The sequence below is a fragment of the Dermacentor albipictus genome, unplaced genomic scaffold (genome assembly GCF_038994185.2).
Source record: "Dermacentor albipictus isolate Rhodes 1998 colony unplaced genomic scaffold, USDA_Dalb.pri_finalv2 scaffold_17, whole genome shotgun sequence".
NCBI classification, from domain to species: Eukaryota; Metazoa; Arthropoda; class Arachnida; order Ixodida; family Ixodidae; genus Dermacentor; species Dermacentor albipictus.
The window spans coordinates 3,818,277-3,889,697 of record NW_027225571.1 but is presented as its reverse complement, the minus strand read 5'-3'; the positions used below and the strand labels follow the sequence as shown (position 1 = coordinate 3,889,697).

The window sequence follows — 71,421 nt, the reverse complement described above, 5'->3', positions numbered from 1 at the left end:
TGCTCCGACGCAGCCGAGTCCGGCTATGACGAAGACGAGGCAGCCGACGACGATGAAGAACACGGCCGGATCGAAGGCGAGATCGACGTAGCGGTGCAGGATGCGCACCTTCACCATGAAGAGGTAGACGCCCATTAGCACGGTCGTGCCCCCGAAGAACCAGTACAGCAAGTTCACGAAGAAGAGTATTCCCTTAAGCAGCAGCTCTACGTACATGGCTAAGCAGTTGCGGTGCCACGTACATAATTAACATGTTTAGCTCTCGTTCCAAGTATTTATTGCATTTCCGCCCCTTTTTGAGGCAAGAATGCAACGGACATGCGCGTTGCGCTTTCTCAAGTGACTGCTGCCTTCGGTTTATGATTTTCAAAGAATTGATCAGCTTATAGAAATGGCGTCCGCGACGTACCATGATATTCCTACTATGGGCGTTGTTGGCACGTGCCAGCCATCGCTGTGGTGTACTCAATCAAAAAAAAAAAAGAAGAAAGTGAGAGATAGGTATCGGAACGGGGCATTTCGCAGTGGATCTTGATATTTTATCTGGATGTTCAACGCGCTTTTTTTGTTTTCATATTTTGTTATCGCTTAAGAACGACAGGTTGGCAGATCTACTATTCATCCTGTAGCATGCGCAGCAAAGAACAAAGTTAGCCCTGCATGAATACTATGTAATCAGACAGTGATAACACTACCAGAGGTCGCCTGTTGCCTGAAAGCAATCGCTTCGCAGCCTTTTCTGCGCCCGGGTAGCTGCCAAATACTTCCATCGGGTCCGCTGCCACGACATGCCAGCACTCCTGATGGATGTATGGATTGATGGATGGATGGATGAATGCTATGAGAGCCCCTTTGAAAAGGGGTGGTGGTTTGGGTCACCAAGGTCTTTTTCTTTATTTTGCCTAATGTGTTACATATCTTATTTTTTTTACGAACGAAAAATTCCCTACATCAAGGTTTCTTCACTATATGTATTATTGGGGACATTGTGGGGACATTGTTTTTGTATGCCTCCGTTGTTTGTAGTCTCCCTACTTTTCTGTCACCAAACCTCCAATCGCCTTTTATAAATCTTTGTTGTAGAAATGTTTACTTTCCCCCTGCTATCCCTGAACCAAAGAACTTCAAGGAGGCCAGCGGCGCCTAAGCCGACAGCTGGGTAATCTTCACATTCTAATACAACATGTTCCATCGTTTCCCTAGGTTTACCGCAGCAAGTACATGCTTCTTCCTTGATGTTCCTCACTTTATAGCTAGGCGTTCTAAGGCATCCTGATCTCGTTTCGAAAAGGAAACAGCTTGCCTTTAAGTTATCATAAATTGTTCTTTCCTGATTCCGTTTTTACCTCTTAGGTAGTTGCTCTAGTTACTTATAGCCAGTTTCTTTTCCGTGGCCGCCACCCAGGAGATAGTCTCAGCCTCTTTGACAGGCGTTTAACGTTTTTGTTGCCATGTTACTCACTATACCGCTTGCACAGTTTCTGGTAAGCTTCCTAGTTCTTTTTCTCCACTGTGAATCAATGTTCTTCCTGTAAAAACATCTGAACACTCTCCCAGCCCATCACTCTCTTCCATATTTCTCCGTCGTTCTTCATAGTTTTACTGTTAGCTTCCCTCACTTCTAAACTTGCCTAGCCCACACGGTTTCAGTTCTAGTCTTCCCGTGAGCGCCCAATACGAGGCATCTCGGTGACCTTTTGTTGCTATCGAGTCCTAACTGTGCCACCGACTTCAGGCAAACAACCGTATTTCCCAGTGTAAGTCGGGGAAGCATTACACCTTTACGCATACCCCGAGCACCTCATACGTATTGTATTTACATAGCGCTCTGTGTTTCATTAGGGCCGCATTTATCTTCCCCTTTACTCTTATTGTTTCCTCCTGTGTTTCTATATATTTAATGCCTTCGTTTATTTATCTATACACTCTAAAAAAATCCACGCTTATCTAAGCGTGCGTTTGCAGTCATTTTTACACGCTTAATCTAAGCTTGATATTTCTCCACGCTTACGGATCACGCCTGCTAGGAGTGATCAGCAACTCCTCGCTTAGCAGACGTGATAAGGATGTCATATGTAAGAGGCAAGGGACACAAAAAGAAACGAAGAGCACGATGTGCACCGACCGATCGGAACGGCACGAGCCCTCGAGGCACGTGACTCGAGGTGTAATCGGAGGAGAAGCGGCGCCAAGCTGGGGATTATCGACGTGGCTCTGGGCCAGGAAGGTTAGAGCGCCAGCTTCGCATTGGCCACGGGAGCCACGGAGGTTTGGACAGGCCCGTGATGCTGGCGACCCAGGGTGTGGCCATCGACCTCGGCGACGTTCCAGCGAGGCTCCCTGGACCTGCTGCAGCCTCCCACGGCAGTGCCGGACACTCCAGGAATAGGATCCCCCTTCTTGGGCAGACCAGCATGGACCATAGTCCCGGGGCTTCTCGCCGGCACTCTGAGAAGAAGCGGTGGAGCGCAGTGTTAGACCTAGCCAGGCAGGTCGGAGTGATCCGTCACCGACAGAGTTCGTGACGCCGGCATTCGAGACGGAGGAGCTGGCCGGCCGATACCAAGGAAGCAAAACTTGCGGAGTCGGCGGGAGCACTGACGGTGACCAAGAGCCGACGCACATCGGACTTGGAGTGACGTGTGACAATGGAACCTTGTAAGAGCGTTCCTTTTTGTAAGCGTGCAGCCATAGGCCAGGGTTGCCGGACTTTCGCGCGGAACGCGCCAAGGACGAACGTAGGGGAGGATAAGGACATATTTAGGCTACGCAAGTGTGGAGTTTTATTTTTGTCAGTTAAGTTTTGAGTTACATTTTCAGTGTGTTTTATTTTGTGTTTGTTCTTAGTAAAGTCTGTTGGCTGTGCTCGCCTGCGTCTCCAGACTCCATCTCTGCCAACATCCGCACAGCCCCGAGATCAGTGTACCCGCCGTGGTTGCTCAGTGAATATGGTGTTGGGCTGCTGAGCACGAGGTCGCGGGATCGAATCCCGGCCACGGCGGCCGCATTTCGATGGGGGCGAAATGCGAAAACACCCGTGTACTTAGATTTAGGTGCACGTTAAAGAACCCCAGGTGGTCAAAATTTCCGGAGTCCCCCACTACGGCGTGCCTCATAATCAGAAAGTGGTTTTGGCACGTAAAACCCCATAATCTAATCTAATCTAATCGAGATCAGTGTGACAAAGGAGCCCAGTTCTTACACTTATTATGGCGTGACCAATCTTCACGCTTAGAGAGGGTTTCCGAGGTGGCAAGGGGGATGGAGTGACCCCTTAGACTTCGTAAAGTAGCGACAGTCTCTTCCTCCGCCTTCACTCCTCCTCGTTTCTCCTCTCTTTCATGCTCCCTCCTCGACCATGGCGCCGCCTACACTGCTCGAGCGTAGCAACGGTGCCAACATGCGCTCCTCACCACTCCGTAGACGCTTCTCGAGCAAAAGTGGTGCTGATGCATGGCACGAGGGCCCACGTGATGCTATTAGGCCAGTAGCGACGCGGCGTCGGCCTCGGCAGGAGCGCGCGAGGAGGAGGCAACATTCTTCAATGCGTGGCACTACTTTACGAAGTTTAAGAGGTTTTAGCATGCCCCATCTCTCACTCACCTCTTCTCTGCATGCGTTGGAAGCAACGAAGGAACACCGGCCATGGTTGGCTTGGGCGCTTGGGTCGCATCTCTGAAGCGAGCTTTGCTCACCAAGCTCTTCGCAGTCCTCTTCTTTAACTTCTGCTTCGATGGCGCAGACTGTGACGAACCAAGACGCTAGACATTGACAGAATGCCGGAGAAGTAGAAGCTGAGTATGCTCAGAGAGACTGCGCAAGACGCTCCCGCCAATGACACTGAAACTAATCCAATAAGAAGGGGCTCGGCAAAGCCCTGGCATATTTCAACGACGCCAAGGAATGTAAAACGTAAACAAGCCCCTCCGTATGTCATTGCACAACAGGACGAATGCCCTCTCAACCGTGCTCTCCAGCGCCACGCGTTCGAAGATAGCAAGGCTAGTGTAGGATAGGCACGTCAGGACAGAATTTCCCGCATTAAAATAACCAAGATATTGCCCTCTTTCTTCGATTGTTATCTCAAAATATCTGATCAAATTCTTTTTCACTGGCCTCTTTCTCTAAGAAAGACGTATATTCTAGGCAGTGAAAAAAGTATTACACACATATTTCTTCCTGGGGTAAATCATTTATTCATAATATTCATTCCCAGGAAATATGATACAATGAAACGTTGATGCTTAAACACAAAACGTCCAGAGCTAAAGCGTTTTCAGATCGCCGAGAAACCGTTAGTCTCTATATGAGTTTGATTTAAATGCGCATTGCAGTGAAAAAATGTTTTAATCTTGTTTGAGCCCATGATATTTCTTTGCTTGTTCTTGGCGTTAAGTTGGTTGCACAAAAATTGCCCATATGCAGCAGGATATGTTACATATTACACACCATAAAGGCATAGGCACATCAATAGTGCCTTTTGTAGGGATGTATCATTAGTGATATGCATGCTTTCCTGCATGCTCACAGCCGCAGATGAGGAGCCTTGTTTCCCCCCAGAGAATGAATGGTCTTTTAAGGTCACTTAGCGCGATCTGAAAAAAGATATAGAAAATTTCTTATTACCAAAAGTATAATACTTTATAGGTGAAAACATGTTTCTTTTAGACTAAATGTGCTAACGAAGAAAGCTTGCTTTTTCACTGCTTTAACAGTGATCGCAATGCTTCTGACATTTCTCCTACTGACTGCTCTTAAAATGTTTTGGTTTGGAAGTTTTTAGAAGTAGCTAAGCGACAGAGGAAAGGGGGTCAAATCACCGCAATAATGAGAGCATGCATTGTAAGCCTGGGTCGCACGCATGCGTCTAAAGCGACGTATGAAGGCTCAGAGAATTTCACTATTTTCTATAAGATCAAAAGAAACTTTTTCAATGTTTATTCATTTTCATCAATCCTGCATTTAAACCTTTATGAATTTTCAAATATGACCTGAAAAACAAAAGAACAATGTGAAAAATGCATTTAGGTGGGACAGGTAGCTGTAACTGATTTTATTCCATCATGCTCTTCATAAAAATAAAGTTTAAAATTCGAACACAACTGGCAACGCTTTCGACAAAACATTTTAATACCTACGGAAGAATGAGCTAGAAAAACGTAGCTATGCTTAAGAGGAAGCTTTAGCTCGGGCCCAAATCCGACGCGGCCTATTCAAATGCATGTAAAACGCAAAAACGTTTTTCTGAGATAACCCCTGGACCGATTTTAATGAAATTTGTTGCATTTGGGAGAGAAAGTTCAATTCTAGTGACTGTTTCAAGCGGAATTTCGATTTAGGGCTTGAATTTTGTTGCAAAAATTTTCAGAAATGCGAAAGTTTGAAAAAAAATAGAAGCACGAAGTTTACAAACTCATAGCTCTGCATCAAAAACAGATATCGTGGTGCTGTGAACGGCATCGATTAGATCATTGAAAGCGGACAAATTCGTTATGTCATTTTACATCTTAGGTGAATTAGTTACGTTATTTACAAGAGTTGTGCAAAAGCTGTATTTCCATATTGCAAAATTTTTTTTACATTCATGTGTAACATATCAATTTTGTCCGCTTTAGATGTTCTGTTAGATGCAATTTACAGAATTGCATTATAATTTTTGGTTGCTGAGTTACAGAGTTGTAAACTTGATAGTTTCATTTTTTGAAAATTTTCAAACTTTGCCAATTTTTAATTAAAACTCTACGGCCTAAATAAAAAATTCAAAACCAACAGTCACTAAATTTTATGTTTTTCTCTCAAATGCAAGAAACCTCGTGAAATTTGGTGCGGTGGTTGCCGAGAAAAACGAATTGTCCTTTTACATGTATTTAGATAGGAGCACCTGAGCTTAAGCTTCCTCTTAAGTCTCAGCCCAATGATAATGGAAATTTTGACAACAATGACATTCTACGTGAAATTATCACACGTGCGCTCTCACTGCGGACATAGATGTGTTTGCAGCTGGAAATGAAGAGCTGCAACGGGCAGAGTATATTCATGTGCATTGAACACAGTCACACTTTCTCTCTTTAAAGCCCAAAATATAAAATATGCGGAGCTACACCAGATGGATATCCTAATTCAGAGTGCAATTAAGGTTGCAAATTAAGTAGCACGTGTGGTTACAACCTCGCATGCAGCGCTTCGGAGATGCTGGTCACTGTCAGTCAACAAATAGCTGATAAAATTACGAATTTTCCCTTTATAGGCACCGGTATACTATGAGCGGCATACGCGCCCATTACACGGCAACTAAACGACATAAACGGCATACCACATTGATGCGCCACTAACAGAGTTCTAAATCATGAGAAGAAGCACGGTGCAAAATGCAGAATGGCAACTCCCAGCTCTCCACCCTTGCCCGAGGCGAAATGGCAACGGGCAGAGAGACAACAACAAAAGAGAAAATAAAAACAACAGAAATCAGGAGAATTTGGTACTTCAACACAATAAACTGAAGAATTAAAAGGAATTGAACAGCCCGGTATTAAAACTTGCTAAAAAAGCACGAGGCTGACTGCTTTCGATTTCGATCAACGCTACTGCTCGCGTAAAAGGTTCTCGATCGCTTTCCAATAAGCGTACCATTACGGCAAATTTTACACCACGCATCATACAACCACAAACCGGAAATCATGACAAATTGGCAGTTAGCCGCTATTTAACAGAAGCGAACCATAACTAATGTTCTTACCTGTATATTTCAATCCTCCATGAACAGTAGGTGAGGAACCGCAACATATCCATTATGCATATGAAAATGCTGCTCTGGAGCCGTGAGACCGCGGTGGATTCTCTGTTGTAAACTCTCCTAAACTTGGCACAGTGCACAATGTATGCATACACCACCCGCGTTGTAAGTCATGAATGTACGGAAAAGTGAACATGGCGATACACCCCAACTCTGACAATGAATGAATGAACTCTGACTGTGCTGCAATGAAGGAACGTCGCTCATTGCAGTCCGCCGGAAAATCCACACCAAAAATGGCCGAGCGGAGACACGAAAACACAACGGCCTCCTTCAAGCTCCCCAAGAAAATTTTTGAAGTCACCGCAGGGCAGTGAGAAGACGCAAAGCGTTGTTGTCCCTGGCCCACGCTCCGCGCAGACCCCGTGATATATCACGGCTCTCTTATTTGGATTTTTATAAGCGTGATGGATATTTCTCGCGCAAGCGCTCCGCGGGATATTAAGCGTGTGATCTGCGTTTCTCACGCGTACGCAGCTCGCTCACGCTTGCACAAGACAGAGCCATGACAGGCTGTCTTGCCCTCACGCTTAAATGAAGGAATTTCACGCTTATTTTCGGTCGCGTGTTGCCTGAAACGTCATCCGCGCCTCATTTACATGCGCGTCACGCTTAAACTTACAGTTTAGCGTGAGATTAAGCGTGGAATTTTTTAGAGTGCACACCGAGGTATATGAATCTGCCCGTTGTATTTCCCAGTTTTGTAATGACACTGTCTGTTCAATTTTTTCATTGAATACCATTAGATCTGATTTTTTAACGCTAAATTTCAGATCTAAATTCTCGCCTTCCTGCCCCCAAATATCAGCCTGATGATGCATATCACTCTGCTTGTTAGCAAGCAAGGCAATTTCGTCCGCATGAAACAAATCTGGAAGCTACTGCTGTACAATTATGCGCGCCTGTTTGTATGAAATATTACATCCGATATCGATTACTTCTAGTGCCCCTTCCATCCTTACCATGTATGTCATAAACAGTAGCGAGGATAAAGGGCACCCCTGTCTCAATCCCTTGATGACATAAACTTTCTTCTCGCTCCTCAGCCCTTCCCATTCAATGCAAATGGTATTTTCTAGGTAAATCTACCTCAGAAGCTGTAGCTCTATACAGTAGTTGCTTAGGCCTTCTTCTTCCAGGATATCCCAAAAATGTTGCGGTCAGCGTTGACATACGCTCCGGTAATGTCTAAAAATGCCGCATATAACGGCCTCCTTTCTTCTCCGGATATTTGAATACACTGAGTAAGGACAAATAAGTTATCATCCAGAAGCCTACCGATTCCGCATGAAGCCATTCTGTTCTCCCAATATGCCATTATGTTCTGCCCATGCTTGCAGGTTCAATTTATTTGCCCGCAATGCTAACCTGTATATTACCGATGTAATGGTCAACGGTCTAGATGAGTGAATTGTATCTATTTTTCCTCTTAGCTTTATAAATTAAGTTCATTCTACCATGTCGCCAACTGTCTGATATTCGTCTGTCTTGTAAACTTTATTCTAGTTAATCCTAGTTTAATCCTAGTTCATTGATCAGACTAACGGGAACCTCCTCTCACCCTGTGGCTCTGAGGTTAGGAAATTTATCTTTGGCTTTTTTCCAGTTAAAATTTCTCAGCCTTTTCTGTCTGGCTCTCCTTCATGCTCTATATTTTTTATCAGAATCGACCTCGTCATTACCTTATAATCATTCGGCTGTTATTTTCCGGGTGTAATTTAATGCCGCGTCGCCATCCAGTTTGCACCTCCGTTTAGGATATGTCGTAGTATCGTTCGATACTTGTTGCGGAATACGTTAATGTGGTTCCAAAATATTCTAGGTGGGCCTTCTCTTTCTCACGTGTTTCTGACAACCAACGTTTCATTTCACTTCTAACCCTCTGAGGGCCAATTTCTTTCTCCAAATATGCCACCCCATCACCACCACAGGGTCGATTTTGTTATTGCAGATTTAAAATGTCCAGAGAGCTCTATTTGGAAAAGATTTTCTGCGATTTTTATAGATTGATCATAAAGTGGCAAAAAAATATTTTCCTTATGTAAATATGCATTATTTAAACATGAATGCAGATGGGCTTCCATAAATGGTTAGTATAAGAATAAAGAAGCACATACACTGGAATAGACATATTCCGATTTGGCACTACGGCAGCACTCCGCAACGCAGGAATCACCCCTTGACTCTCTTGCCGAAGAGCAACCGGTGCGCGCGTCCGTAGCGTAATAGAACCATCTACCTGAGCCCATCCCAAGTAACCACGGATATCCGTGGGACGTCCACCATAAGTCCCAACGTCCATCCATCCGGATATCCAACACGGACGTCCGTGGGACGTACAGGAAGTCCATATCCTGTTTGGATGTTCGAAGCACATCCCACCGGGATGTCCATGGGACATCCCATTTTGAACGTCTGCTGGCTGTCCATAAATAGGCATGCCCAGGATATACACTAGTGAGTTATATATAAACTAGCATAAATATATTGCCGGAAATTTTAGTTTGTTCATATTATATTTGTTTATTTTTGTTCTCTATCGGACACAGTTCATTCTTTTTTCAAAGCAAAATAAATATATTTCCAACTTGATATAAATTCTGCCCACTTTAACATCGCAGTATTAAAATACGATTTTTTTTTCTATCGGTGGGTCATACAAACAATTTGTAGTTTGCTTTAAAAAATGCTTGTGGATGACTAGCAGAATATATAAGCGCCCATTTGAAGCCACTTATTCGACCTAGAGCCAAGCACTCAAGTTACCCCTCATTATGAAAAGTTCCTGATCATAGAGTTTTGGTCCTGACCTCCTAACATTTAGGTTCAGGTTTATCATTGAAACAGGAAGTAAAACACGTTGTTGGGCTAGTTGGTGCATTGTATTAAGAAAAAACCAGCAAAAAAAAGACGGACACAGGAAACACACACAAGACAGGCCTCTTCCAGCCTCTTTCCTGTCTTCTCGTGTGTTTCCTGTGTGCGCCTGTTTTTGGCTGGTTTCTTAAAACAGGAAGTTGTCTGCAGTGTTCAATTGTGCATACAATAATATCATTATAGGTAACAAAAACAAATCTCAAAGGCTACGCTTTTGGTGGCTGCATGCGTTGAAAGCGATTACGAAAGCTATAATGCGTCAGAGCCGCCATGCATTGACAGTAATCTCAAAGGCTATGTTATTCTGGCGCCGACAGCTTTAGCAGAAACTAAAAACTCGAAAATCAGATACCGAATATTCCCAGAATAAGTAAATATTTCACTGTGTAATAATAGAATATTTTAAAAACCTATTTATGTTTGCGTAGATGCACGTGGAAGTGTTAGAACCTTGGCAAAGCAGAACGCTGCAGTCATCCAATCCAATCCAAGCTCTAGCCATCGTCGCCACGCCATTTTTCATTCTGCGATCGTTTTAGGGCAGCGGAGCAGCGTTTGTCACCTTCCGTGCCTGCCGAAGTCTCCTACTCAGCTACCAAGGTATGACAGCTACATCGATTTCTTTTTTAATTCGTTTGGGTATTGAAATGTGTTTTCTTCACAGGTGCCAGGATGCCTAGACTGCGGGAGAAGCCGCACGCGCGAAAAAGAGCGTCGCTGGAAACAAAGACGATATTCGAGGACTTCGGATCTTGCACCGGCAGCCAGCAGTCAACAGCTCGAGAATTCGCAAGTCTAGAACTGTGCAGTGGCGCGTATACCCCGCACGCATGCATTAACATGTGCGGTCGGGCTGTCCCTGCAAACATTTGTACGCCTTGTGATGCTGGTCGCTGCACCGAGGCGACATCGGAAGTTCAGGACGGTGGTTGTGACACTACGCTCACTAAGGACAATGTGCCTTGCTTCCCTGATGGATATAATCTACGTGACGCTTCGGATGGTTCACTTCGCTGTGAGAACGGAACAGGATCCCTTAGGAGAGGTGTACGCACAAGTCAATGCGGGTTTTCTGGTAAGCAGGACCCCGGAGTCTACATTTTCTTTAGCTACCGCGGACTCTTCATCGGCGCCCTTTTGATTCTGCTGGCAAAGAGCTTCTCCTGGTATAATGCGCTCATGATCAGAGCTGTAGCCGTCAGTAGCGGCAAGATCGCCTGCTGATCTCTACGAAAATAAAAAGCTCCTTTTAAAAAAGTGAAGAATATATTAGTTGTTTTTATCTACAAGTTTGTTTATATCGTGAGAATATGGTCACTACGGCCACGGCGGGGACATTGTAAACGAGAGTACGCATTCGATGGCCAAGTGAGTTTTAATAATTGTAAGAACGCACTACGCCACGAGAAAGAGCTATTGTTTAAAGAAAGTGAAGAATATATTGATTGTTCTTCACTAATAGTTCGTTTAGCCACGTCAGAATGTGGAGACATTGGGAACGAGAGTACGCATTTGACGGCAAGTTGACTTACGAGAACGCACTACGTCGCGAATAACATTTAAGCTGCAATACCATTAAGCATGTCCGTGTGGCACCCCGCGAATGACATTAAAGTTTAAGGCATTAGCCAGTTAATGTCATTTTTTGTGCCCGTGTCGCAGAGTGCTAGTGAAGTGATGTAGTCAAGATTAATTCCTTCATGTCATTTCTGTTGCTTTCGCTGCTTAATAATGCTAATTGATGTATTTTTGCTCTTTCTTTTTATTCCATGCTGCAAACTCAAATGTCAAAGCAGGGTGGGCAATAAGTATTTTTGTTCTGCTATTCTCTACCTTGTGTTGTGCTATTGAAAGTGCAAGTTTTCTTCTTTATCCGTGTATTTATTTGTTCTTTGAACAGTAAGCATATATCTGCTTATTGGTCTTTTTATGTATATGTATAAGGTGACAATAAACGTTTAATTGTATTTGGAAGTTGGTGTAAGTTCATTTCTCGTTTATTTAAAACAAGAATGCATTCAAGCATTAGACCAATGTAATATATATATAATGGTCCGGTGCTTGAATGTGTCCCGGCCACTACTGTCGCTTCAAGGCATGTGTATATCTGGAATATCCCCGGGAAGACACACACAGACACAGACACACACACACACACACACACACACACACACACACACACACACACACATATATATATATATATATATATATATATATATATATATATATATATATATATATATATATATATATATATCCTGAACGTCCCCTGAATGTCCATGCTGGATGTCCGCGTCGGACGTACTACGGATGCCAAAGCGATTACCTTTGGATTTCCCAGGGACGTCCCTCGGACGTACGTCGGACATTCATGGATATCCCACGGACATCCCGAATATCCAGAAAGGACGTCCGTCGGACGTCGCCCGGATATCCGTGGTTACTTGGGATGCAAATGACTCGATGGTTGTGTGCCCGTCAGAAATGAAAAAGTCGCAGTTTCGCCCGAAAGGCGAAGCATCGATTGCGATAGCAAATTTGTGGACAGCTATACGCAGTAAGGATAGTAGTTTTATCGGCCGTATAGACTTGTGAACACAGGCATACTAACTAAATGAACATGGTATCAGGCGCACACAAGCAAACCTGTACATACCTCACTCGATGACCACGGAAACTCGCTGTCAAAACGCGGCAGTGAGGCAACGTGGCCGCAGCAGCAGCGGGAGAATTGACCTCGGTGCTACCGCTCGTACCAACACCAACTAAGTCGCGAAAACACAACGAAGCGCGGACTCTGTGCGCGGCGCAGATGACTTTCAAGGTACAGAGGGCCCGGCTGAATCCTGCGCGGTCGCCCGGGCCACCCAGAGTGGAAGATTAATTTTTACCACCTGATGCTGTTTAACGTTCATTTCGCCCCCATCGAAATGCGGCAGCGCTGACCGGCATTGGATCCCACGACCACGTCCTAAGCCGCGCGACGCCGCAGCCACTAAGCCGCCACGGCGGGTGCAACTGCGAAATTGAAGCCGAGCAGTAGTGAAGTAATTTTCGGTTAGCATCAATCGTAAGTCGAGCACCAATTTCGAGATGTTCATCTCGAAAGTTTGTCAGGAAATGCACCGGATGCTCTAGTTAAGGTCGCCCTGAACTGCTGGGGGGTACTTGGGGTGAGTGTGAAATTTAATACCAATTCATTTGGCGGTACTTTTTTAAGGACGGATATCTCGGCTACAATAGCTATTTCTTGAATCTGCGTGATGCTCTTGTTTGCTTCTTTCTTTTTTCCTTTCCCTGCATTTGGCCAAACACGCAGCCAGTATCTTCGCTGCGTGCGCGCTACATCGCGAACAGTACAGTTGAAGTGACCTCGTGCACAATGAAAAGGGTGGCCGCACGTGCGACGGCAACGCTCACAAACAAAAGAGAAAGAGCTTGCAACGCGACGCTCACCGAGCCGAATGCACGCAGTTGACAGCTGCAGTCGTGGCCGAGCGGTTAAGGCGATGGACTAGAAATCCATTGGGGTCTCCCCGCACAGGTTCGAATCCTGTCGACTGCGATTTTTTTTTTTTTTTTTTACATGGCGAGCCTGTATGTTTTTGTTCGGGGAGCCTGTCTGACACGTTTATTTATGCTTCATATCTCCTTATTTTAGATGTAGAAGCAAGGGTACTGCGATCTTCGCTTAGCGCGTTGCTGCAGCATACGATAAGCATAGCAATAGAACTTATGCGACCAACGTCATTAGTAATATGTTTTCATGTCTCATCCGAAAAATAGCTATATCAAATACGAGATATTTACCGGTTGCGCGATGTATTTAGAAGCATGGATTCGAACCTCCGTACACATAAACATTCCAATTTCATTTGTCTAGGTCACGGTGTAAGAATACATTTATGTGTTGACACTGCGCTCGGCGGCGCGACCAGGACTTGTTCGCCGCTCCCTGCGCTTCTCTCGAACGCTGACAGATGGCGCTACGCACCCGGGGCCCCTAAAGCCCCTGAAACTTCGTAAAGTAGTGCCACTCTCCTCCTCCGCCTTCACTCCTCCTCGTTTCTCCTCTCTTTCACGCTCCCTCCTCGACCATGGCACCGCCTACTTGCTCGAGCGCAGCAGACGACCTTTCGCAGAGTGAATGCACGCATAGCAAGGTAGTGCTCTTTAGGCGTTCACGTTGGCTTTCCAGCTCCGCGTAACTTCGTGTACAGCATAGAATCTTTAGTCGGATGCTTATACAAATTCGGTAACGGCAGCTTTTGTTTCATTTTTGATAACTATTTCTTAAAAAAAGTATCTGAAGGAGTGTTAACGCTGTGCGTTGACGACTGCGAATGTATCGCGTGCCCTACAGTTAGGTACGCAACATTTGTCAAGGGCGTGTCGCAAGATATTGTTGCGAATGGTTGTAAATAACACGTTTACCATCGAATGACAACCTCTTGGCTTCCAGCAAGCCCTCAGCCTAAAGAATCCGCGCCGCCCTTACCATGTGAATTCGCGGCGCGTATCAGCTATGACGTACAAAGGCTGCCGGAGATCACTGCTCTGGAGGCTCGAAAGTGTATTACAAGTACAGTGCCGCCAACGTGCGTGCTTGCCAATCTAAGCGCGCGCAAAGCCTCAGAGGTGGGCGCTGGTGCTATTATGTTTCTCGTGTCTCAACGCCGACAGAAATACCGCGGCCGATCATCGAGTCGGGACTGTGCGTACACAAGAAAATAAAATGAGTTTTTAGCATTCGTGCGCGAAGCGGGAGCGCGATAACAATGCTTGACCCATTCTCAAACAAGACTACTGTGGCCTTCAGTAATTTTTTGAGGTTAATGACTTATCACGAATAACACTTCATCGTGCGTTGGTTCGTCCGTTTACTAAGTGACGTACTTGTCGCGAACCGAGTTGCACTGAGGTGCATGCATTGAGGACGGTTGAACTCCCTTCGAAGTAACATTTGCGAGATATGACTTTATTAGTGAAGTCATGATCGCGCAAAGAATCCCCCCGCCATGACGCCGCCGAAATTGCGGCAAGTGAAATGGTTTTATCCATAGGTTAAAATGATATGAAACGGCATTCGAGTTGCAAGTTAACAGTTTATTTTCACATAGATGCATTACAGATTTGCCTTTGCAGTCACAAGTCCGTGTGCACCATTTATTGTCTCATTGCGTAAATAAACGCACCAGCCTAAGAGTCCTACAGCAAGCGCGTCTCAATAAGGCATAGTGACTGTAGAAACTAATAGTAGAATAGACGAGCAAGCGAACGACTATATGAGCGCGCGAACTAACGAGCGAGCAAACGACTAAACGAGCGTGCGAACGAACGAGCAAACAACTAAGCACGAACGACGACTAAATCAGCCAGGGAACGGGCGGGCGACCGCACGTTTTCTTTGCGAGTGCTGCACCGCCGCATCTTCAGCTTCGCACACTTTAAAGCTCACGCGAATTAGCACATACGTCTCAATTACCTATGATGCGGTCGCTCGACGACGAACGCACCGCGTAACACTGTTTCGGGAAAGCACGCACGCTTTTCATCGGTGCCTCTGTATCGCAAATCCACCGGGCGACCGCCAACGAGGAACACGAACAAATGTGGCAAACAAAGCTAGTCTGTCTAAAGAAGGCTAGTAAGTAACCACAAAAGGCAGAGAGTTGCTCTCCTGAGGCGCTTTCATGATCGAGACTGCAATTTTATCAAAAGGACTGCGCTGAATCTTACAAATTTCGTAATCACGTTATCGCACGCAACCTCGCGTGCCCGCGAACTCAAGCCGGTTGGCGTTCAAAACGATCAAGCGCACCAAATATGACTAACACGACCACGTAGTGCGCATATAAGCAAAGCAGACGTTGCGTAAAAATCATGTTAAAGCGTGCGTACAAATGACAACATGCACAGTGAACTGTGCAATATCTACTACGTTATTGCCCGCAGCACAATACGCAAGCCTGGCACATACAATACTCTGAGAGAGTCACAACTTACATCACATAGTCGCGCGGAGGAAGTTGGTCGGAAGTTCTCCCTCCCGATTCGGTGAAGCCATGTCTTTCTTCTTAACCCGTTGCGCTTACCGGACGGTATCGCGAAAATATTCTTGCCTTTGCTAAAACTATATTGGCATCCAAACGCGCAGCAGGTCATGGTAACAGAAAATGACGTGAAGCGACGTCGCAGTTGCCACAAAACATCCTTCAAGGCGCTCACAAGATCAAAACAACACAGAATAGGAACGGAAAGAATGCCGCCGACAAGCGCCGCTTCTCGAGCAAAGATGGTACTGAAGCGCGACTGTAAACAAACAAAGCCGGCGCAAGGGGCCACGTGATGCCATTAGGCCAATAGCGACGCGGTGTCGGCTTCGGCCAGAGCGCTGGAGGAGGAGGCGGCATTCTTCAAAGCGTGGCACTACTTTACGAAGTTTAAGGGGCTTTAGGGGCCCCTAGTCGCCGAGCTTCGGCAGCCATAGAGTTAGTAGAACAACTCTAGAGGAAAAGCTGGGCCAGAAAAGTGGGAACCTCTAGGGCGCCGCCCTGTTGCTACTGGTCAATGTGGCCAGCGCAATTACTATTGAAAGAGCTGAGAACAAGTACAGGTCACCTTATGCTTTGTCACCTAAAAACGCATACCTGATGGCTTTATGAAGGTGGTACGTTAATATTAAGTTTACAGAAAGCGATCGCTAAGTCCGTGACTTATGTAAATCACGATGTACGCATTCATGCAATAAAGGATGACGCGAATTTCGGTTTCGAATCTGTTTTTTGGATGCGTAGTAGTTTCGTTTGACATGCGATCGCGCGTCGACATCGGACGCTATGACACACTCGTGCCTTATGTGCCACCGAAGCCCCGAAGTGGTCTGGCATATACCTTCACATGTAAGTAAACGAATTTATCTCCTTGTTGAGAATATCACGCGAGTAGGCAGCTCTTGTGGTACATCACAATCGTTTGAGAAGCGTCACAGTAGAGCATTTTTCTGCATGCGGAGCGGTGTTTTTATTTGCAGGTTTCCCTTCAGTAGGAAATTGCTGGACAGGCGGACCAGCGCACCGGAATTGTACTGACGAAGCCACAAGCAACTCAAAGAATCTGTTTAATTGTTGCACTTTGAACAATCATGCTTCTACAAAGGCCACAGCAGAAAAACAGCCTGATGACCGAGTATTTCTGTGCCACGAAGTAATCAAGAAGCGAGTGCCTAATGCGGACGAAATAGAGTGCATCGAGACTTAGAACGACAGAAAGCTGAGCTAGTTCGTAAGGATTCATTATGCAAAACAGAGGTGAGGCGTGCAGACAGGACACAAGAGTAGAGAAGTGGGCGGCGCGCGTGTTGTTTGCTTGTAAATACTCTACTCTTGTTTCCTCTCTGCACGCCTCACCTCCGTTTTGCATAACGAGTGCATCAAGCCACATATTAATAGCTTAGGCGTTTTATTAACTGTGCAATATTTTCAACACTTCCTTGCATGCCATTTCATGTGGCATATCTCTTCTGGTCACAAATTTGTGCAGCGAATCTATTTGCATGATCGACTTCGGGCCTGTGGGACCGTTCACTTGCACTTGATGCTGAGTCTTTTACATGTACCCATAAACTGCAGATATGCACATCAGATCCCTGCGAGCACTTTCAAAATTCAATTATTTTCGACAACAGGCACATATGCAATACTGACATAATCCGGAATACCACTAAGCAGCTGGGACACATTTTTGTTGACCATACTCGCAGGTAAAATGTGGACATGTGGACAGCTCCAGCTCATTTTCCTTAAGTCAGTGTGTACAAGGGTTATGCAAAAATAATTTTTTTTCTCGCGCACCGATTATTTTGCTTTATAAGCAAGAGAACCCACCACGTTAGTGTAACGTATCTTGTGCATCACATTAATATGTGCTTTCATTTACCAAGTGAGATGAGTTACTTTTATGGCTCATTCAGTCATATCACACTGCAAGCTGCATTCATCAATCTTCAATGGGATTTTGCAAATGTTTAATGAAACATGTTTCCCTTTTATGCAGATATGCAATGGCAAGCCCTTCCGTGTGTTCCAAAGGTAAAATTTAAGCTCTAAATTAAAGAAGACATTTCTAGTCAGAAACAAGCAAAAATAGTGAATGCAGAGTATCAGAAGCCCAAGGTACAGAAATTATGAGAAGTGTCGAATGATTTTAAGGAAAGAGTCGTATTTAAAAATGCAAGACCCTTTAGTGGAGGTCAAGCAAGTCATTATAGGTAGAATACTCTGCAAAATTATGCGAGTGAGGGGATGTCAAACAATGGGTCAGGAAATGCATTGTTTTTCTGCAAAACAAAAGCTGATTGCCATTACATAAGTCGCTTTAGCATCATGATAAATTCAGAAATAAACCAAAAAACAAGACACGCAAAAATAAACAAAACATTTAATGATATTTCAGCAGAACTTTTTGTTGGGCTAGTTGGTGCATATTACTGAAGTACTATAGCGCCAAACAGACGACACAAAAAGAAGAGACACGGACATAAGCGCTCGTCCGTGTCTCTTCTTGTGTCGTCTGTTTGGCGCGATAGTACTTCAGGCATTTAATGATGCTCTCTCCACACTGGGATAAATAAAAACAAACACATCACATCTAATGTGGACATATCAGATGCCTTGTGAAACATAAAGGAACAATTCAGTTTCGAGCTATGGCACTTGCCGCATAGATGTGGGGGGGCCTTGCACCAATAGTGATAGTTACCACTGCATTTAGAAATTGAAAGCATTCGTGCAGACAAGGATGATTCTTTATATTTTTGGCTACCACTTCAAATGCCTCCACCAAGTGTTACAATGCTGCACGCAGCCATACTAAGGATCTCGCAACAACACCTGCAGGTAAAAAGCAGAAGCAGTCAAAGTGCTGGTGTGTTCTGGACACTATGTTTGAAAACTTTTAGGCAAGAAGAGTGCAAGAAGCAGACATAACTGCATTTATTTCCATAATTCCCCATTTAAATGGCCTTTTCTTTTTGCTTAGACAATGCCTACGCCTAGCCACAGCAGCTCCCTCATACAGACTCCGCAAACCAAGAGGCCGTGGAGGCAAATGCAGGTAAGAGGCAATAAGCAATAGCACTGGTATCGACATTCATCTAATTTCTTTTTATTTCGTTTAGGCAGCCAGCACACCTCGAACAGCCACCTTGACTGCGGGTGTGTCACCCTAGTCGCCAAGGAAACATTTGAGGGAAAGTGACAGACAATGTGAACAGCCACTCCTCCATGTAAACAATACTCTTTCTCTCGGATGACTCCTACGCCTCACCACGCCAGCACACTTGTGCACAAAGATGCCGCAGAGGCACGTGCAGGTCAGAGGCAAGAAGCAGTGGCACTGGTGTCGACATTTACCCAATTTCTTTTTCTTACACTGAGGCAGCCAGCACACCTCGAACAGCCACCTCGACTGCGGGTGTGTTAGTTGATCCCTGTTGTACATATGCTCATAATAAACTTCAGTAAACTTGAACTTCATAATAAACTTGAAGGCAAATGGTACATTGATGCATTGTATTTTTGAACATTTATTGTACACATACAATGTATGTTATACTTTGCAGTGCTACAGAGCGTATTTTGAAGCTTCCCCCTATATTTTGCACCTTTAATTACGTATGTGTTGTGTGGCCCTCAATGCAGTTCATGTTGTAGCAGCTGCTTTGTCTGTGTATCGCACATTGGCTTAAGCTCGTGATATCCACATACTTCTCTCACATATACAAAATAAAGTTCTATGTAGTCCTCAGTGTTACAACAAAAAATGAAAGTAAACAATCCGATCGTGGAATTATGTTTATTACAGTGATTCCTACGACAGTTACTGACAAGTTGACAACTTGAACTGGTCAATCGGTCCATAGCCTCCTCTATTTTTCAAAAATAAAGGAGGCTATGATCCGTCATGGCAAGGAATTGTATGTATACATAAAAAAGGGGGGTATGTGTGTGTTTGTAGTGGGGGTATAGGATTAGGGCGGTACGAAAAAATGTACCAACACCGTCCTCTAGACCCATTCCGTTGAGGTACCGTAACAAAACGTATTATGCATAAAGTTCATACAACCAACTCTGATATTACTACAGACGCCAGGCGACGCGAGCTACATTTGTCATGATGCATTCGCGACTGCACCGGATGCCCTCCACATTATTCTCGTTAATCGTGCTCACTGCGCCGAGGCAAAAGAAAGACCATGGGCGCAGGTGCCTTTAAAGTATCTCGACCTTGCGAGGCACGGCTGCGCGTGCCAGGGGAGCTGTCCGTGCGAACACTCCCTGGCACACACCTGCCTCGGCGGCCCCAACCTACGTACCGTTCTGCTTCGAGCTTTGATCCCCCCACTGTCCCTCGGGTGCCCTGGAGTTCCTGCGCCGCCTGCTCTACTACCATCTCAGGTGCTCTCCTGAGACTTCCGTTTGTCGGTTACATGTGCCCTACAGCTGGATCATTACTTATAATAATAAAAAACCCGATCTATCGTCACGACGATAGATCGCGAAAGCGGCTTTTGCAACATACCGCGCCCGTGCGAAGATAATTACGGAACGCCAACGAGGAATCTGACCACAGCTTCGAGCTCGTAACGTCGTCGAGTGACACTCCTGCAACAGGCGTGACCGCTGAAAACCGCATACCGCCAGAAGCTTGAACAGGATCATCCCTCGGTTGCATAACTGCCAGCTCTACGGCCAACATGGACCACACCCACACCATCCCGCAACATAGAATAAAGAACCGACTTATGAAGCCCAAACACACGGCTGCACGCACACATCACAACACTTCAAGCGAGACGCCATGCTGCTACGCTGCTACTGTTGCCGGATTAAAACTGACTACTGTCACCAAGTCTAGCAAGCGTCTCAGGAGCTGGCAACCTCGGCGCGTAGCAACATGGCGGCGCTCTTGAGGTTCCCGATTTTAATGCATGGGCCCTATGGGTAGCTTGTCCTCTAGAGTCAGTATAGTAACTCTATGTCGGCAGCCGTAATGCAGATGCCACGGGATCTTTCGGTGCCGCTGCGTGTACGCGTGCTTTGTGAAGTGCGGCAAGACAACGAAGGATTGAAACTGCTGTCGACACCAAATAATTTTTGGCTACTTCGTGTTTTTCTTGCTGAGACTGCATGAATGGGCGGAACAGCAGCGAGGACGCAGCCCTGTGCTGCTTCCGAGCTCGTTATCGAAATGCGTTCATAGCAAATTTTTTTTTTCGTTCATCCGCACGACTGCTGTGAGCATAGTTAACTACACTGCCTCTTAAATATAAAAGGTCGGACTCAACGCGCCCACATTTGGCCTGAAGAGCCTACGCGTACATTCAAACATTGCTTGAGCAGTGTATTGCGCCAATGCTGCGAGATGACCGCCGTGTTGAGAACATGGTTAACTTCGGCCACCTGGAGTTCTTTAATTTGCACAGAAACCTCAAGGACGTTTCCGCATTTCGCCTGCATCAGAAATACTTACTCCGCAGCCACGAATAGAACCCGCGCTCTTGTGCTGTATTGCAGAACGCCACTGCCGCTATACACGCGAACGCCGGGACCAAAACAAAAATCCAAGTGTGCATTTGCGGCTTTTTAATAGCAAGTGCAGTCCACAATTAGGTACGCGAAACGCAAATAGTTACTGGAAATGCCACTGGCGTTGTTTCTGCCAATCTTATCCCTCAGGTCGGCACCGACGATGCTGAGTGGTTGTCTCTAGCACTAGGCCCGAGAACGTAGGTGTAATGCCGGCTGCGGTGGCCGCGAAACAACGCAAAAGGTGCCCGTGTGCTGTGTGATGTGAAGAATCCCATGTGGTCTAAGTTTGGAGCCCTCCATTGCGGCATCTATTAATGCCCATATGCCCCTTCGGGATATTAACAGCACAATTTGCTTTCTTTTTTTTTTTGCTCAAATGCGGCCTGAATAGCCATTCTGTTGAACAAACAAATTTATTACTACAAGTAGCCTCTCTGAGAGATGTGATTTCCTGTAGTCACTAGGTTACGCACAAAACACAGTGAATCACAACCTACTGGGCTACTTTCGTGTAATCAAGAGCCAAGACCGTGACTGCAATTGTGATGATCACTGCATTCGTTTATTTGGACGATACACTGAGCGAATCATCCTCTATCATCTAGGATGAGCACAGCTTGGCCTGTTTCTTTTTTTCTTGACACTGCTTTGTCATGACTGCATTGGTGTGCTTACAATGCTGCCTCATACGCATGCTGACGTAATAGTGGAGGAGCTGTGCGAGTACTTCTTCCTTGTGATCAGCACATGGGAATGTCATCGTGTATGTATCTATCACTGCGTCTATGGTGTCCCAGTACACAGTGTGGCAGTCTGCATAGTCAACAAAAAACCGCTCCGTATGCTTTAGAAGGTCAAATATGTTGACGTTAGGGTGGGTAAGACCCTCTCTGGTCTTCACATTTGTTAGAGCTGCTTCAGCAAAAGAATTATTTTTTACGCTGAAGGCTGACAAGCAAGCAGCGCAGCTGGTAACTCTTCGCATCTTTCTGCACAAAAAACCGGTGACATAATAAAGTATGCAGTTCGTAATTTGCCCTCCGTCTGATTTGTGTTTCCGAACGATATCTTCACATTCCCAGTCTTCTACTGAAACTAGATCGTCTAGCTTTTCTTTAATTTGATTGATGAATCCAGGGCATGATGCCACTTTGTCGTCTGTTCTAATGAGGGCCCTGAAATATGACGCATCTAGCAATGGTTCCTCACCCTCGACGACTTTGAAACTGCCATACTTCGGAGGATTAAGGATACTGTAGATCGACAGCGTCTGGTAAAGCTGCATAAAGGTGGGCATCGAAGGGTGATCATTCTGGCTTCCTGCCAACCGTATTTTGCCAAAGAACCGCTCGATAGGATCTTGGTTCATTTTGTTGGTTAGGACCAGGCACGTACCCAGGATTTTTTTTCGGGGGGGGGGGGGGCCACCACCTCCATAATCATCATCATCATAATAATAATCATCATCATCAGCCTGTTTTATGTCCCCTGCAGGACGAAGGCCTCTCCCTGCGATCTCCAATTACCCCTGTCCTGCGCCAACCGATTCCAACTACGCCCGCGAATTTCCTAATTTCATCGCTCCACCTAGCGTTTTGTCGTCCTCGATTGCGTTTCCATTCTCTTGGTACCCATTCTGTAACCCTAATAGTCCAACGGTTATCTAACCGGCGCATTACATGACCTGCCCAGCTACAGTTTTTTCCTCTTGATGTCAATTAGAAGATCGTCTATACCCGTTCGCTCTCTGATCCAAACCACTCTCTTTCTCTCTTAACGTTATGCCTAGCAATGTTCGTTCGATCGCGCTTTGCGCGGTCCTTAACTTGCTCTCAAGTCTCTGCCCCATATGTCAGCACTGGCAAAATGCACTGATTGCACACCTTACTTTTCAATAATAATGGAAAGCTTCCAGTCAGGAGCTGGCAATGTCTGCCGTATGCGATCCAACCTATTTTTATTCTTCTGTGAATTTCCTTCCTATGATCAGGGTTCCGTGTGATTAATTGACCTATAGGTAAACATACTCCTTCACAGTCTCTAGTGGCCGACTGGCGATCCTGATCTCTTGTTCCTTTGCCCGGCTATTTATCATTATCTTCGTCTTCTGCACATTAATATTCAACCCCACTCTTACACTCTCTCTGTTAAGGTCTCCAATCATTTGTTGTAACTCGTCTGCATTGTTGTTGAATAGAACAACATCATCGGCAAACCGAAGGTTGCTGAGATATTTGCCGTCGATCTTTACTCCTAAGCCTTCCCAGTTTAATAGCTTGAATTCTTCTAAGCGCGTAATGAATCACTTTGGAGAAATTGTGTCTCCCTGTCTAACCCCTTTCTCTATAGGTATCTCCCTGCTTTTCTATTGTAGAACTAAGGTAGCTGTAGAACCTCTGTAGATATTCTTTCGCGAAGGACGAGTCAGTAAGACGAGAAACTATTTACAGATTATATTTACAAAAACGTGGCAGCGCTGACCGGTTAGATTCACAGCGCGAGCCCAGTTCGTTCTTCCTACTCTTTTCTGGAGTTATGGCGCCTACGCGCCTCGTTCAAGCAAACAAATACCACACGCATGTAGCGATATTTTCCAAGCTTTTTACGTAAGCGTTCTGTACTCCTTGATTACGTAGTGCCTCTACGATTGCTGGTATCTCTACTGAATCAAATGCCTTTTCGTAATCTATATAAGCCACATAGCGAGGCTTATTGTACTCTGCAGATTTCGCGATAACCTGATTGATGACATGGGTGTGATCCAGTGTAAAGTATCTCTTTCTGAAGCCAGCCTGTTCCCTTGGTTGACAAAATCCAGTGTTGCCCTTATTCTATTGGAGATTATTTTGGTTAATATTTTATATAATACTGGGAGCAAGTTAATGGTCCCATAATTGTTCAATTCGTTAACGTCTCCTTTTTTTGTGGATTAGTATAATATCTGCATTCTTCCAGTTTTCTGGGACCCTTGCAGTCGATAGACACTTCCTATAAAGAGCCGCCAGTTTTCCAAGCATTATGCCTCTTCCACCTTTGATTAAATCGACTGTTATTCCACTTTCTCCTCCCGCTCTTCATCGTTTCATGTCTTGCACGGCCCTTCTGACCTCATCGCTAGTTATAGGAGAGTTTCTGTATCCTGTTCATTGCTGTTTCTAAGTGAGCTATCGTGACTCCTCTGGGTGCTGTATACAGGTCAGCTTAGAATTTTTCCGCTGCTTTTACTATATCTTCGAGATTGCTGATGATATTATCCTTCTCATCTTTTAGTGCATACATCATTGTTTGTCCTATGCCAGGTTTCTTTTTTACTGATTTCAGGCTGCGTTAACTTTTTACGGCTTCTTCAGTCTTTCTCATGTTATAGTTTCGAATATCAGTTATTTGTTTCGCCTTGTTGATCAGTTTTGACAGCTCCGCGAATTGCGTAAGGCTGTGTGGCCGCCAGTCCCATACAACCGCGTAGAGCGCAGGACTCTGCGATTCTAGACGTACTGCGCTCACCGCGAAAGGTTAGAAAAACACCCACATAAGCACAGCAGAGAACTGGCTACGTGAGGCGGTTCCAAACAAGTAATTGTTCTCCACTTCCGGCGGTGTTTTCTCTACTTCCTTTTTAAATAAAAAGATGTTGATCCATAAATATTCTCATAAACAACGGTTAACTTATTTATTATTCGCTTTTGCTTGCAGTTTCGTTGTTACCTTGGCTCTCTCCCTTAGTAGATCGCTTAATTTCTCAACTCCTTGCGATTTTTGTTTCCAGTTGCCAATTTTGCACCAGAAGTGCTATACAATTTGGGAAAAACAGACGAGGTAACGGGTGACAGTCATCTTACTTATGGGTTTAAGGGTTATTGCAGGGTTTCATGATGCACGCTCTTTCACATTATCTTATTTCCCACCTTATCTAACCCATATCAAGTGTATATGGTTCCGGGCATCTGCCAGCGTCGCAGCGCGCCGTAACTCAAGGAAATGAAGCAAAGGGATAAGTTAAACGCAATTGGCGTTCTCTCCGGCCGCAACTCGTTCCATGAGAGTACAGACCAGCTGAGTAACAGCCGAATCCCTCTCCTGGTCCCAGGATCAGCCTAAACAAAGAAGGTTGAACTAACAAAAGGAACAGCTATGCGCGTGACGGTTGAATAGATGGTGACAATTGAACGCATCTCGAGTTAATCGCGCGGGTGCGGAATCTATGAGAAAACTGTCCTTCACACTACAAGAGATGCCGATAACTACCGCCATCTAAAAGGAGTGAAAAAGGCAACATAATGCTGACCGATGAACAGCTGCCAAGTCTCAACATTGATCTGGCGGCGCTTTAGGAATGTGTGAGGAGTGGTGGCGTGGGCGGGGAGGGGGGGTATGCCACTTGATTTCGGGGGGGGGGGGGGCCCGGGCCCCCCCGGGCCCCCCCCTGGGTACGTGCCTGGTTAGGACATATTTGAAGTTGTGGCAATCAAGCAGCACCTCACAAAGATCCAAAGTGGACTTCAATGTGACTCGAAGTCCCTCGCAAGTACTCTTTGTCGAGAACATGTCGTTTATATTGTTGCCACTTTCCAGTTCTCTTTCCCAGCTGTCCAGCCAGTCAATTCCATGCTTGAGAATTGCGAGGTCTCGGCTGTTCCTTGTGATCCCTTCTGCTGGAAATCGCCTGTTCAGTGCATCAAACAAATTGTTTAAAAACAACGTGAATTCTTGAGTTTTCTCGCTGCCTATGAGTTTGCGGATACCTTGTTCCCGATAAAACTGAATACCCGCCGCCATGGAGCGGCTAAAGACTTGGGTGGCTAACTTCACACGCATCGTCTCACAGTTACTCGGGTATATGTGAGAGTGCGTTATTTTCGGGCAGACTTTTAGGCCCCCCGCGTTGGCAACGTCTTCCTTGTAGACTTCAGCATAGTACTCCCACTTGATCCACTGTCCTTCGTTTTTCAAGTATCGTTGCTGCTTAAGTGTATTTCTCACACACTTAAACAAGTGTGGAGTGTCAGAAAACGCAAAAACTTTTCTTTCAGGGTCAACTGGGTGCGTGAACGACTTGCAGCTCTCCTTGAGGCTTCCATTAACACCTAGAATGTTCCACATGCTCCTGTTTGTTGACGCGCCATCACAGACAAACCCATGAATCTTTGCACCGGCTTCTTCGAGCATCACAATAGCTTGGAGAAGCAACTGAGCGAGAATGGAGCCTTTGGTTGCATTTTTTGCTGCGAACACCCCTATAGGTTGAGCGTAGCTATCGCCAAAAGGACAGAACATGAAAACGAGGGCGTGATCAGCGAGCTCATCAGCGTTTCCAGCGTCTGTTGCCAGCCCTACATATGTCATCGTGCGAGAATTGACACGTTTACTTTTTCTAACCTGCATTTCATCGAACATGATAATCCCATGTCGCTTGAAGTCGTCCATTTTTTCTATTTTCCTTTTCAGAGCAGAAAAGAACTTGCTGTCAAATCCCGACTTAAATCCCACCATAGAGACATACCGGCGTATTGTTCGGACTGACGGCAATGCGAGCACTTCGTTTTCCACCAGGAACCTGTAGGCTGCTGGTGACCTGATATGAAGGAACAAGCAAAGCAGGATCCAGCTGTCCGAGTATCGTCGTCCCTTCTTAGAACCAGTCTTGCCAGCAGCCACACATTCCTTTAACACAAGCTGCTGTGCCTCAGTAAGGTTCGCATCACGAGAAATGCGGTCAAGTGTTTCATCACTTAATTGTTTAAGCTTGGCTTTGCATTTGCTCAGTTCCGCCTCAAGCTTTTTTTTTCCTTTTAGAAGTCGCACTTTGGACCTGTAGCAGGAAATTCTTGCCTTCCGCAAAAGGAGAATGCGGGCTTTTTTGGAAGGGCTGCTTAAAAGACGAATGTGCTTCATTTCTCCTCTCTTCTTCATACGGGAGTAATGTATCCGGAGTGTGTCTTTCAATCTTTCGCAACGGTCGCAACTTGCTTGTTCAGAAAATAACATGCAGTTTCTGTGCCGCCACACGCCACATGCGTCGATATATGCACACTCGGGTTGGATGTTGTGGTACATCTCGCCACCAGGGCCACCAGCGCATACGTGCAGGTTGTGAAACTTGTGAATCACACTCTCCAAGTCGCTTAGGCCGCATGGAACAACATCGCCGCTTATGGCGTTGACAGTTATAGGGTGACCATAAATGAAGGCACGCAGTGACAGCATTCCGCTGGATGAAACTGTAGCATCTAATGACTTCCTCAGGAAAGGTGCCTGGTCGCGTTTCTTCGCCAAAGCCACTTCCGTGAAGACTACAGCCTCCACACCAAAGCTATCAACAACTTGTGTTGCCCACGAGGTTCCTGGAAGTTGAATGCTGGATACATAACTCGAGAGACATGAAAATGTGAGCGGTTCCTTTTCATCTTGGCCGCTGACAGACACTCCCTCGTGACTTTCCTCGACTAATCCGAGGCTGCTGCATGCTGCCAATGGTGCTTCAGTCTGGACGTGACACAATCCATCTGGACCACCCTGATGTGGACTCGTGCGGTTGTCCTGACGAAAAATGAGAGAAATTATATCAGTGGAAATGGATTTAAGGTATTGTTATAAAACATATGCTACTATCAAAAGCAGCCAAACCCAAAAAGCTACAGGCAAAAGTTTCGCGGACTGCTTCATAAGCTAAGGGCTTAATCATGCTGTATGTTAACAACAGCTAAATTATTTAATGTCCTGGGCTGGGCAGTTACTATTAACCTGTATTGCAAGCAACTGTATCTCGTTATCCAGGGGCACCTATAGGTATCTATGGCATGCCGGGAGGACCGATACGGTTAGCAGAAAGTTATGTACAGGGAACACTAAGCACCTAGAATATTAAGTACCCGGAGCAGTGCAGAAGAGAACAAACCTTAACGTCATGAACGCCAAGGAAGACGGAGGTGGCACTTGAGGAGGTGCCTCCAAGTTCCATGGTGGGAGAAGGGCACGTTCCTTGATCACTCCACTCACATGTCTGCAGTTTCTTCTGAGGGCTCGATGATGGATCGGTGCCTTTTTGTTTTTCACAGACCGTCCCAACGGGCAGTGCGACAGCGGCGGGAGCGGGCCGCTTGCTTTACTGATCGCCACACGTGGCCGTAGACTGTCGTTTTCTAGGAGGCTTTCTTGACCTTGTCGGTTTTGTCAGATATTTCGGACACCCGGGAAAAATACTGGGCACAGCATTCGCCGACAGCACCGGGATCTTCTTCGGTACATTTAAAAGCACCTTGCCATTGAACTCGGCATAGTACGATTTTGATATCCTATGCTCGGGAAAGTGCTTCGCGCAGACGTGGTCGCTCGGTTGCAATATCCTATCTGCTCTGGGAATTGCCCGGCGCCAAAGTTCTAAGCGAGCAGGCTCCGACGGAGCTTTAAAAAGTGAAACTTGATCCGGACAACTCCGGTAGCCCGAACTGCAGTTGGGTACGAAGCACTTCTTACCCATAATTGCGTCTAGCAGACTTCTGGACCCGGCTGAAGTTGACAGGTGTGTCACAGCAACAAACAACAGATCACAGACACAATGCACATAGGCCGCGACGACCGTCCATGGCGTCGGCCCGCGCCACCACGTGCGTTTCCACAACTGTCAATCCGGCTTGTGCCAAACCGCGACACAAAAAGCTAGTTCTCGCAAAATTTGCTCGTCCACGATGGAAGCTGACGACGTGGAAGCTGAGATCGTGGTGTTCACAGCTTGTGATGCACTCTCTCAGCCCAAAACATCGACCAACGCAGCCTAAAAGGGCACCTAAAGCAGGGCACGCCGGAGAAGGGAATATACGGCTCTGGGCACGCCGCTTGCCGCACCGAAAGCGAAGGGCCTCTATGGGCCTCTGCTCCGCAGCGCCCCCGCGCCGCTGCGGTCGGCGCATGTACTAGAGGGCGAACACAATCTGTGCGCGCTCTCCGCCGCGGCGGGCGGCCAGTGTCAACACCTAAATATAGTATTCTTACACCGTGGTCTAGGTGCTTAACTTCCTTTTCACCAACCACCCTGTCGGCTCGTAGCCCACATATTCCAGGGTATCAGCAGCTGCCAGTCTGACGCAGGATATGAAGCGGCATTCATTCCCAGTCGCCTTCCACGCAGGCCACAGCGACTGGACATAGACAGGCAGGCCCAGAAGATCGCAAAAGCATTAGCCACTCCCGCTGCAGAATTATCTACCAAACCAAGCATACATTGCGTTACGTGTACACGGGTTGGGTATTTACAAGATTTCCGGAATTTTTTAAAGATCGGCTCTTGCTGATAACATAATCCTAGTCCTTAAGCTAATTTACTCAAAGAGGTGGACATTACTCGCACGAGAAATTGAAACGCATATTCAACTAATTAATAAAAGTACACTAATTAATAGTTAATTACAACGTGCCACATGTTACAATTTATGATTTTTTTTGAAACTTATTGTGCGCAACAAACAGGGACGAAGAATAGAAGAAACACAAGGACGAGCGCTTTCTAACAACTGGTTTTATTTTTGAAGAACCACCTGCTTATATACCCACAGATCTGCGCGATCTAGTCAAACAGTGCACGCCTATAGCGCATATAATACACACAGATCTGCGCGATCCAGTCAAGAAAGCACATATACAGTACATATACCACTTGTGATAAAAAACAAAGACGTGGACCAAAGCCACCCGGTCAACATAAGAACAGCAAGGTGCATGAAACATCCACTTACGATAATATGCGTTAAAGATGTGATGATAGAAGTGAATTTTCTTTATCCAACAATGAAACCGATGGATGGCTGATGCGTTTTTTTTTTTTCAATCCAGTGTGCTTCTACAATTTCTCTCGCGGTTTCATTCCTGTTCCTATACAAAATGTTGGTGCTACTCAGACAGGGGGAGCAATCATGTTCGTGGCAATGCATTGCCAAATGCGTGCTAGGGCGACCTTTCAGACTGGACAAGTGTTCCCTCAACCTGGTGTTAATACATCTCGCAGTCTGCCCTACCTACACATCAACGTTACTAGACTAGCTTCAGTTGTAAAACTCCCCGCTCGCGCGCTTACAGCGGCTGTCGCCACTTCTGTGACAGCCGCCAGGTGGCAACGCTGTTCCATCGGGCTCCACTGCAGACGCCTCGTCACAGCCTTGAACTCGAGCGGACGGGCACTTAGTGCGTGTTTCACGCTCGCTGGCGTTCTCCCTTGTCCGAATTAGTGATACCACGAGAGAACGGTATCTACATACAGCAATTAAATTTATCGCGCCAGTTCGTTAATAATGAAAGAAGGGTAAACTGTACGAAAGGAAGAAACGCGTACAGCGAAGCGCAGAAGCTGCGTTTCTAAATGTCGTGTGTTTCTTCCTGTCGTCTTAACATTTCGCGCAGTTTAGGCTCTCGAGCCTGAATATCTGGCCAAAGTGCGTGATTGTAGGATGATCTTCATCCCCACCGAAGCTTCTCACCACGCCAAAGAAGCGCTACAAAAAGGAAGATGAGGTCGGTCTTTGTGCACACAAGCCACAAAAATAAATAAATAAATAAATAAATAAATAAATAAATAAATAATAAATAAAAATAAAAAAAGAAAGAAAGAAGTCGGATTTTTCATTCCGGGAAGATGCTTAATCAGCGAAGCTGAAACGTGCAGCCCTTGTGTTTATCACTGGGTTAATCGCGAGGGTTCATTAAAGTGCTTCTCAGTTATGAGGTTACATACACAATCGGCTGCGACGGAGAGAACGACGTCACTGACGGTATGCCCGCAGTCCGCAGCTGTCGCTTGCGTTCGATGTCTCGAGTTCGCTCAGTGGCGTGGTTAGCAGCCTTCGCCTGCGATTTGCCGGTTGTGATTCTTCGAAATTAAATTTCTTCAAAATTAAATATTTCCGTTACGTACGACGATGAGTGGCTCATACTCCCTTAAGCAATGGCTCATACCCCCGTAAACGCGGTCTCCCCATTACGACGACAGAAGTGAAGTGAGAGAGAGAGAGAAAAAACATTTATTTGGACCACCGAGGTGGTTGCTCTTGAGGTCGAGTGGGTGGGGTCCTCATTCCAGGACTCCACTGGCCGTGGCTGCTCGACGTACTTGTTGGACGAGAGCTTCTTGTCCCGCCAGGGTATCGCCGGTCAGCTGTACCTCCCACCGCTCAAATGACGTGCTAGGCGTCTTTAAGTGTTGAGGTTTGCCCTCGCACCCCCAAGAGATGTGAAAAAGTGTAGGGCGTGTGTCGCCGCACCAGGGGCAGATGTCGCGATATGTATGTGGGAACATTTTACTGTATCTGTGTAGGTTTGGAAATGTGTTGGTCTGTATAAGTCGGAGAGCTACGGCATCTTCAGTGCTGAGATTTTTGTGAGGCGGGGGATAAATCCTGCGGTTGAGTCGCTGGATCTCCAGTCGGTCGCAATAATTGGATGGCAGGGGCATGAAGGTAAAGGGTGGGGATTGATGAGACGATTGGTCTTGCCCCGCTCGGTTGATTAGCGCTCGAGCTAGGGCGTTCGCCCTTTCATTCCCCTCCAGACCCGCGTGACCCGGCGTCCACGTGATTTGATGGTATTCTTGCAGCCTCGGGCCTAGAATCTGAGCTGCCAGCAGCGGTGTTCGTCCGTTCGTAAAGTTACGGCAGGCCTGTTGCGAGTCGGTAACGACATGGACTTCCCTGCCTACCCTGTCTTCTTGCTTTATTACCAGCGCCGCGGCTATGGTCTCAGCCGCAGCTGGGGTCTCTGCCCTCACGGAGGCCGCGAGAGTCAAGGAGTTGTCGCTCCCGTTCACGGCGGCTACCGCGAAGAGGCCCCCCACAGGGTACGCCGCCACATCCACGTACGTCACGCACGGGTCACCCTTGAATTGTCGGCGCTGTCTGTCGACGCGAGCCTTGCGTCGTCCTTTATGGAGTTCATGACTCATGTGCTTCGGTACCGGATTCGCCTTGATCTTGCCTCTGACCTCAGGCGGGAGTGATCGTTGCCCATCGAGGGCACGGAGCTCCGTTGCCGTTCCGGCCCGGTGGAGGATGGCTCTGCCCGCCGCCGTGTTCTGCAGTCTGGCCTTTTGCGAAGCCATAACCGCGTCCGACAGCTCAGCGAAAGTGTTGTGGATCCCGAGGGCCGCTAACTTCTCGTTTGAGGTAGTGACAGGGAGACCCAGGGCCGTTTTGTAAGCGCCTCTGATGATGGCATCGACTTGTTCTTGGTCGCGTTTGTTTAGCGAGTGATAGTGATACGGCATGCTATACGTTATTCTGCTGATCACCAGAGCCTGGACGAGGCGAATCGTGTCCTCTTCTCGCATGCCCTTGCGGCTTCTGGTAATTCGTTTTATAATCCGCGAGATCTGGTTGGTGGCCGACCTTAGGGTTTGGATGGTGTGGGAGGCTTTCAGGTTCCTCTGGATCCAAAAACCCAGAATCCTAGTCTTACTGCCTTCCGTTATCTTCTGGCCCTCAAGATAGAGGTCGATAGGGCCGGGGGACTTGTAGATTCCTCCTCCGTGCACCCGGATCACCTCGGACTTTTCGGGCGCACAACGCATCCCGCTCGCCGCCGCAAATCTCTCCACGGCCGTCGCGGCTTCTTGAAGGGTCGCCTCTTTTTGCGCTAGAGAGCCCTTGGTGGCCCAGAGCGTGATGTCGTCTGCGTACAGGGCGTAACCTAGGTCGGGGATCTTCCGCAGCTCTTTGGTCAGCGCTAGCATCGCGACATTGAAGAGAATCGGGGAGATTATCGCCCCCTGCGGTGTTCCTTTGTTCGGCACGTTGATCGTATCCGATCGAGTCGTGCCTATTCCGATGGTTGCTGTCCGGCCCGTCAGGAACGATTTAACGTAATTAAATATGCGCTCCCCGCAGCTGATGTCGTTCAGTCCCTTGAGAATGGCCTCGTGGGAGATGTTATCGAAGGCCCCTTTTAGGTCGAGTGCGAGCAGGAGGTGTTCTCCTCCCTTCGGGATGCCCTTGAGAACTTCTTCCCTTAGGATTAGGAACGCATCTTGAGCCGAAAGTCCCGGCCTGAAGCCAAGCATGGTGTGCGGGAAGAGGTCACCGTCCTCTATGTAATGTTGGAGGCGGGTTTCGATGACCCTCTCGTACAGCTTGCCGAGGCACGAAGTCAGCGAGATGGGACGCAGTGCGTCGATCGCGGGCTTCTTGCCGGGTTTGGGAATGGTCACGATTTCCGCGTGTTTCCACTCGTTTGGTACGTGGCCCTTGCTCCAGAGTTCCTCGTTTAGGTATTCGGTCAAGTCCTGGATGTGCATCGGGCTCAGGTTTCTAATCATGGCATTGGTGATTTTGTCAACTCCGGGAGCTGTGTTGCGCTGTGAGGCTCGTGCCGCGGCATACACCTCTTCCTCCGTGATGGGAGCGTCCAGCGCTGGTCTTGGTTCTCCTTCATATTTTAGGAGGCAGGGTTGTATGGGGTCGCTACCCAGGTATCGGGTTTTTAGGGTGTCAATCAAATCCTGGTCGTTTCCGGGGAACTTGTGAGCGATTTCTAGAAGCGTCCGACTAGTTGTCGATTTCGCCTTGTCGGGCTCGATCAGGCAGCGTAGGATGGCCCACGTCTGCGCCGTACTCAGGGTACCCTTGAGCGAGGTGCAAAACTGTACCCAATTTTGCTGCGTCAGCTCGTTTGCGTAATTTCTGGCTTCGTCTGTTATTTTCTCGATTCGAAGACGTAGCTTCCGGTTTAACCGCTGTCGCTTCCACCGTTTGAGGAGGCCCTCACGGGCTTCCCACAGGTGTAAGAGCCGGCGGTCGACTTCGGGCGTCTCGACCGTGCGCTGGATGGTTTTAGTGGTTTGGATGTGGGCTTCCCGGAGGTGCTGCATCCATTCCGCTATGTCTGTTATACCGTTTTCGGGCGGGGGGTACTGCCTGAATGCCTCCCAGTCCGTAAGCCTAATTTCGCCAATTGTTCTCTTGAGTTTCGGCGTGGATACCGAGATGCTGAGGATATAGTGATCGCTGCCCAATGTTTCGCCCAGGTGCGCCCATGAGTATTCCCTTACGTTTTTGACAAATGTCAGGTCCGGAAACGTGTCTCGACTTACACTGTTGCCTACTCGGGTTGGTTGGAGGAGGTTGGTTATCAATTCGAGGCCCATTTGGTCAACCGCATCGAGGAGCGACCTTCCCTTTTGCGTGTCTTGTTGGTAGCCCCAAGTCGTGTGTCTAGCGTTCATGTCTCCCACAACTACCAGCTGGTTGCAGCCAGCGGCTCTCACGCTGTCGTAAATGATGTTGCGGAAGTCGTCTTTCTGAGCCCTCGGCGGACTGTACAAATTCAGGATGAAAGTGCTACGTCTACCCCTCTTCTGCGGGAGGACTTCCACTAGCACGTGATTAATGTCATGATGTTGATAATGTTGTCCCACAGCCGTCACCGTTTTGTGCACTAAAACCGCGACTTTCGGCGATCCCGCGTGTTTAATTACGTAGTAACCCCGTAGCCTGATCGGCTGGTTCCCGACCTCCTGAAGGCAGATGACGTCGGGGGGGTATAGGTGATTTTGGATGAAGAGTTGGAGTGAACTTGCCTTCTTGTTGAAAGAGCGACAATTCCACTGCCAGATCTCGAGGTGTTCGGGCGCGCTGCGTGTGGTGTTAGCCATTGCTGACGTTCATGCCACCACCGTCGCAGTTGTCGGCGTCCCTGACGTCACCCGTGTTGTTTATGCGCCTGTACGCCTTGATGCGTGGGTTGCTGATCTCGTCGTCGACCCGCTTGCGCGAGCCAAACTCAACCTTGCGTATTCTTCTTTCAAGGTCTTCATGGCTTAGTGTGTTCTCCTTGACTTTATTGTTTAATTCGCCCATCTGGTGAAGCATCTGTTGTATCGTAGCATAAATACCTTCGAGGGTGACTACACTTGACTGGACTGCCGCTGCCGAGGCTGCACCGGGGAGCGATGAGGACGTGGTGGTTCTTGAGGGGGGAGGAATGGAGATGGCGGGCTCGTGGCCTATCGTTCCGCTTTGCGACCCTGCCTGTGTGTTGTTGCTGGTTTTGCTTAGCAACGCTTCTAAGCGTTGCATGCGTTGGTTTAGGTCGTTAACCTGAGCCTTGAGTTTTTTATTTTCTTCCCTGAAGCGCGTACATTCTGGGGAGCATTTACTTTTTTCACTGGTGTTTTGAGCGGAGGAGGTACAAGACTGATTCCGGCTCACCTTGTTGTTGTTGGCTTGCTTCTTCTGTTTAGACGTGGATGTCGAGGTAGAAGGCTGCCGCTGCCCTTGCTTCTCTCCTAGCTTTGGCCACTCCGAGCGGAATCGGGACCTGGACCTGGACTGGGACCGGGATCGGGACCGGGATCGGGACCGGGACCGGGACCGGGACATTGACCTGGACTGGGCCCGGGACCTCGAGCGGCTCGCCGAGGATTCCGAGCTGAACCACCGTAGGCGGCTTCGCCTTGGTCTTCCTCCATCATTGTCGTCGTCTGCCTTCCTCCTTCCGGGTGGAGGATGCTTCTTGGTGGTAGTGCTCTTGTTTTTTAGCTTTTGCTTGCACTCACGAGACCCCGTGGCGTGGGCTTCGCCGCAGACGGCGCACTTGAGTGAGCACTCGTGGCCGTCCGTCGGGTCGCGCGTCCCGCAAGCGAGACAGATTTTGATGTTCGGGGTAGGACAAACGTCCGATCGGTGTCCCATGCGCTGGCACACATAGCAGATTTGTTTTGTGGGCTTGTAGGTGTGGCACTCGGTCTCCCCTCCGTAGTAGTAGACGTATCGTGGAACTACGTGAGAGTTGAACGTGATCAAGGCTGTCTTGGTCTTTCCCAGCATGCGGGCCTGCACGATTTCCACGCCTTGGGTCCTAACCCTTAGGTGAGTCATAAGCTCCTCGGGCGGGGTATCCGGGTCGATTCCATGAATGACGCCCCGGGCCACTCCGTCCGGTGCCGCAACGTAAGAGTTGACTTCGTAAAGGTTGCCGCCCAGCACAATCCGCGTGATCTTGCGCGCAATATCCGCGACCTCCTGATCTGGGGTACTAACAATAATTATGTTGGAACCGGGTCTCAATCGCACGATGAAATGAAAGTGAAGTGAAATTCTGGGCTGGAAAGATGAACGGCCACGCAGCCAGCTGTGGAAGACGACGACGAACGCGGGAGCAGTGGCACGAGCACGTGCCGTGTATTTCGCAGAAAGTTCTCTATGTTCTTTTTGCAGTGCACCTGAAACTATCGAACATTATTTTCTCTCCTGCCGCCGATGTATAAGACAAAGAAAATTATTAGTATACTCATTCACCAAACTTGGGCTATCGCTAACCTCACCAACCATCCTTTCTTTTGGTGCGACCTCACTGGGATCCAGTCACAGGGATGATTTTCTTGCAATTTACAATTTTATTAGAGATACAAAAAGAGTACCTTGCTGACGTTCTAAAATTATCAATATGTTCGACTATTTCATTTATTTACGTTCACTTACTTTATCAAAATTCTTCACAGTATTTTCATCCCACGTCTAAATTACAGTTCTACTCTCACGCTCCACAATTTAAATCTAGTTTGGCCTTACTTCTAACCATACGAAAAACCACCTGCTTCTTGGCCAATCCCGCATAGTGGGTATGCGCCACTGTCTGGGACACAAGACAAGACAAGACAAAGTTCGCGGTCGGCACGAGGAATCGCTGTTTCGCGCGGAGCGAAGCGTCGCATTGCTGGGAGCACAGAAACAGTGGTGCGCCGAACTGTCGACATCGGTGCGATAGCGGCCTATGCAGCCAGGTACGTAGCACGTCGGCATCGTCTGCTAATCTTAAGAAACTCGGCGAAGGATGCCACGGATGACATGCTTGCTGAAATTCGCTGTTAACAACGAACCACAGACTACACCAACGCTGCACCGCGTGCTTAGTCCGGCCCGCCCGCGTAGCCGGCTAGTGAGGAAGTGAAGCCGGCGCGACTGCAGCGCCACGAAGGCGCGGGCGGGTGGCGGTTCCGCGCAACAGCGCCGAGTTTTAAAACTGAAGCTAGTCTAGTAACGTTGGTACACATGACCACACGTCATAGGGATCTGATATACAACGTTCATCGCGCAATCAACAAACTGGTTCTTGCACGGATGTTTGAAAATACATTCTTTCTTTGCATCATCCTCTCTTTCGAACTTATTTTTAACCTTAGAGCACACACTACCTATTTTGTTTTTCGCTGAAAATACCACTTTCACTGCGTAACTACCAGCCACCTTCTTAAGTCTGTGTGAAAGGCCGTGCACATAAGGAATCACTGAAATCTTGGAAGCTACATCCTTTTGCCTTTGATTCTTTTTGCATTGTCCTTTATCCTGTTTAAGTTTTTTCATTAGCCTTTCGCACGACGCCAACATCACAGCGAGCGGGTACCCAGCGTTTCTCAACCTATCAACTTGCTCAAAAAATGCACTCTTTACGGTGTGGTGACATGAATTCAACAACGCTGACCGGAAACACGAAATGACTATGCCATTCTTCACAAGCCTGGAATGGTATGAGGCATAATTCATTAGCGGTTTTCCAGCTCGGGGTGAAAATGACCAACATACATGTTCCGGTAGGAATTCTAACTTGACATCAAGAAATTGTAGCTTGTTGTCCACCGGTACTTCAGAAGTGAACGTTAAACCCTTGCCCTGAGAATTGAAGGCTTCTACAACCCTATTCCTAAAGGCACCCTTGTCTACATGACAGCCTAAAATCAAGTAGTCATCGACATATCTGTATACCTTATTTACTATACCTTCTAAATCTTTGGCCAACTCTCTGTCTATGCTTCCCAAAAAAATGCTACTTAGGATGGGAGCTACCTTTGACCCGATGTACACACCCTTTGCCTGTATATACGTTTCACCACAGAATCCTACATGTGTGTTCGCTAAATAAAAATGCAGAAGTTCAAGAAAGGATTCAAGAAAGGTTCAAGAAAGGTTCAAGAAACAAAGTTCAAGAAAGGTAGTGTGTGCTCTAAGGTTAAAAATAAGTTCGAAAGAAAGGATGATGCAAAGAAAGAATGTAGTGTCAAACATCCGCGCAAGAACCAGTTTGTTGATTGCGCGATGAACGTTGTATATCAGATCCCTATGATGTGTGGTCATGTGTACGTAGGGCAGACTGCGAGATGTATTAACACCAGGTTGAGGGAACACTTGTCCAGTCTGAAAGGTCGCCCTAGCACGCATTTGGCAATGCATTGCCACGAACATGATTGCTCCCCCTGTCTGAGTAGCACCAACATTTTGTATAGGAACAGGAATGAAACCGCGAGAGAAATTGTAGAAGCACACTGGATTGAAAAACAAAAAGAAAAATGCATCAGCCATCCATCGGTTTCATTGTTGGATAAAGAAAATTCACTTCTATCATCACATCTTTAACGCATATTATCGTAAGTGGATGTTTCATGCACCTTGCTGTTCTTATGTTGACCGGGTGGCTTTGGTCCACGTCTTTGTTTTTTATCACAAGTGGTATATGTACTGTATATGTGCTTTCTTGACTGGATCGCGCAGATCTGTGTGTATTATATGCGCTATAGGCGTGCACTGTTTGACTAGATCGCGCAGATCTGTGGGTATATAAGCAGGTGGTTCTTCAAAAATAAAACCAGTTGTTAGAAAGCGCTCGTCCTTGTGTTTCTTCTATTCTTCGTCCCTGTTTGTTGCGCACAATAAGTTTCAAAATGAAATTGTTCCAACTAGGCCGACTCGCAGTCTTGCTACAATTTATGAATTGTAGCCGGTCAGTGTGCAAGGTATATCTATTTGGAATGAATGTCCAGAATGACGCCAGTTTCGAGATATGCACAATCAAACTCGCAGTAAAAGTGCACCGTTGTCCTACTTACTTTTTAATGAAAATGCTTGTTTATGCATTGAAGCACAGAAAGTAACTGGAACACCAATGTATTTCGCTCGGCACTTTGAGAATTCATGCCTGGAAGCTGGTGTCACCCTGAGAGTTCGTTCTAAGTGGATACGCCTTGCGAGCTCAGCGGCTACAATTCGTATTGAAATATGGGCTGTAAAGTAACTAATTAAGAAGTTAATTAGTGGATCTTTGATAGTTGATTATGTGTTTCGATTTCTCGTGATAGAATGTCTATAACTTCGAATAATCGAGCTAAGGGAGAAGAATTGTGCTATCTGCCGTAAGCGATTAAACATTCCGAAAAACTTAAAAATAATAATATTTGGGGTTTTACGAGCCAAAACCACTTTCTGATTATGAGGCACGCCGTAGTGGAGGACTCCGGAAATTTTGACCACCTGGGGTTCTTTAACGTGCACCTAAATCTAAGCACACGGGTGTTTTCGCATTTCGCCCCCATCGAAATGCGGCCGCCGTGGCCGGGATTCGATCCCGCGACCTCGTGCTCAGCAGCCCAACACCATAGCCACTGAGCAACCACGGCGGGTAAACTTAAAAATGATCACCCTGCATGCCAGCTGGAGTCGGGTCTTCTTTAAGTTTTTATTGTTAGTGACAACCATATAGGACGTGACAAACAATGAAGCCAGCGAGACCATAGGGGAAGGTTAATGCTACGTTTAATTGAAATGCAGAAATAATCAGGTGAGAGAAATGACAGTGGACGAAAAGATTATTTGCCGTAGAAAACTGTGGCGCCATCTCTCTGGCCAGTTTCTCGGGAATTCTCGTGCAAGACTAGGCTTGGCCAGCACTGGCAATGTTAGCCAGCGCGGCGCACCGGCAAAACGCGGAGAACGTGGAACGTCCTTTAACTCTCAGGTGCGGCATACTGTGCGAGCTCAGGAGCATGCAGCTGGAGTTCAAAAGCTGACGGGAGCGTGAATTGGTCAGCGATCGAGATAGGTAAGAGACGTGTGGACTATTGGAAAAAGCGGAATTGCTGCAGGCACATAGGTAATATTAGGATGGCGCAGCAGATTGGCAGAGCGCCAGATTACGATAGGGTAGAGTATAGGCAACTTAAGGCCAGAATACATGGAGCGAATATGCGACGAATAGTCGGCGTTCGACGCCCGGCGGCGTACGCGCGACGCGCGGCGGCGGAGAAATCGTCGTTCGCCGCCGATCTAGCTGGCGCAGAAAAGTTCGTCGGGCGGCGACGATACCGGAAGCGGCAAACGAGCGGCGCCCCAAAGCGAGCCAATCAGGTCTCACTATCCGAAACGACTTCCGTCTACGCTTCCCCGCTTGTCCGTGCATTCCGATCCCGCTCTATCGTTCACGCCGGTCTCCCGCTTTTCGTATTCATGGAACCCAAAGCGGCGCGGCTGGAATTTAACGACAAGTTAATTTCGGCTGTTCAGAAGCGTGCCATCCTGTGGGACTGCAGTCGCTATGACTACAAAGATCAAAGAAAGAAGGCTCAGGCGTGGGAAGAAGTTGCCGCCGAAATAGGATGCGACCTGCAAGGTATGTTTACAAATATTAGTGCCTCTATGTTTCCGCATGCAGGGTGGGCTTTCTGCAACTATGTCACTCTCGCTAAGAAGGGAGTGTCACCCGTTCAAAGTACCCACTTTTCATCATAGCTCGCCGTGGTCAAAACACATTCAACTCCAACCGCCGCGCGCCCTGCATGTTACTGTGGTGGTGCCCGTACGCCAGTTGCGTGTTCTCTCGAGCGAACGAAGGTTGTTACCTCTCGTAATCAGTGAATGAACAGCGATCCCATGCAATCGCGCGACGATGCAACGATTATCTACAGGAAAGATTGCAACCGCTACAAGAGGCTGAGCTGTATGTGCGGCGATGTTGGGCGCGCGGATGTGTTTGGGCGCAGCAGTTTCGGCCCACTATTGGGCGCGTGACCCTTAGCTACGTTAATACTTTTTGTGCACACCTATATGGTTCGCCGCGGCAAGCCAAGGGCAGAGGAGTGTGATAGCATTGAAATAATATTCAGGTGATAGTAGTCAGGTGATAGCATTCAAATTGATGCTGCTCCCTTGCTAGTTGCTGGCACGCGAAGGTAGCTGTGAGCTAATAATTTTGCTGTACTTCCAGAAAAAAATCTACAGGCTAGGTGGAAGAGCCTGCGGGATACATTCACCAAAAAGTACCGGGTGCACAAACACGGCGCCCCGAGTGGCTCAGGTGCAAGTGACGCGAAGGGAATCAATGATGCAAGCGTGAGCTGGCCTTATTTCACCTTGCTGAAGTTCTTAAAAGATCAGGCGGAAGTGGCCAGGTGAGTGCCTTCTAGTTGTTTGACTTGGTCGTTTAAGGTTTGCATGCAAGCAAATGAATTGTTTTGTTTAAGTGTAAAAGTTATTGCACAGGCGAAGCAACCTGGCTCATTTAAAGTTAGAATTCTACAATACATGAAAGCAAGTGGTACTTCATCATGCACGTGCGAGCTAGTTGCTTGTGTCAAACCGGTAGTATGCAAGCTAATGCAAATGAAAACAGATTGCTCACATTTCCATATGTGCCATTACTAATTTTATTTATACATATGTAAGCCTCCTACAGGTACTGGGCCATCACTGAACTGAAATATGGAAAAAAACTAATACACAAATATTAGACGGGGAAAATACAGGATTACAAAATTACAATGAAGGTGCTCCCAATGGATCCCTTTTCACCTCAAACAATCCACAATAATAGTAATACCATGGGAAAAATTAAAATAAGGAAAGTCTGTACTCGCGCGCACGCTCACACACACACACGCACACACACAGGGCCCTCTTTTCTATGCCACAAAACACCGATCTACAGTCGACACGCTTCTTATAAAGCTGGTTGTATTTTTTCAGTACCATATCCAACATTTCTCAGCCGGCTGCGACTGAAACCGCTGAGGAAGTGTTCGAGAGATTGTACAACACTGGAGGTAAAAGTTACGGCTGGAGTTATTAATCATTAGAGTCAGTGCTGAGGATGTTTACGCTGCTTTGGCTTTTTCTTTTGTCCAGGAGCGCAGGAAGAACAAGAGGACGAGATTTGCAGTGCCCCTACAAGCTTCGTAGAAGAAAGTAGTGTTGAGGCAAGGACGTCGAATAGTGACGACACAGCAGCATTACACTCCAGCTCCATAAAACTTGTATCAGAACCTCCGAGGAGGAGGCGAGCCCAGAAGGCAAACAGGGGTACGTGGGAACAAGAACTGGACAGAGTTGACGCCCAAATAGTCGCTAACAGCGACAAAGGAGCCTTGTACGGACAGCTGTTGGCAGAAAAGTTTCGCTCTTGCCCTAAAAGGCTAAAGTCACAAATGGAACTTGAACTCTTAGATTTTTTAAAGAAATACACGTTCGAAGAACCTCAATAAAAACCTCATGCATGCAGATGTTGTGCCTAAGTTTTTTGAGGTGGTGGGAGGCCAGTATGCGCCCACTGCCACGTCACAGCACCTTCATTCATGAAGTACTGCGCGAACATGTTTCTTGTTGCCGCAGCACTCGCACTATAGTTCCTTGACGGTGTTGCTTCCAAGTCAAGCAAGTCTCTCCTCTGGATTTCAGTCCTCCATTGAGCTGGAACAATGTTGCCATAGTCGTCCTCCACATCTGCATAGCCTGGCGGACAGTACGTTGCCTCACTTGCCGCACACAGAAAGTTGTGGAGCACACAGCACGCCAGGACAACATAAGTTGCATTGTCGGGCAGTAGGTTGATGCGGCCAAGTAGAACTCGCCATCGTGCAGCCAGAATGCCAAAAGCATTTTCGACGATGCGCCTGGAAAAAATACACTTCGCGCATTAATAAAAGATTGTTCAAATGCTGCCAAAGCCTTTAAGGCATATATTAAAAAAAAAGAACTCCAGTGTTCCTAAAAATAAAGCTAGGAACAATCTGCTGACAAGCAACCATCTTTTAAATTCAGTTGGAATAACTTCTTTGCACAGCAAAAAGTTGCTGTAGACATCTGGTTTGACTCACCGCAGACCAGCATGGGTGTTTAAAATGCAAGTAAATGTCATGTCTGCGTTGCTCTGTTTTCTCCGACTAGTACCCTTTCCTCTTTTAACCCCACTGGGACGTGCAGTTCACCAAAGTGCGAATAATACAGAGTATAATAATACAGAGAAAGTAAGGAACACAGGCAAACTTCAGTATGCTTGTGTAATCCGTGCTTAGCGAAGCACAAGTTGTCTTCCTATGGTGAATGGAGGCTTGCCGGAAACCCCCTCCCCATACCTTGCTCTGCTCAGCCTGTAGTTGAAGACCCTCTGGGTCGGCGTCAGGTGTTTTCCTGGGTACGGGCGCAGGAAATCAGGTCGAAGCTGGAATGCCTCGTCCCCAACAAACACGTGAGGTGCAACGTTGTTGCTGTTTGGGAGACGTGCTGGTACTGGGAGGTTCAGGTCTTCATTTCCAAGCTGCCTTCCGAATGAACTTGCCTTGAACACACCCCCGTCACTGTGCCGGCCTGCAGCCCCAACGTCGACCATGATGAAGCGGTAGCTGGCGTCAACAATCGCCATCAACACGATAGAGAATGTGCCCTGGAGTATGTAAAAAGTCATTCACGTTATTAGAAGCAGCACAGACCAGTTCGTTGCAAAAAAAATACTTTGAATACTATACCTTGTAGTTAAAATATTTGCTGCCAGAGTTTGGTGGCGCCTTAATTTGGATGTGCTTGCCATCGACTGCCCCGATGCAATTGGGGAAATTCCAGCGCCTGCTGAATTTCTCAGCGATGTTTTGCCATTGGGCAAGTCCTGGCTCCTAGGTTACACAAACAAGAAAGCAGTGCATTTTGAACAGGTTGCAATGCATGACATCGCTTAAACAGAAATAACTTCACTTCTGAGTATTTAACGCTCTTAATACCTGTTACGCCCGTGATTCGCTTCACAAAAAAGAGTATAAACAAAAATAAGGCCAGCCATACTCACAGGTAGGTACAGCGACTGTAAGTGCCGCCAGAGAACTTTGCAGGTGTGGTGAATGACGACACGACATGTTGATGGCGCAACTCTGAAATTCATTGCAATCTGCTTGATTGCACTCCCTGAGGAGAGGTACCTGCGCACATAGAAAAACGCTCAATCAATGAGGTGAAACAGTGGGGCTCTTCGATTTACAGACTCGGACTCACCGTCGACTCCCCGAGAAGCAGTGTAGCATTCGTTTTTAGCATATATTCCTCTGGCGTGGGAAATCCTAGGACTACCCGCAAACATTCCGCGGCGAGTCCGAGATTGTAAATCGAAGAGCCCTAGTATGTGAAAGCATTCGTCATATTGCAATCGATGCTGTACCTGAGGGTGATGGCCAGCCTTTCTTCAGAACACAAAGGTTCGCGACACAAGAACGACTTCACCAAGTCGCTTTTCACCAGTTCGTGCAGTTCGTTGAACTTGGGTGGTGTCATTCTATAGTATCTGAAAAACATGGTGGGGTCTGCGTCCTTTTTCATGACTTGGAACTGGAACGGTTGGAGTTAAACAAGAACATTATTGAACTGTTTAAATGTATAGTCTTTTACAAAGCACTTTATGACTGGTGTATGTACCTTCTTTTTCTCTTCTTTTATTCTAAGGGAGCAATTCATGAAGTCTTGCTCAGCTGCCAAAAGCTATAAATACATACATCAACGACGCGGCCCTCACCATATTACAAAGGTTACGTCACCTGCCGTCAGCACCCAAAGACAAAAATTTCTCCCGACGGCTGGCGTAATCACTAGCGCCGAATCGGAAATGAGACGGAGGAGATTGACGCACTATGTCCATTACTAACTCTTGAGTCTAGGCGGATGGAGATGACCCATTTGATATTGCTCAGACCACCAGCGCGGCAAGAAGTTTTTAGCCACAAACTGCTGAATGAAACGCCTCATACAAGGGTGATGCATCAGACCAGTACACTCTGTGCTGTTTACACTTACATGTCAGCGGCAATTTCGCAAATTGTAGGAAACAAAAACCGGTACTTACCGCGGTGTGGTACTCTCCTTCTTTTTTTCTCTGTTGCCATACCTGGTGCACCCAGTGTTTACGCTGCCTTTTTTTTCTTTGAAGTTCTATTAACTTCATTAACAATAATTTCTTCTTCTGAAGGAGGAGGCTCCGAATAAGAGCCATGGTTAGGCAAGTTCACGTGTGCTACTTTAGGGTCTGCTTGCTTCGGCCGCGCGCGCGTTGAGCCACAGAACAGAGCCGCGGTGTTCGAGGAGCCGAAAGTTGTTTACCCGCCCAGTGTTGCCACAACGCATAGCATCGCCGCTTTCATTAAACTACATCGGCACATGAATGTCCCAAACACATAAAAAAGACTAGAAATCATTTCGAAACAAAATTTTACGCGTTTTTAGAGTGTTCCGTAATTCAAAAGCGATAATAATTGTCGTTAAAGTATTTTTTTTTGTCATGTGTTTCACGACAGCGCATTTGCCTCGTCTAGCCACACTGATAACAACGCAGCGACTCGCCGGCGGCGGCCGGCCTATCTTCGCTCCATGTAGCGCAGCCCGACGAACATACGGCGTCGCGCCGCGGCAGATTTTCTGCCGCCCGAACTTCGTCGTGAAAGTTCGCTCCATGTATTCTGGCCTTTACAACGGCTAGGCGACTATTTGTCGCCTCCATTATTTAAAAGGGATGCCAGCAGAAATATTTACGTCTAATTACAACTTTCGCCGGAGTCTGTTCAGGGACCCTTTAAAATTATGTTTTAACGTACTTTCAAATCCCATTATGTGTGCCCCCATGGCAGTAACGTGGTCTTTGTCAAAAGTATGTTTTATTTCCTAGGCTTGGCTGCTTCCCCCTTCTACAGAACGTAACAACTAAGAAGTCTTGCGGCATTTACAGCTTTCGAAATATGTTACTGGGACGTTATGTGGAGTGAATTGCGAGATTCTTTGTAATAATTTTTCACGCTTGTTGATCGACTGCAAGACTGTCAGATGACAGAAGGAAATCCTTCTGTCGGTTCCTGACTGGTTCCTGGAAAAACAAACGAACAAAACTTATCAGATTCAACTCTTTACCACTTTTGGAGCATAGAGTTTCGAAGGAAACAAATTTTATCAATACAGAGTTTCGAGACCGGTTTATAAAAAGGGACACTCAGTCACTCAGTTACAGTACTTCACTTAACTGTATCATCTCTTGATGACAATGGTTAGATAGATATGACCTGAGATTAGAGCAAGGCACGTCAGATTTTACTTCACGGGGGGCGAATTAATGCTTGAGCTTGAGAGAACTTTATTAAAATCTAAATATTACGGATTGATGTATACTGAACCAACCCGCAAACAGTTTCCCAAAACACGTGAACAAAGATCGGCCTGTCTTTCAATAACAACATCTGGGGTGAGCATCAGGTAGCGTCCTGGTTCTCCTCGTGTTCATATTGTATGTAAACGTTACTTTAAGCGCTGTAGTGGGGAATTAACATGCAGATAGCATATGTCACCAAAACGAACGCAAGGAAGAAAATAGGGACCTGCAAATAAATTTGTACCGAATCCTATTGCCTTAACCGCTAGGCCACGACTGCCGCTGCTAACAGAGTGCTCTGAATGGTCATTACGCCATAGAAATACAGTTGCAAGTAGCTATTATTTTCCGTAGGTGTGTTGTGGTCGGGCATGCGACCACTCTTTGGTTTTACGCGAGAACAAGTAGAATGTGTGGTAAGTAAGCGTTCTACAGTTGGTTCCTATAAAATATGTGCATGACACGACGTAGGTTTGCCAAAAAAATTACGTACGCAGTAGACGTGATTCCGGCAAGTACGGCGGGACCCCAATAGATTTGTGTCAATCGCCTTAGCCGCTGCGTCACGACTGCCGCAGTTTGCAGCGTGCTCTGAATGGTCATTACTCGTTAAGTATTCAGTTGCAAGTTGCTCTTCTGCTTCTTAGGTGCGTTGCCGTCGGGCAAGTTACCGCGCTTTAATTTTATGCGAAGGCATGTAGAAAGTGTGCTAATTAAGTAAATATTATGCAGTTGCTTCCTCTACAAAAATGTACACGAAGCTACACAGGCTCCCAAAGAAATTGTGCATGAAGTCGGCATGATTCGAACCTATGCGGGGAGCAGCCAATTATTTTCTAGTCGATCGCCTTAACCACTCGGCCACGACAGCTTTATTTTCTTTTTTTTCCTTTATTGCCTGTTTTCTTTTACAGGCTGTGCAAACCGAGGAACATGAATGATAAAAAGCAAACACTTGGACCAAGACTTTATCCGGTGTGTTCACATTAAAATTTTTTTAAGTTGCACAATTCGTCCAAGAGAGGTAGTGAGTCAGGAGGCTCTGGTTGCACTTTATACAGTTCGCGTATATAGTCCATGTTTACAATGAAATTTTCCCTGACAAGACGTGCGTGAAGGTCGGCATTGCGGACCGCCATTCCAGTCTGCCAGATGCTGTGCAGTGCTATTAGCAAGAACATGTCGTACGGGACGCCGTCTTCATTGTGCACACTCAGAAAACGAATGCCATAACTCGTGATGGGTACGTCCTTTTTCAATGTGCACTGCAGAATGTCCCAATGGAAAATGGCGTCCCAGTAGTAAAGAAATACGTGTTCTACTATTTCGGGCGTCTTACAAAGTAGACAGTTTGTCGTCCATGGAACTTAGAGTCCCTTATCAGCTAACCATCGCTTTACGGCGAACGTCCCAGAGTGAAGTTAAAAGAAGGTTTTTGTTCCCGGTTTTACGTTCATCTTTTTAACCCTTCTTAGCACGTCCTGTCCGGGTCCGACATTGAATAAAGATCTTTACCTCGGTGTTGGCAACAAACAGTCAACAAGGTCTTTGTAAAGTGTTTTCTGTTTCATAGAGGACAAATACTCTAGTGAAAACCGCACTTCGAGAAATTGAAAAGAATGCACTACTTCACCCAAGAATCCAGTCACATAATGGTACATATCGTGATTCGATGACACAACAAATTCTGGAACGTGTCAACACAGCCTTAAGTTTATTACAGTTTGCAAAAAGCCATTTCTTTGGTCGCAGAGAAAAATAAAACGAGACTCAACTTGTCTAATAAATAAGTGACACAAACCCAATCCACCGTTTCGGACCGGTAAGAATAAATTTGAGCGACTTGTTCGTTCCCAGGTTGATCTCCACACAGACACGGCGAAATTCCTGTGAAATTTCTGCACATTCACCTGCGACATACAAAGGACTTGGAACACATACCATAATTTGGCTATTAAAAACAGGTTGTATACAGACGCCCGTGAAAAAATAGAGAGCTCCCGCCCACCCCAGGCGTTTGTATTTTGCCTGATTGTTTCTTCTTCGTCCTTCCAGTACTCGTTGTCACGATAAACCTCGAGTGGCACCCCCAGATACTTCAGTGGGCGGGTTTCCAATCTTACATTTACGCATACATCAGGCTTCATATTCCAATGAGCATACCAAAACGCAGTTGCTTTGTCCCAATTAATCATGCTACCTTTTATGGAAGAAAATTGGTTGGGTGTATGAAGAACTTCACATATGCTCTGCCTATCTTGACAGAGTACGGCCGCATCGTCAGGATATGCAAGAATCTTTACTTCAGTACTCTAATCTAAATCCATGCACGTTTGAATTTTTGATAATTGATAAACAAAAAGGTTCTGGGTATATGGCTAAAAGTAAGGCTGAGGCCGGGCATGCTTGTCTGATAGAACTGACTATGTCAATTTCTTCACTGAGGTTCCTATTAACTACCAGGCGTCTTACACACTGCGAGTACGCCATCTTTATTCCATCAAGAAACACAGTTCCAACTTGCACACGTTCTAACAGGTTGAACAACACTTCATGGGAGACACGGTCAAAAGCTTTTTGTAAGTCTAATTGCATCATTGCTATTCGGTCTCCAAAGTCATCGCAAATCTCTAAGACACTTCTTACTACGTGTATATTTGTTGTAATGCTACGAGATCTTATGCCACATGTCTGGTATGGTCGTACAATGTAATGAAACCTTCATGGAAATTTTGTAATCCGTATTCAAGAGGCTAATGGAGAGATAGGACGTCACAGAGTGAAGTTTGATGTCACCATCCGTTTTGGAGATTAAAACAGTGTGCGCTGGAGTGAAAGACCGTGGTAGCTTCTTCTTTTCATGCCCATCTTCAATACCTTCGAACAGCGCGCTGGCTATCTCTTCTTTAAACATTTTACAGAATTCTGTTCCGATTCCATCTGGGCCAGGTGTCTTTCCAGTGCTTAAGTCATCAATAGCTTTTTTTTCTCCTGTATACTGATAGGAGCCTCCAAACATTTTTTTAGTTTCGTCGTCAAACTTGGGCACTAAAGAAAGGAAATCTTCACTTAATCCACTCGCCATCGGAATACGTTTTCCAAGCAAATCGTGATAGTGTTCAACAAACGCGTTCATTATCTTACTTTTTTCTTTCGTCAATATGCCATTATGCATTATTTTCTTAACTTCTTTTCTTTGTGCTTATTGCTTTTCATCACTTAGTGCCCGCTTTGTCGGTGTTTCGCCCATCCAAAGCTTTTCTGTTCTTGACCTAATAATAGCCTATCTGTACTTTTGTTTATCCAAAAGCTCCAGCTTGTTTTTGGTATTTTTGATTTCTTCAGTGAAAGAGCCCAGTTTCACATTCTTTTCCTTTAATAGCGCTTGCAGTTGCGACTGCAATTTCTTCTCGTGTTGTTTCTTCTCAAAATTATGTTTACTCGTACGTTCTATAGAACTCAACTTACCATCTGGTTTAAAAACTTCCCACCTCGTTTCCCAGTCGTCTTTTCCAACTTCATACAGCATCGTTAACACTTCACTTACTTTTCTAGAAAAAATTTCATCTTTCATGATGCGATTATATAATTTCCAGAGGTGCCAGTTGAATTTAGGCATTTTTTTTCCTTTGTCCCAAGCGTGAATTTTACCAAACAGTGATCGCTAAAAGACACTGGTATGACAACGTATTCGTCACAAGACATCACAAGGTCAAGTGGGATGTAGGCTCTATCCAAACGCGCGCGACTTTGTCCCTGAAAATGCGTGAACTCAACCTGGCCATTAGACACACAGAGGGCCACATCTTCTAGTCCATTCTCTGCAATCAATTCCCTCAAAAACAGTGCGCTCTGATCGAACAAATTTACATGTTTTGAGCGGTCCTCAATCGTGCACACACAGTTGAAGTCACCAATCAATATCAGATATCTACTACAATCAAGAAAACCACCAATCTCTTCAAAGAATGCCTTTCTTTCGTTCTCACGATTCGGGGAATACAAGCAAATCACGCGCCATTCAAAATTCAGTAACAAAAAATCCGATACCATGAAACGTCTACTCTCACTGCTTCTTATGCTTGTCTCAAAAGCGCCCATCGATCTTTTTATGAAAATTCCACACCCTCCCACGCTATTGGAATGCGACACACAAATATCATACGTTGTGCGGAAAGGTGCAACCATTTAATAAGTTTCGTCCTCCCTCTGTTCTTTTGTTTCTTGCACGGCAATCACGTCTAAATCATGCTCTCTAAACAGCCTACTTAATTGCTATTGCCGTCTTCTAGACGATAGCCCGCGCACATTTAGAGTGGCGAAACGAACTACTTTTTCCAGTCTAACAGCCATTGTTATCTTAAAAATGAATGCACTCACCAAACAGTCTGTGCCCCGATATTCGGGTACACCCTCAGTGTGTTAGTCGTCTTGCCAAGTGGGCGGCTTAGCCGCCCTCTTCTCCTCCTCCAGAACGTTTGGCTTTGGGGTGGGCCGCAGCCGGCGATTAGTGAACGCTTTCATCGGCGGTTCAGTGCTGCTGGTTTCCTTCGTCTCTGCACCGGCCTCGTCTCGTGGTCTCTTTTTCAGCGCACTGTTGTCTTCTGGTTCACGGCAATCCATGGCGTCCATTTCGGCACTCTTGGGGTGAACTTCCGCTGTCCCTTTATTCCCACTTGTTTTGTTGGCACCACCCTCGATGAATTCGGAGTGCTGTATCTTGGCATCTACTGCAATTTCTACCTGTGCAGTGGCTGTGAGATCTTCCGCTGTAGTATTGTTTGTTTGCTTACTACCTTTGGTGCTTGTCCCTTGTACTCCTCATGTTGTCGCAGAATCCACACATTCTTCTGCTTCCGCTTCGTCTATGGAGAGCTCGGATTTTTCCGTGCTCAACGTGGTCATTGCAGCTGCCGCATACGTCCTCAAGCAATTTTCTACGGCGTGCCCAATGCGTTTGCAGACGTTGCACTGCGGCACGCGGCAGTCCTTTCTTATGTGACCAATTTGTTGGCAGCGCAAGCACCTTGGCGCTCTTCCGGACGCTACGACAAGGGCTAGCTCACCTCCCACGCGCAGCTTATGTGGTATATTGTCCAACATAACGTCAGCCTTCAGTCGCACCACGACTGTGCGTGTCATGGTGTTCTGTTGGCTGTAGCCGTGAAGGCGCCATTTACCCAGTCCTGTTTCCAAGACTGTTTCATAGGGGTTCAGGGCGTTTCGCACGTCTTCTTCGCGTACATGGAAGAGCAGCCAGTGAAGCTTCAGACGGACGTCGCGGTGACTTGGATTAATTAAGGTACATCTCCGGCCCTCGACCGTCAATTCCGGTTCGGCCAAAAACTTCTTGGCGCCTTCAGCAGTCTTGCAGGTAACAGCCCACACATGATTCATTTGATAGGCGCCGAGCGCAAGAAGCTCGGTGGGCGGAACACGTTGAAACAGTGGCTCACGAAAATATTCTGCACGATATGGTCTACCTTTTACATCAGCATGTAGAAAAACGGTATTTTGAACAACGTACCCAGTTGGCAGTGGGGGCAAAATGATTGCATAATCCTGCGACACTTCATTCCTGGAACCGCGGCTATGGTGGGCCGCAACATCCGCTCCGACGGAGCTCATATCAGCCACGTCCGTACACTACGGTGGCCAGAAGTCAACTCTCGGCCACGACGGCTTTCTTTTATTTCCAAGGTAAGAAAACACAACAGAGAAACCAACATAAAAATGTTAAAATCGCCAAACAGTAACTTGTTGACGCAACATTGCTAAAAACGCTTTAATGACACTAGGTTATTAAGTACAGGATACCATATTCGCTGTTCGTCCTGGGAGTGGTTTTCATCTCGGATATAGGAAATACTTTCAATGAAGTTTTCTCTTACCGATCTTACCATAGGTTCTGCATGTCTGACAGCCATTCTTGCTTTCCAAATGCTATACATGCTTAATACCATGAACATGTCATAGGGCCCACCCCCGTCATTGTTTACTGCAAGAAAATTAATTCCTTATGGTGTGAGGGGCAAATCTTTTTCCAGCGTTCTCTGGAGGATGTCCCAATGAAATATTGAATCTAAACAGTCTAGGAATATGTGTCTTACTGTTTCTGGCTTCCGGCATAAAATGCAATCAACTGACCAGGGAACAAAAAAGCGCTTTTCCTGCAGCCAGGGTTTGACTGCGAGCGTGCCACTATCAAGTTGAAAAAGGAAAGTTTTAACAGTCCACCAAACCGGCATTTTTTTAACTCTTTTAAAACGTCCTTACCCGGACCAACAGAAAGAATGTCTTGATATTGACACGTGTACTTGTCTTTATCGGGCGACACGTTCTGCTGCCTAAGAAATGTTATCGCACAGCGCGGGACGCGCCTGCATGCATCCGAAGTTTCTGGAAAGTTATTGATGCTTCTATCCGCTGTCTGTTGTCGCCGAACCTTGTGTTATCGGATTTCATCGCTTGACACGAATGGTGCAGAACTTTGTAGAATGCATGTGGGTCCCAACGATTAATCTGGAACATTCGATGACTGCTGTATAAAAGCCGACGCGCTTGACCCGCTGATCAGATTTTCGACGATCGCCGAGCGTGTTCGCCGCTATCGTTGTGCTATAAGTGTAGCCTGTTTTGTGGGCACAGGTTCGCCCAATAAAAGTTAGTTTTGTCGTTCACAGTATTGCTACTGTGTTCCTTGACGTCACGACCACGTGACAATATAAAGGTACTGGAAGCATTACATCACGTAGATCTTTGTACAATCATTTCTTTGATACTATAATAAGATAATCAAACGAGAAACGTACTTTAAGAATCTTGAAAGCGCTTACTTCGCGTCGATACCCGCAGAAACCGCTTCCGGTAACGCCACACGATGACACAATAAACTCTGGAACAGCATTGTGCTGTCTCATTTGAAACACTGCTCGAAATGCTCGAAAAAAGGGGTCAAGCTGGTCCCGCAAGGAAATAAACCTTGAGACAATCTGCCTCAGAAAAAAATGAGCTAAGCCAAGCCCTCTGGCTTTCAGTGTATGAAACAAGTTAAGACGACTCGCGCGCTCCCATGTGGAATTCCATACAAATGTTGCAAGATTCTGTGCAATTTCTAGGCAGTAGCTCCTGTCATAGCGAGCACCTGCAACACATACCAAAAACGCGCCACAAGCCACCGTGGTTGTTCAGTGGCTATGGTGTTGGGCTGCTGAGCACGAGGTCGCGGGATCGAATCCCGGTCACGTGCGGCAGCCGCGTTTTGGTGTGGGCAAAATGCGAAAACACACGTGTACTTAGATTTAGGGGCATCTTAAGGAACCCCAGATCATCGAAATTTCTGGAGTCCTACACTCCGACGTGCCTCATAACCAGAAAGTGGTTTTGGCATGTAAAACCCCATAATTCAATTAAAAAACGCACCACAAGGAACGTATTGCAAATCGTGGACCTGGTCAATATGGATAAATTTTTACCGCCCGAATTGGTAGTTTTCTGGCGCATTCCTTCGGCCTCTTCTCTCTAGTATTCTGGAGGCTCATAATTCGAGTTTAATGATGCTCCAAAATGTTTTGTTGGAGAGACTGCTCACTGTAAATTTTCAGACATTGAGCTTCTCATCCCAGCTGCCATGCCAAAAACCGGCGTACTTCCCCCATTTAACAGCGCGTCCAGACATATTGCAATATGTTCGAGCTTATTTAACAGTTTCACGAACACTCTATTTATCCCCAGAAAAGACGGCGACATCATCTGCATACGAGAGAGTTTTGACTTCACTCGCCATTAAACGGAAACTCCGTATTTTCTCATTGTGTATAACTTTTAAGCAAAAAGGCTCTAAGTAAACTGCGAAGAGAAGTGACGGAGCCAGGCATCCTTGTTTTATGATTCTACATAAATTAATGTTACAACAGAGTTGTTTATTTACCAACAAGTTCGGGCTACACCCTTCGTAAGACAGTTTTAAGCCTTCTAATATAATGTTTCCAACATTCACGGGCTCTAGAATAGAAAAAAGCACACTGTGCACAACATTGTCGAATGACTTGTCTGGTTGTCGAATGTCAATGATCAATTGTCAATGGTTGTCAATTGTCGAATGAACATTGTCTGGTTGCATCATAGCAACTCATCCCTCCCAGGCATCGCAACACTCAAGAATACTTCTTGCCACATGTTATAAAGTATCGACCGCCCGCTTATGCCACAAGTGTGGTGTGGGCCTACTATTGATTTCATCAATGACCGCAACCTTCTTGCTAACACCTTCATGAATATTTTATACACTACAATAGACAAGGGTAGGGGGCGATACAACCCTACTGAGAGCAGCTTTACAGGGTCATCGCATTTTGGGATCAGCACGGTGTGGATTTCTCTGAAAGAAGGTGGCATGGATTTTACTTCATAAGCCTCGGCCTGAACACGGTGTAAAATGGCTGCTAGTTCATGATTAAATGCCTTATAGAAAGCCGCGCCTCGATTCATCGATTGCGGTTTCAATGTCATTCAACGTAATCGGTTCCTCAATAGGTCTTGACGTCGGCATCAAGTCTCGGCAATAAAGGCAAGTAAGTATTCCCTATCAAGGCCACCTTATACCGGTCCTTTGCAGCTTAACAAATATCTGTAGTGTTCGAAGAAGGCAGGTGTATTGTATTATTATCGCTACTACGGAAGTTGCCATATTCGGTTTCTTCTTTTTTTTCACCCGCCGTGGTTGCTCAGTGGCTATGGTGTTGGGTTGCTGAGCATGAGGTCGCAGGATCGAATCCCGGTCACGGCGGCTGCATTTCGATGGGGGCGAAATGCGCAAACAACCGTGTACTTAGATTTAGGTGCACGTTAAAGAACCCCAGGTGGTCCAAATTTCCGGAGCTCTCCACTACGGCGTGCCTCATAATGAGAAAGTGGTTTTAGCCCATAAAACCCCATAATTTATTTTATATTGATTTCTTTTATTTCATTTTGCGATACGTATCTTTTCTCTTCGCTCAAAGCGCGTCTTGTGGGCGTTTCCCCGAGCCACAAACGCTCTTAGCGCGCACGTATCACTGACCCCCTGTATCTCTTGACATCAACGATTTCAAGCTCATTTTTAACGTTCCTTATCGCTGTTGACAACTCTCCTGACTGTGTGCATTTTATTGACAACAATATGTTAAGCTTACTTTGCAATTCATTTTCTTTTCTTTTTTAATTGTAGCGTAATACAGAGGCTCTTTCAATGGCTGTTATTTTTAGATACATTATGGGGTTTTAGGCGCCCAAATCACTTTGATTATGAGGCACGCCGTAGTGGAGGACTCGGGAAATTTCGACCACCTGGGATTCTTTAACGTGCACCTAAATTTAAGTACACCGGGGTTTTCGCATTTCGCCTCGATCGAAATGCGGCCGCCGTGGCCGCGATTCGATCCCGCGACCTCGTGCTCAGCCGCGCAACACCATATATGCCACTGAGCAACAACCACGGCGAGTCAATGGCTGTTATTTCAAATCCATGTTTAAACTCTTCCCACATCGCTATAAATTCCAGGTTTTCGCAAGCAAGCATCTCTCGTATACGTTCTTTTACAAACGCAATAAAGGTTCCGTCGTCCAGAAGCTTGACATTGAATTTCCCTAAGTACCAATTGAAAGGCCTGTCTTCTTTTATTTTGCCGAGCGAGTACATTACAAGACTATGGTCGCTGAAGGATACGTGCCTAACGTCATAGCTTCTACACAATGGAACCAGTATCGCTGATATATAAGCTCGGTCTAATCTCGCGTGACCATCCCGTTGGAAATGCGTAAACACAGTATTCTTTCCACTGCAAAACACCGCACCAACATTTCTAATTCACGCTCTCGTGTTGCTGCCAGTAGGTAAACTGCCCTTTATTCACGTGCAATCTAGTTGTTCTTCCGGTCTTCAGAAAACCAAACACAATTGAAGTCTCCCAGAAGGATAATATAGCGCTCAGACTTCAAATAGACATCAAGTTCTCCAAAAAAAGTCATGGCGTTTTCATTCACCAGTTGGGGCGTATGTGCAAATTACCCGCCATTCAGAATCCCAGAGCGAACAGTCGCACATGATCATTCGCCTTTCATCACAAACAAATACAAACTGCGCAACAATTTCCAAAGATTTCCGCAAGAACAAAACACGCCCACTGGAATTGCCGACAGCATGGGAAACGCACGCACTGCACCGCGCTCTAAATGTTTCAACCATTCGGTGGGTTCGCTCTTCACTTTCAATTTTTGTTTCCTGTAGAGCGACTATGTCTAAATCATTGTCTTGCAATAACCGGCTGACATAGTAGTGCCGCCTTTCGGCGCCCAGGCCTCGCACATTGAGCATACCAGTGCGTAGCGGTATTCTAGATTGTGAAGCCATTTCTTTTTTGTTCATTTTTTGAAAAGAAGAAAACCGGAACAATAGTTCAATTAAACCCATACATTTTGCTGTTTCTCAGAACGCTCGAAAGTCCTTTCCTAGGCAAAAGCGGCCAAACTATACAAACGTACTCTTGAGCTCGTCCCTTACCTCGCATAAAATATTGCTGGGCGACGCCCTCGTTATTACGAAGGCGCCTTCGTTAACGTCGGACTGGGATCTGGCGGAAGGCGAGACTTTGGTGTGAGAGATGGACGGCAGTATGAACTTTCTTTTCTGGGTGGCTACTGTGCCTTGCCGCTGCCACCTTCGTCACCTTCGGGAACTTGCCTGTGTGGCCGCTTCGCAGACGAGCTGTTCGTGACGTCTTTGACCACCGACGTCTTTGACGGCGCACGCTGGCGTAGCTGTTTCCTGTCAAACGGATCCCACTTCACTTTTGTCACTGTGCCCGGATACATTCGCGAAGGTAAGCAGCGCTTTCAATAAAGTTTTCACGTGCACTGCGCGTGTAATAGTCGGCATGCCTTACTTGCATTCGTGTTTTCCAGAAGCTGTGGAGGCCAAGAAGCATGAACAAATCATAGGGTACATCTTCGTGATCAACCGGTAAAAATCTGATACAATAATGGTCTAGTGGTAGCTCTTTCTTTATAGTTCGTTGTAGGACGTCCCTGTGGAATATCGCCTCCCGGCAGTCCAGAATAAGCATTGTGATGCATAGTTCCAGCGCACTTTTGAACACGGACGAGGCGAGAAAGACAACATGAACGCCGGCCTTCGTGTTGTCTTTCTCGCCTCGTCCTTGTTCAAATGTGCGCTGGAACTATGTTTCACAATGCTAATCATAACCAACTAGCCCAGCTGTCCATACTTAGTCCAGAATAACACGTTCGACTGTCTCTGGCTTGTTACATAAAGGACAGTTCGTTGTCCATGGGACAAACAATCCCTTTTCTTGAAGCCATGTTTTGACAGGTAGTGTATTAGAATGTACCTTGAAAAAGAATGTTTTCATGCCTGGCCTAACTGGCATCCTGTTCACTCGCTTTGAAATATTCTGCCCTGGGCCTCCACAGTAAGGCGCACGGTACAGTGGCACCGGTAGCATCATGTCCACAAGATCTTTATACAGCTTTTTCTTGGGAACACTGTACAAGTAGTCTGGGGAAAAACGTACTTCTAACAACTTGCAAGAAAGCACAACCTCGCGCAAATATCCGGTTACAGCACCACACATGTTTCCATCATAGTACACTATGCTTCTTGGGAGTAGCCTTTGCAATCGGACCTGTATAGCCGTTCTTAAGAAGGTGTCATTTTGATTATGAAAGAAAATAAAGCGTGATACCACTTGACGCTAAAACAAGTGGGCCAGTCCAAGGCCTCCACTGTTAACTGAAAGAAACAGGTTTGTTCTCTTCATTTTTTCCCAGGTGGAAGCCCAATGAAAGACGGCAAATACACGATACAATTCTTGAATCGAGGTCCGCGATGCACACAGCACATTCATGAGGTACCATATTTTAGAAATGAGAAAGACATTCCAAAGAAAGGCACGTGAGAAAATTGACAGATTCCTTCCTTGCAACGCTCCCGCTTTCTCTCTCACCCTGGAGGTCTCTTCGTTCCAGAGTGGGCTGGGATCGTGATAATATTCTAGGGGCACTCCAAGGTATCGCGTTCGCATGGGAGACCATTGCAGCCTTGAGAAATATTCCGGTCTATTTTCCCATTCACCGTGCCGAAAACCAGAGCTTTTTTCCAAGTTTACTTGACATCCAGTCTGGTCACAAAACCTTTCCACAATGTTTGTAACTTCACAAATGATATTTCTGTTGGTGCAAAATACCGCTATGTCGTCCGCATACGCAAGAAGTTTCACTTCAGCAGATTGCAACTCGAAACCCGTGAAGTAATCGCTGTTGAGAATGGCCAGACATAAAGGCGCTAGATACGCTGCAAAACACTTGTCTGTTTCTTAGGTTTGTTGAGCTCGGGCATATGCCCGCCCTTCAATTTTACGCGAAGAGACGTGGAAAGTGGGGTAACTAACTATTCTACAGTTGCTTCCTCTGCAAAAATGCGCATGAAGCCACACAGGCTCGCAAAATAGCTATGCACGCAGTCGACAGGATTCGAACCTGTGCGGGGAGACCCCAATAGATTTCTAGTCTATCGCCTTAACCGCTCGGTCACGACTGCATTTTTTAATTAGCGGCTTGGCAAGTACACAAAAATATAGTCAAATAAAAACGAGTGTTAAAACCTCTATCGTTAGTAAGACTGACGTGTCATGTTAAAATGGCTTCATCGAAGCCAAACTGTCCAACTCTGAAAGCCAATTTGGTGGATCACTTAGCAGTTTCAATACTTCGCTTGTATAAATAACACTCTCAATAAAATAATACATTGCTGACCTCGCATGGACAGCAGCATTGCGCACAGCCATACGAGTTCACCACACGCTTTGCATACAGAATAGCATTAACATGTCAACCGGCGGACCATCAGGGTCAGCACATGGCAAAACCCTTATTCCGAACGCAGTGATAGGGAGCTCCTTTTTTAAAGTTATTTGCAGGATGTCCGTAAGAAAGCGGGCATTGTGGCAGTTAAGAAAAATATGTTCGACAGTTTCTTCCTTTTTACAAACAAGACAGTTGCCTGACCGTGGGACAAACAAGCCCTTGCTTCTTAGCCATTGCTTAACAGGCAGTGTGCCGGTATGCAGTTTGAAAAAGAATGATTTTGCATTAGCTCGTGCAGGCATATTCTTCACTCGCTTGAAAACATCTCGTTCAGGCCCTAAGTAATACATAGAACGATACACTGGTGTAGGTACAAACACTTCGACAAGATCCTTATACAATTGTTTTCGTGACACTGCAACCAAGTAGTCTTTTGAAAATCGATTGTTTAGAAGACTTATCGCCATGGAAACTCCACGCAGATAGCCCTTTAGTGCCATCGGTTTGATTGCGTGCGACGATACAACAAAATCAGGCAAAGCGTCCCGCAATCTTACGTGGATCACCGTCCGCAGAAACACTTCGCTTTGGTCGCGGAAGAAAACAAATCTCGAGACAAGTTGCTTGAAAAACAAATGTGTTAAACCAAGCCCATTGCTCAACGTTTGAAACAAATTACTTCGGCTCGTGCGTTCCCACACCGAACCCCAAAGAAATTCTGCAAACACTCTGCGTATTTTTTGAATTGAAGATTGGCTCGTGCATAGCACCTGCAGGACGTAGAACACTTTAGCCACTAAAAAGGTATTACACACTTTGGCCCTAGTAAACATCAAAAAGTTGTGGCCTCCCCATTTGTTAGTTTGCTCTTTCATTCTGTCTCTCTCGCTCGTCCAGTATTCGACTGGCTCACGGCAGTTACTGAGCGGAACCCCAAGATAAGTGCCGGGCAATACACTCCATTGCATTTTGCAAAAGACGTCTGGTGCATCTCGCCAATTCCCGCGCCAAGACCCTAAACATTTTGACCAACTTATGGCACTACCGGAAGCATTGCAAAAAGCTTGGGCTGCTCTCACAGCTTCTGCAATGCTCTGTTTGTCGACAAAGAACACTTCTATGTCGCCGGCATAAGCTAAATATTTTACTTTTCTACCACAGAATGTGTACCCGCGTATATTATGGCTATGTAGTAGCTTTAAACAAAAAGGCTCTAAATAAAGTGCAAGAAGCAAGGCCGAGGTTGAACAGCCTTGTTTTATGCTAGACATTACTGCAATCCGCCTGCTCAGCTTGTTGTTAATAATTAAGCCTGTGGTACAACCATCATACATCATTTTCACCCCGTCCAAAATGACTGATCCGACATTCACATAATCAAGAAGCATAAACAGGATTTCGTGCGACACCCTGTCAATAGCTTTGGCCGAATCTAGCTGTAGCATAGCTACATGATCGCCCATCGCATCGCAACATTCAAGTACGTTTCGCGCTATAGGTGTACTTGTGAATATAGTCCTACCTTTTATACCGCATGTCTGATGAGTACCTACTAGGGATTTCGCTGCACTCTGATGGTGATGGGCGAGCCCCTTCATAAATACTTTATAATCAATATTTTCTAAGCTTATTGACCGGTAGGCTTCTACGGATTGAAGTTTGATGTGGTCTGTTGATTTATGTATCAGTACTACATGTGTCTGTCGGAAAGAGGACGCGTCCATTTTTTGTTCGTAACACTTGGTTATGACGCGATGCAGAGCCTTAGCCATTTCAACCTTGAAAATTTTATATATTGCTGCTTCAAGTCCGTCTGTTCCAGGCGATTTCCTTGCACTATGGTGATCTATAGCCTTTTCAATTTCTGTTGCAGAAATCGGCCTCTCAAGGGCATCCTTAAGTTCGCCATTAATTTTCGGCATCAAAGGTAAATATTCACTCGTAAACGCAAAGCTACCGCTTGTCCTCTTGCTTAGCAGCGTGCTATAGTAGTCAACGAAAGCGCGCTCTATAATTTCTTCGTCATTTGTAAGCTGCCTTTGATAAACTATTTCTTTTACTTCCTTGGTCATAGCGTACTTCTTCTGTTCACTTAAAGCCCGTTGGTGGGCATTTCACCCAAGCATACACGTTCAGCGTGTGTTCTTAAAACGGCGCCACGATATCTCTCTTCATCAATCACTTCAAGTTTCGCTTTAAGTTCTTTGATATCATGTGCAAATATACCAGCCGCGCCACTTTCCATGTTCAACAGGTATGCTAACGTGCATTGCAGTTGCTTTTCTTCTTGCTTTTGTTTCTGCCGCAACACGCATGCTCTCTCTAAAGCAATTGTTTTCGCTTCGGTTTTGAAGAGCTCCCAAGCTTCTACAACAATTTTTGCATCCTCAAGGAGACCAGCGTCTAATTTTTTTTATTTTTTAATAAATATTTCATCTTGCAAAAGGTTGTCGTTAAGTTTCCATAGGTGCCAATTAAATTTCTGCTCTTTCTTTTTCATGCCTATCGTGACCATTACCAAACAATGATCACTGAAACTGATACATTCTACACCATAGTCAGAAAGTACCGAAACTAAGTGAAAAGGAACATAGATGCGGTCTAACCACGAGTAACTGTCTCCTTGAAAATGCGTATGTTGCACATCACTGTAAGAACCACGAACACTCCCAACATCCTCTAGATCAACATCACACAAAATTTCATGCAGAAGTGCAGCACTACTATCTTGGCTCAGTGGCTTTTTCGATCGATCTATCGGCCGGCACACACAATTAAAGTCGCCAAACATTAAAGCTTGTCTTTCACACCGCAAGAAAGACCTCAGATAAACAAAAAATTGTTCACGTTCGCAAGCATTATTACGGGCGTATACACAAAACACCCGCCAAAGAAATCCAGAAAAAGAAAATCACAAGTAAGCAAACGCCCCCCCCCCCCCCCCCTAACATGGAGTACCTTGTTGCTCTGTTATTCCAATACTGTTTCTAACAAACACAAGGCAGCCACCAGAAGTACCACTCGCCTGACTAACGCATACGTTGTACTTATTTCTGAAAATTTCAACCAATCTAGTCGTTTTTTCTTCAGATTCAATTTTCGTTTCTTGGACAGCCATCAAATCAATGTCTTTTTCTAGTAACATGTGACTTATCTGACACTGTCTTCGCCTCTGCGGTAACCCTCTGACGTTTAATGTCGCCAAACGAAGCAGACTGGTGAGGTTAATAGTGTTTGCCATTGTTTTAGTTATATTTAGGTTACGCCCCTACGTAATATTTCTAAGGAAACATACGGACTCTGGTATGCAGTGATGCTCGTTGAACATAGCCCTCCCTTTCGAGGCGACGACTGCCAACCCACGTCCTCGCAGGCCCATTCCCGATCAAAGATCGGGTGTTGGAAGTTCTTCCCGGGACACTAGCTCCGCTAAGGCGTAGGTGGCCCGTGTGATGGCCGTCTGTCTTGCGGCACGTTGGGTTTGACCTTCAACGTCGACCGTCAGCCTGTCTGGATTTTCTGTGCCGGTCTTTCAGTACCGGCGCCGTTGGTGTGTCGGCCATGGTCCTCAACATCATCGCGCAATCGCTTTCCGGAACCCTTAGCGTCAGAAGTCATGTCCATGCTCTCAGAGATGCTGACTCTCTCGTCAACCGAGGTGGTTAGTGGTGCTTGGATAGTTGAAGACGCACACGTCGCCTCAACACCACATTTCTTGACTTGAGCCTTGGTGGGTGGGGGCGCAGAAACTGGCACGTTGCCCTTATCAGTCCCCTTCGAGTTCACCTTTTCAATCTTAATTTCCAGACAGGTAGACTGAGCATCTGCCCCTTCAGCTGCTTCCTTAGCGGCCTCCTCAGCATCCTCTTGATCCATTAGGAGCTCCGATGTGTCTTCGCTCCTACCTTGACAAGCAACGTTGGCGTATATTCTTACGCACTGGGTCTCGTCGTGGCCGAAGCGATGACATAGCCCACAGCATGGAACCCGCCATTCTCGTCTAATGTGTCCGGTGCAACAGCACCGGAGGCAGAGGGGTGCTCTGCCCGGGCCAATAACGAGAGCCAGGTCTTCCGCGACCCGAAGCTGGTGTGGTAGGTCGTCTGCTGTCATTCCGGGCTTGAGTTTCAGGACCACAGAACGTGTCGTGGTTCCTTTGTCGTTGCAGCCCTGTACTTTCCACTTCTCCCTCGTCACTTCGGTCACTCTCCCGAACGGTGCCAACGCTGTACGGACGTCTTCATCAGGAACACCGTGCAGCAGCCAGAAGAGTTTGAGCCTGACGCCCTGGTTGCATGGGTCCATGACCACGCATTGATGTTTGTTCACAAGAAATGCTTCAGCGTCAAGTATCTTCTTTTTTGCCGCCTCGTTCGAAAAAGTTCCGGCCCACACATGATTCATCTGATAAGCCCCAAGGGCCACGATTTCCGGCAGCAGCATCAGTCTTGAAAGCACGTCTCTGAAGTGCTCAACACGGTAAGTCCACTCTTTAACTTCGCCGTGGATAAAAATAGAGTTCAAAATAGTAGCACCATCTAGTAGAACCATCTGGGAGTCCGGAGAAGGCTTTTCCGTTGACCGGGAAACGCGGCCAAGGGCCGCTGTAACCACTCCTGGGGAGCAAGGGATTCATTCGTCTGTTTCTTAGGTTTGTTGAGGTCGGACATGTGACCACCCTTCAATTTTACGCGAAGAGACGTGGAAAGTATGGTAACTAATTATTCTACAGTTGCTTGCTATGCAAAAATGCGCATGAAGGTACACAGGCTTGCAAAAAAAGTTATGCACGCAGTCGACAGGATTCGAACCTGTGCGGGTAGACCCCAATAGATTTCTAGTCTAACGCTTTAACTGCTCGGCCAGGACTGCTTATTTTTTCTTTATTGCCTGTTTTCTTTTACAGGTCGTGGAAACAGAGAAACATGAATGATAAAAAGGAAACACTTGGACGGAATCTTGATCCAGTGTGATGACATTAAAATTTTTTTCAGGTTACACAATTCGTCCAAGAGAGGTAGCCAGTCAGGAAGCTCTGGTTGCGCTTTATACCGTTCGCGTATATAATCCTTGTTTACACTGAAATTTTCTCTGACAGCACGTGCGAGAAGGTCGGCATTGCGGACCCCGATTCTAGTCTGCCAGATGCTGTTAAGCGCTATCAGCATGAACATGGCGTACGGGCGCCATCTTCATTGTCCTCACTCAGAAATCGAATGCCATAACTCGTGATGGGTAGGTCCTTTTTCGATCTGCGCTGCAGAATGTCCCAATGGAAAACGGCGTCCCAGCAGTAAAGAAACACGTGTTCTACCGTTTCGGGCGTCTTACAAAGTAGGCAGTTTGTCGTCCATGGAACGTAGAGTCCCTTATCAGCTAACCATTGCTTTACGGGGAGCGTCCCAGAGTGAAGTTTAAAAAATAAAGTTTTTGTTCCCGGTTTTACATTCATCTTTTTAACCCTTCTTGGCACGTCCTGTCCGGGTGCGACATTGAATAAAGATCTGTACCATGGTCTTGGCAACAAACAGTCGACAAGCTCTTTTTAAAGTGTTTTCCATTTTACAGACGAGAAGTACTCTAGTGAAAAATGCACTTTCAGAAATTGAAAACAATGCACTACACGTAAAAATCCAGTCACGTAACGGTACATATTGTTATTCGACGGCAGAACAAATTCTGGAACGTGTGAACACAGTCTTAATTTTATTACGGTTTGCAAAAAGTCATCACTTTGGTCGCGGAGAAAAATAAAATGTGACACAACTTTCCAAATAAATAAGTTACACAAACCCAATCTGCCGTTTCGGACCGGTAAGAATAAATTTGAGTGACCCTTGCGTTCCAAGGTCGATAAAACAGTGAAAATCCTGTGAAATTTCTGCACATTCACAGGTGACATACAAAGAACTTGGAACACATACCATATTTTGGCTATTAAAAAGAGGTTGCATACAGACGCCCGTGCAAAAATAGAGAGCTCCCGCCCACCCCAGCCGTTTGTTTTTTGCCCGATTGTTTCTGCTTCATCCTTCCAGTACTCGTTGTTGTCACGATAAACCTCGAGTGGCACCCCAAGGTACTTCAGTGGGCGGGTTTCCCATCTTATATTTACGTATACATCAGCCTTCATATCCCAATGACCATACCAAAACGCAGTTGCTCTGTCCCAAATAATCATGCTCCCTCTATTGGAACAAAATTGTTTGGCAGTGTGAACAACTTCACATATGCTATGCTTATCTTGACAGAGTACTGCCACATCGTCAGCATATGCAAGAATGTTTACTTCAGTAGTCTCTAATCTAAATCCATGCACATTTAAATTTTGGATAATTAATAAACAAAAAGGTTATAGGTATATGGCAAAAAGTAAGGCTGAGGCCGGGAATTCTTGTCTGATAGAACTGAGTATGTCAGCTCTTTCCCTTAGCGTCTTATTAACTACCAGGCGTGTTACACATTGCGACTACGCCATCTTTATACCATCAAGAAACACAGTTCCAACTTCTACATGGTCTAGCACGTTGAACAACACTTCATGGGAGACACAGACAAAAGCGTTTTGTAAGTCTCATTGCATCATTGCTATTCGGTCTCCAACGTCATCGCAAATCTCTAAGGCACTTCTTGCTATGCCTATGTTTGTCGTGATGCTACGACCTCTCATTCCACATGTCTGGTGTGGTCCTACAATGTTTTGAATTACATTCTGCATTCTCTTGGCCAACATCTTCATGAAAATTTTGTAATCCGTATTCAAGAGGCTAATGGGACGATATGACGACACAGACTGACGTTTGATGTCATCATCCGTTTTGGGGATTAAAACAGTGTGCGCTTCAGTGAAAGACCATGGTAGCTTCTTTTATACCCCTCTTCGATAACTTCGAACAGCGCACTGGCTATCTCATCTCTAATTATTCTATAGAATTCTGCTCCGATTCCATCTGGGCCAGGTGTCTTTCCAGTGCTTAAGTCATCAATAGCTTTTTTAATCTACTGTATACTCATAGGACCCAGTTGAAAATGACAACAGAGGTTGTGTTCAGTACTACAGAAATTTCCGTTGTACAACAGGATTTTTCTGTAGTAACTACAGATTCCTCATGGAGCGACAGACTTTTCTGATGTACAACAGACATTTCTTGTTGTGACTACAGAAGTACAGTTTGCCGTATGTCTGTTGTTACAACAGAAAGCTGAAGCTCTACAACAGATTTTTGTAGTACTACAGAAAAATTTGTCATCACTACAGGCACCCTGTTCTTCCAACAGAAATGTTCCTGAAGTAACCCGAAAAACTTCTGTAGTGCTACAGAGAGCTGTTGAAATACTTCAGAAACCTATTGTGGCAACAGGCCCCCAATTGTCACAACAGAAGTGTTCCTGAAGTAATGCGACCAACTTCTGTTGTACTACAGAAAAATGTTGTACGACAGAAATCCATCATTGCAACAGGCCCCCAGTTGTCATAACAGAAGTGTTCCTGAAGTAATGGACAAACTTCTGTTGTGCTACAGAGAACTGTTCCACAACGGAAACCTATCGTCGCAACAGGTACCCAATGATGACAACAGAAGTGCACTGAAATTGTGCGATGCGACAAGCTTCTGTAGTGCCCAGTTGAAAAAGACAAGAGGAATTCCTGTCGCAACTACAGAAATTCTGTTGTACGACAGAAGTTCTTGACATTTCTTAATTGAGTGACGTTTCTGACATGACGACAGAAATTCTGATGCCGCAACAGAAGCATTCTGTCGCGAAGGCCAATAGTTATGAAGTCGCAACAGAAACGTTCTGTCGCGACAACAAGAGTTCTGAAGTCGGAACAACAGCTTTATATCCTGACAGCGACTCCGACGTTACGACACCGATTCTGACGTCGCAGCAGAAACATTCGGTCGCGACGGCCAAGAGTTCCGAAGTCGCAACAGAAGCGCTTTCCGTCGCGACCCTTTAAAATTGTATGTTAGTTTCGCATCGGTGGTGTACACTGTACTTTTCTCTTGCGCGGTATTCAATCGCGCTTCTCTGAAGCCGGCAATGCTGATGGCACCAACACCGGTATTAAAGTCGACGTGGCGAATAGTTATAATTGTGCCGTGACGACGCGGCACCAGCAACGCCCTACCGGCCTCCTCAAGATCGGCCGCTGATCAAAATCATACCATCTGGCTGCGTATGCGTTTTATTTTTTTTTGTAAGATGTGGCACACAGGCCTGTGGACTTACATGTGCTGTTACACTGACACATTAGTTAATTTCCCAGGAATATTTCACAAGCTTATGCGAAGCGGAAAAGAAGATTTGGGTTGTTCCACAAAGTTGCGTGAAAAGCTGTCTCGCTCGGGACTCATTAATCTGGTACAGTGCTGCCGTGAGAAACCAGTATGCTGCCAGAAAGAACTCTCATCCACGAATGTTTATGTAGCTATTTTGCATTGAACACACGAATTATATGCGAGCTGAAAAGTGTAAAGAACGAGAGACAACTGTCGAAACTAGCAGTAATGACCCTAAAAGTCAATGTTGTCTATTTCTGAATTTCTTATTTAATATGGATATCGTACATCAAAATCGAAGTTCTAGCACTCCATGATGTACCTGTCGATGGTACGAACACTCTTGCTCTTCTAGAGATGCGGCACTTGACGCGGTGGACTGATAGCGGATCTTGGCGCTTATAATGCAAATGTAAACATCAGCGCATCAGCACGTCGTACCATTGACATGGCCAAAATGTACACTCGACAAGCATGTCAAACGTAGATTATAAATTTTTTGCAAAAATTTTATCGAATAGATTGCAATTTGCGATGTCAATTCTCATTGGTTCCCATCAGACGTGTGGAATTAGGGGCAGATCCATTCAAACCAACATACATATCGCCCGTACACTCCTTCAGTATTGTAACGGTTCCACTGAACAGCTTGCAATCCTCCAGGTAGACCTTGCTAAAGCTTTTGACCGTGTCAGTCACTCCTATCTATTTACACTTCTGGAGCATGCCAATGTTGGCTCCGTTGTGCTTAAAGGCGTTAAGCTTTGCTATACGTGTTGTACCACTCATTTAGTTATTAATGGCTAACTCTCTAAACCAGTTTCCCTTTGCTCTTCGGTAAAACAAGGATGCCTTATGTCCCCATTACTATTCGTCCTTTATCTGGAACCGCTATGCTTAAGCGTAATTCAGTCGAGTTACATCCATGGCTTCAATATACTGGGTAATGAAGTAAAAGTCTTAGCTTATGCAGATGATTTAGCGTTCTTCTGCACGGATAAGTCCAGTGTTGAAAAGGTAGTATGAACAATAGAGAAATTCGGCAGCGTATCAGGAGCACGAATGAACTCCGCAAAAGCTTAGGCTTATGGTTTGGCTCATGGTGCTATACACCAGAACAGTTTGCAGGCGTTAATTGGACCGGTGTCCCGCCAAAGTATCTCGGCGTGCCGCTAGACGCATATAGATTAAGCGCACACTATTGGAAAGAACAGGTTTCTGCCCTGCAAAGTTACGCCCAGACATTCATTCCACATCGACTTTCTATTTTTGGGAAAGCCGTGGCCTGCAATAAGTTCTTGGCAACAAAAATTTACTATGTATTGCAAGTTATACATTGTGCCAGGCTCTACATCCAACGCTTTCACCGAATCTTTGCGACCTTCGTATGGTCTTCCACTTTTGAGCCCATGAGGCGAGACAGTACTATCAGGCCCGTTAGTGAAGGTGGGCTGGGTTTAGTACATCTTTATGTGCGACAAATAGTGTCTCGTTTCTTCTTTTTTCGCGATATATCGCATCCTATAATTCGGACATTCATGCAAGGCACACTTGTTAATGCGTTACCTGATTTAATCGTTTCTTCAAATTTTTCTTCGCGTTTATGGTTGTGGGGGTTCATGCAAGAAGTTTACTTGGCGGTTCGTTTCCTGACAGTTCGGTTTTCCACTGAATACTTGTACTCGGTGTCGCGTAAAATGTTATACAAAGATATATTGTCCATGCTTTTTCCGCCTCCATTTTACCGATCACTGTACATTCAATGGCCCGGTCACGATGTTCTAAAGCGAGTTCGTAAAATGTATATATCCCCTTGCTGCAAAACATTCTTTTATAAACTTCATAGTGAAACCATACCGCTTAAAACATGGCTACAGAAAAAGAGTATCTTTGTCTCTTCTGTTAACTGTCGCCTTTGTGACGTGCCAGAGACGATTGAACACTGTTTTATTAGCTGCACCGACGCCATACTATTCTGGGATGTCCTCCAACGGACTTTAAAAAAAGACTTTGACATCAACCCCCATACTGTGCGATACCTGCTGCCGACTGCTGATAATAGTGCACCTTTCGATATGTTTTTTTCTCATCGCAATGCACAGTTTGTGGAAAACGCGAATGATGGACCGAAACGCCGAAACGGTTGTACCTACAAGGGTGAATTTCATCCAAATGACACTACAGCTAAAATAGGTTTATGATGGACTTGATACCCAGCCGGACTGGTACCCCATTTTGGTGCGGTGCCTATCCTCACCACCCTTCTAAAGTGAAGCCACATTTCTACTCACAGTATGAACGATGCCTTTTCTCTGAGTGACTATGACTGTGCTCCCCATACTCTATGTACAACTGGTGAATATCGGGTCGCTGCTACTGTAATAAATAAAAAAAAGTAGTGGTGCAGTGGTAAGATGCCGGGCTCGGAGTCATGAGGTCGCAAGTTTGAATCCTTGGCGGAGACGTTTTTTTATATTTTTCTTTTTTTGTGCAAAGAAATTTACATAGCCTTAAGGAGGTCTCTGTCAATTTTTAATTAAATAGTGATCAAGAACTACAGAACTTTCTACTACAGGACGTCACACTACAAACTACAGAGCTACAGGCAACAGAACTACAGAAACAACGTCCCAAAATACGACAGACTGAAAATTTCCTGTTGTGTTTTTCAACTGGAGAGCCTCTAAACTTTTTTTAGTTTCATCGTCAAACTTGGGCACTAAAAAAAAGGAAATCACTAAATCCACTCGCCATCGGAATACGTTTTCCAAGCGAGTCGCGATAGTGTTCAACAAACGCGTTCATTTTCTGACTTTTTTTCCTTCGTCAGTCTGCTATTGTACGTTATTTCTATAAATTATTTTCTTTGTGCTTATTGCTTTTCATCACTTAGTGCCCGCTATGTCGGTGTTTCCCCCGTCCAAAGCTTTTCAGTTCTTAACCTAACAATTGCACCCTCTGTACTTTTCCTTATCTAGAAGTTCCAGTTTGTTTTTGGTATTTTTGATTTCTTCAGTGAAAGAGCCCGGTTTCAAAACCTCTTCCTTTACTAGCGCTTGCAGTTGCGACTGCAATTTCTTCTCGTCTTATTTCTTCTCAAAATAAAGGTTAGTCGTTCGTTCTATAGCACTTGTTTAAGAGTTTCCTACCTCGTTTCCCAGTCGGCTTTTCCAACTTCATACAGCATCGTTAACGCTTCACTCATTTCTCAAGTAAATAAATCGTCTTTCATAATGCTATTTAATTTCCAGAGGTGCCAGTTGAACTTTGGCATTTTTTCCTTTGTCCCAAGCGTGAATTTTACCAGAAAGTGGTCGCTAAAAGGCACCGGTATAACAAACTATTCGTCACAGCACATCACAAGGTCAAGTGGGATGTAGGCTCTATCCAGACGCGCTTGACTTTGGCGCTGAAAAAGCGTGAACTCAACCCCGCCATTAGACATGCCGAGGGCCACATTTTCTAGTCCATTCTCTGCAATCAATTACCTCAAAAACAGTGCGCTTTGATCCCACAAATTTGCACGTTTGGAGCGGTCCTCAATCGCGCACACACAGTTGAAGTCACCAATTAATATCAAATATCTACTACAATCAAGAAAACCACCAACCTCTTTATAGAATGCTTTTCTTTCGTTGTCACGATTAAGGGCGTACAAGCAAATCACGCGCCATTCAAAATTCAGTAAAAAAAAATCACATACCACGAAGCGCCCGCTCTCACTACTTCTTATGCTTGTCTCAACAGCACCCATCAATCTTTCTATAAAAATTGCACACCCTCCCAATAAACCATTAGAATGGGGCACACAAACATTATACGCTGT

General features: G+C 46.0%; 3 protein-coding genes, 1 long non-coding RNA gene and 3 other non-coding genes across 7 annotated transcripts in view; 3 read left to right on the top strand and 4 right to left on the bottom strand.

Moving 5' to 3' along the window:
* The window catches only part of LOC139051987 (tetraspanin-33-like), a 1,158-nt gene extending 827 nt beyond the window's left edge, over positions 1 to 331 (bottom strand). The window contains exon 1 of the mRNA XM_070529055.1: positions 1 to 331. This exon is cut by the window's left edge and continues 827 nt beyond it. Within this exon, the coding sequence (XP_070385156.1) occupies positions 1 to 216 (216 nt within the window). The 5' untranslated portion in view covers positions 217 to 331.
* A 12,825-nt stretch (positions 332 to 13,156) lies between these two features.
* TRNAS-AGA (transfer RNA serine (anticodon AGA)) lies at positions 13,157 to 13,238 on the top strand. The gene has a single exon. It is a non-coding gene; the product is annotated as a tRNA-Ser (tRNA).
* Positions 13,239 to 18,283: 5,045 nt separating this feature from the next.
* Positions 18,284 to 19,233, top strand: LOC135896183 (uncharacterized). The gene is made up of 2 exons (XR_011509643.1): positions 18,284 to 18,787; positions 18,852 to 19,233. It is a non-coding gene; the product is annotated as an uncharacterized lncRNA (long non-coding RNA).
* A 21,278-nt stretch (positions 19,234 to 40,511) lies between these two features.
* LOC135896192 (transcription factor Adf-1-like) lies at positions 40,512 to 42,557 on the top strand. Its single transcript, XM_065424560.2, has 4 exons — positions 40,512 to 40,674; positions 41,269 to 41,452; positions 42,027 to 42,103; positions 42,186 to 42,557. Exons 1-4 carry the CDS (start codon positions 40,512 to 40,514, stop codon positions 42,539 to 42,541), a joined length of 780 nt encoding a protein of 259 aa, XP_065280632.1. The 3' UTR covers positions 42,542 to 42,557.
* A 10-nt stretch (positions 42,558 to 42,567) lies between these two features.
* On the bottom strand, positions 42,568 to 45,542 carry LOC135896191 (uncharacterized). Its single transcript, XM_065424559.2, has 6 exons — positions 45,160 to 45,542; positions 44,482 to 44,648; positions 44,116 to 44,245; positions 43,802 to 43,945; positions 43,412 to 43,719; positions 42,568 to 42,949 (listed from the first exon to the last, which is right to left on the bottom strand). The coding sequence occupies exons 1-6, from the start codon at positions 45,304 to 45,306 to the stop codon at positions 42,568 to 42,570; spliced, it is 1,278 nt and encodes a 425-aa protein (XP_065280631.1). The 5' UTR covers positions 45,307 to 45,542.
* A 13,420-nt stretch (positions 45,543 to 58,962) lies between these two features.
* Positions 58,963 to 59,044, bottom strand: TRNAS-AGA (transfer RNA serine (anticodon AGA)). Its single transcript has one exon. It is a non-coding gene; the product is annotated as a tRNA-Ser (tRNA).
* A 5,056-nt stretch (positions 59,045 to 64,100) lies between these two features.
* On the bottom strand, positions 64,101 to 64,182 carry TRNAS-AGA (transfer RNA serine (anticodon AGA)). The gene has a single exon. It is a non-coding gene; the product is annotated as a tRNA-Ser (tRNA).
* Between the last annotated feature and the right edge of the window lie 7,239 nt (positions 64,183 to 71,421).

Coding starts and splice junctions, on each gene's coding strand:
- LOC135896192 (XM_065424560.2), top strand. CDS start 40,512: ATGGAACCCAAAGCGGCGCGGCTGGAATTTAACGACAAGTTAATTTCG. Junction 40,675..41,268: donor AATAGGATGCGACCTGCAAG/GTATGTTTACAA, acceptor CTGTACTTCCAG/AAAAAAATCTACAGGCTAGG. Junction 42,104..42,185: donor GAGATTGTACAACACTGGAG/GTAAAAGTTACG, acceptor TCTTTTGTCCAG/GAGCGCAGGAAGAACAAGAG.
- LOC135896191 (XM_065424559.2), bottom strand. CDS start 45,306: ATGGCTCTTATTCGGAGCCTCCTCCTTCAGAAGAAGAAATTATTGTTA. Junction 44,649..45,159: donor AAGGAGAGTACCACACCGCG/GTAAGTACCGGT, acceptor CAACCGTTCCAG/TTCCAAGTCATGAAAAAGGA. Junction 42,950..43,411: donor TACAGGCTGAGCAGAGCAAG/GTATGGGGAGGG, acceptor TATTTTTTCCAG/GCGCATCGTCGAAAATGCTT.